The 60,948-nt window shown below is 39.8% G+C and overlaps 1 protein-coding gene across 1 annotated transcript; it reads right to left on the reverse strand.

The window, feature by feature from the left end:
- Nucleotides 1-7,853: 7,853 nt before the first annotated feature.
- LOC128484175 (UPF0462 protein C4orf33 homolog) lies at nucleotides 7,854-60,496 on the reverse strand. Its single transcript, XM_053460529.1, has 6 exons — nucleotides 60,395-60,496; nucleotides 37,434-37,614; nucleotides 33,344-33,404; nucleotides 23,106-23,157; nucleotides 8,710-8,915; nucleotides 7,854-8,198 (listed from the first exon to the last, which is right to left on the reverse strand). The coding sequence occupies exons 1-6, from the start codon at nucleotides 60,494-60,496 to the stop codon at nucleotides 8,102-8,104; spliced, it is 699 nt and encodes a 232-aa protein (XP_053316504.1). The 3' UTR covers nucleotides 7,854-8,101.
- Between the last annotated feature and the right edge of the window lie 452 nt (nucleotides 60,497-60,948).

Below are 60,948 nucleotides of genomic sequence, written 5' to 3' on the forward strand. Positions count from 1 at the left end.
CTTCCAAGCAATACAGTATATATTATTGTATACAACAACATCGTATTCCAAAATGTTATGTGATGCACTTGTTTTGTCCAGTTTCCCCATTGTACAGCTCTGCAGAATATGATGGCACTATATGAATAAATAAATAACATTATCAGGACAGGAAATTCATTGAAATGCTTGTACTGCTACCTTCTGACCCAGAATCTAGCTTCCATAAGATAAAATACCCATTTATGTTTAACCCAAATATCTCTATCACAACTTCCCTGAATGACAAATAGAAACAGAAGCTGTAGGTAGAATTAATCAATGAATTTATTTATGCTAATATCTACGAAGGTGACAGCTCTCTGAATAAACTGAAGTGTAGAAATGCCAAGGCAGCTTTCTAATTAGTATGGAAGAACAGGTTGATAATGCTGATGTAAGGCATTATAGAGCTAGCCCACTGGTGAACAAACAATGCTTTAGACTGCTGTTCACCAATGATGCCTAAACATGTCTAGAAACAGTTTAAACATATTTTTTCCTTTTTTTTAAAAAACATACCGTATTTGCTCGATTATAAGACGACCCTGATTATAAGACGACCCCCCAAAATCTGAATATTAACTTAGGAAAAAAAGAAAAAGCCTGAATATAAGACGACCCCAAAGGAAAAAAGTTTTACCAGTAAATGTTAATTCATGTAAACTCTTTTTTTTAATAAAAGCTATGATTGAGAAAAAGATTTCTTTTGTTTTTATTTCTTGTATTTTCCAAACTGTCCCCCAGTTACGCACATCTGCCCCCAGGCTTGCCACTCCAATATGGCACTGTGGCCCATGATATGCCTCTTAACCCTCTATATGCCACTGTGCCCCATGGTATGCCTTTTGACCCCCTATGTGCCACTCTGCCTCCAGAAATGCCTTATACCCCTATATCCCATTCTGGCATTTAGGGGGTTAAAATGCATATTATGGGGCAGAGTGGCACATAGGGAGGTATAAGGCATTTCAGGAGGCAGAGTGGCATTAAGGGAGTTAAAAGGCATTGTATAGAGCACTCTGCCTCCAGAAATGCCTTATACCCCTATATGCCACTCTGCCATTTAGGGGGTTAAAAGGCATATTATGGGGCAGAGTGGCATATAGGGAGGTATAAGGCATTTCAGGAGGCAGAGTGCTCTATTAAATGCCCCCTTAACGCCACTCTGCCTCCTGAAATGCCTTATACCTCCCTATATGCCACTCTGCCCCATAATATGCCTTTTAACCCCCTAAATGGCAGAGTGGCATATAGGGGTATAAGGCATTTCTGGAGGCAGAGTGCTCTATTAAATGCCCCCTTAACGCCACTCCAGAAATGCCCTATGCCCCCATTTAACACACACACACCCTATAACCCCATTTAACTAACACACTCTCTCTCTCTCTCCTCTCTCTCTCTCTCTCTCTCTCTCTCACCCCCTCTCTCTCTCCCCCCCCCCTCTCTCTCTCACCCCCCTTCCCCCACTCTCCCCCCTCTCTTACCGGTGCTTCCAGCCGGGGCAGCGGGTTGACGTCGCCTTCTGCTGCAGCCGGAAGGAGGTGTGGCTAGCAGCGGGGGTTTGTATGCGTCCGTCGCGTATACTTTCCCCGACTCTGACAGTCGGGGAAGGTCTATGCGACGGACGCAGACAACCCCCGCTGCTAGCCACACCTCCTTCCGGCTGCAGCGGACGTTGTCTACGCGCATCGCGTAGACGTCAACCCGCTGCCCCGGCAACAAAGCAGGAAGCACCGGTAAGTGTGTGTATGGGGGGGGGGTCGGGTGAGACAGGAGGATCCAGGTCCCCTGCAGCGGTGCGGGGGATCTGGATCTTAGTCTCCTAATCAGACCTCTATTTGAGGTCTGATTAGAAGACGACCCCGATTAGAAGACGAGGGGTATTTTTCAGAGCATTTGCTCTGAAAAAAACCTCGTCTTATAATCGAGCAAATACGGTAATATTTCTGTATTTTCCATAACCCACTAGATTATTTTCTTTGCATGTGTTGCTGGTTTTTTTAATGTGCTTCATACGCAATAACACTAATGATGTTTTCAATGCTATTGCATTTTTTTCTAAAGTGCATGTTTAGAAAAAAATAAGAGTTCTTTGTTTTATAACTTTGTGCAGTGCTGAAGCAAACAGAGTTTTAGAAAAAAAATCTTGGGGTTACGCACCCCACCTACCACACAAGTGCCTCATTAATGGTGTCCAGTCTTTAAATTGCATGAGAGTCACAGTGGGTTAAAGGCAGTGCAGGCCCACTAATTCGGCTCCATGGTGGGCAATATAGCCATGTTAGGATTAGATAGAACTCACCTTAATTTGGGTACTTTTACAAAGCCACCGGCTAAGCGTGTAGTGTGATGGAATCCCCAATATTTATGCTTCAGATAGGTAAATAGTAAGTTCAATGGTATTTGCTAGGTGTATGTCGAGTCCTTGCCTTAAGTTCAATCAGAGAAACACTGATTCCTTTTCTGAGAAGTATCGTGGTAGGTGTAGCTGTGTGGTTTATTGCCCTCCAGTGCCTGCCAGTATCTTGACAATGTGGGAAGATACATATGTCCACTCAAAGATGGAACACAGAAGCACGCAGGATGAATCCAAACGGAGCCAATCTGTTTTCCGAGCATCTATCTAAATTACATAAATCAAACAAAACACTTAACTTGCAAAAGCAATCTGTGTGCCAAAATACAGGGGAAGAAAGAAAACAAAAATACAAAATGAATGTTTTAGCTGTGTTTTATGTGTTAATGAATAATTCACTCTCTAATTTTGTATTTTACATGCTAATTTGTTATACTCTTTTAGTTACAAGCTCTAACAAGCCAGGAAAATTCAAATGGATCAAGCGGATGAACTGTGAGCAATTTTAATTTTCTATGAATCTTTTAGGCAGTTCTGTCCTCTTGTATTTCATCCCTGAAATATCTTTCTAAATTGTATAGCTTAGTTCATTTTTCTTTTCACAGTAAATAGATTGGCATGAAAGATAAAAATGACATTGATACTAAGTACTGCATCCTGTGCCCTATATATATTGTGACAAAAAAAACTCTTATCCTGGCAGGTAATATGAATAGTTGATGAATTAAATTAAGAATCATTTTTTATCCTTATAGAAAGATGCCCTTCTAAATACCTGATTATTTTGAAACTCAATTTTTATCCGTATGAAAAAATGCCATGAAATAAATCTGTGAATTTATGACATATTTTTAAAGGTAAATGTTAAAAGACCCTTTCTGAAATTTGAAATCAAGGATAGTCAAGACCAGTTACTAATAAATGTTCAAGGGTAATATGTTTTGTTGGAGGGAGGGGAGGGTTTTTAAAGTGGTGGTGGAGAGGAAATTATGTTCTTTGGAGTATGTAATTACATGGTAAAAATGATTCATTGGAAAGCTTTCACAGCTGTGATAAATCCATCTCCTGATCACCAAATATTCCCAGTGAGTTTTATTCTGCTGTATAGAAGGGGGGATTATCCCTGAAGTGTCATTATACATGCTAAAGAGACAGCCTCGTCTGTAGTTTTTAATATTGCTGCTTGCACTTGTTGGTTGGATGGGCCTCTTTGGCGTAACAATGACACCCAACACTTTTTGATTTCACGTTGGCTTTTGATTGGATTTATGGCTGGACACGTCAACCTCATATCTGTGAAATTGTTGGTATGGTAGGAAAATCACCAGCAAGTCAATCTGGAAAACACCAGCATCATGGACATTTAATGGGAATTAAATTCTTTGGGGTTTCAAGTATGCAAAATATGAATCTTTACATTCTTATTCAATTGTACAACTACATCTTTTGGAAAACAATCCAGTTTAAGCAGCCATGAATGTACCTGTCATATAGGTTCTGCTCTTCCCAGACTCCCTGTATTCCTCAGGTGTTATTCTTTATGATTACAGTCTTGATAATAATGCACAGAATATTTGACCTTAACTCTTTAAATATCGTGAATCTCAGTCTTACTTTAGATGCCCCACATGTAAAGTGTTTATGGCATGGCTGAAAATAAGGTTGCATTTTGCAGCTATTTCAGCAATAAATGCTTCTGCATGAGATGTTGGACACCATTTGCAGCATCTATAGATCCATGATCGCGTGGCATGCTACATTGCATGAGATGCAACTGAAGAGTTCCAATCTCCAAGAGGTTTCCAGGTCACAAGGACAAGGTTGGAGATTGTCAGAGGATCATGCGTAGGTGAGTACCCACATGAAACATTAAGGTAAGTAAAAGGTGCAGTGATTGGGATGACCAGTTATAGCGACTCACATAACCTATTATATTTGCATGGGTGATGTCATGAAGTAGGAGGAGTTTAGGTTAGTTGGTGATACATATGTTGAGGTGCCCCCCTTGACCTGTTGCCCTAGGCCTTAACCTAGTCGGCCTAGGCTAAGATACCTAATGGGGTGTGACCAAATACTTTATTATTGCTTATTACTTTATTATTTTTTGGCACCCATTTTAAATGGATTCTGGCTCGTATTTTGTTGAATATAAAATAATACTAAACTAAACTCTTTCATGTGTATAGAGCAAATGTTTTACTTGCTAAGGAAGTGAATGAGACAAATGTTTTAATTACAATGTTGTCATCCGAAACATACTGTAATGTTTAGAAAAAGAATACTATATGTTAGGCCTCAGTGTTCTGTAGGATCAGCAAGGGTTAATCATGTGCACATTTTATAACGGGTACTCTGGAAACATCATTGTGCAAGTTAATGTAAGTAATGAACCTTTCATGTGAAATGATGTAGTGTCACAACTCATTTGCATTCCACTTAAAGTGTAATTAAGATTCTCTGACAGTGCTGCTCATCGCTGAAAGAACAAGGATGGCTTCTAAATGAGACCAGAATCCTTTTAGTTAACAGGGTGTTAGGGAATCTTGGCAATTTTCACTTGCTAAAATCCCCTCTCGAGTGACAGTTAATCAATTTTTTTGTGTTAAATCTCGATATGTAATTGTAGCTTTGTTATGTGTTAAGCTCTGCGTGTGGTAAAATATTATATTTCAAAGCTTTCGAGGCAGCAGAAGAAAAACATGACTCACTGGAAGGCGGTATAAGACACTAGAACATTTTGTTCGTTAGCCACCTAATGTAAAACTCCCCACGACTTTTTTTTATTGTGTTGGTTCCCAAAGAACTATTCAATTAAAACCATTCAAATAAGTTCTTGCGAGAAACTGTTTACCAAACCTATGTATAATATGCACAGTATATATATATAGATATAGATATAGATATATATATATATATATATCTATATCTATATCTATATATATATATCTATATATATATTATATATTATGGTAAGTAACTAAATGAATTATATATGTTTTGGACGATGTTTTATAAAGGGTTTTCGAGGAAATGCTAGTTTTGGAATTAAATTCTCCTTGTGCCCAATACCATGTATAACAACACAATTAGGAAATAGAACGAATAAAGAACAATAAGATACCCTGGAGAATAACCAATTATGTTCTGGGATGACGTCACAGGATCCCCGGTGCAGTAAACAGATAATGTATTGTACCTTAGGCAAAATGGATTTCGAGTTTGGCTTTTGTGAAACAGCTAATTTTCTTCCTACAGACCTCTCTGTCCTTTATCATGGTTCTTATTAGATTATATATAGAAAACTTAATTCAAACAAGAATTCATGGCATTTACATCCCTCACCTCTAAAACATGCATGCAGTGAACTGGAAATGTATATTTTTAAATTGAATGAGAGGAAAAGAGATTCATTCATCTCAACGTTGACAGCATCAGTGCCTCCTGTTTCTTAATAGTCCAGACTCCACACACTCCACTGATAATAAAAGCAGTTATTATATACTGATGTACTAATATCAGGGTAACATATACAAAGGATTAGCGGTAACCAAGAGTTGTCAAATATAATATAATAACAGATTGCAAGAATTTGTATGTAAAATATATTAGCACTTCAGAGATACTGTTGCAGTAAGATGATGAGGGAGGATGCAGAACCTGAGATTCTTCCCTTAACAAAAATTGCATTACTCACTTTTTCTGCTTTGTCCCCCCCCCTCCCAACCCTTCACAAGAGCCTTAGGAGCACCGGAGGGCGACCGGTAATAAAACACCAAGGAAGTCTCAAGCTACTTGAATGCTCCGGTTGACGCGCTTCCCAGCGGTAATGCGGCCTTCCCTCCTCCGGTTGTGATTCGGACCAGCGCCGGGCACTGACCTTGTGGTCGGGCCTGGCAATGGCCCATGGCTGGGTTGCAGGCATGCCCCTCCGCTGACGGTTTCGATCAATGACAAGCACTGATTTTGTGGTCAGCCTGTCAATGGCAAGCACTGACTTTGTGGTCAGGCTTGTCTCTCAGGGCCAAACGGGGCTTTTGTCAGAGGCACGCCAGTGGGCTGATGGGGAGGGCCATTCTGACAATGCCCCGTGGATCCTCCGCGATAGCGGCCGGGTGGGGTGGCCCCGCTAGCTATCTGTTTTCGGGGAGGGGTGTACGGCAAGTGGAGCTCCTAGCTTGCCCCTCGGACCCACTTGTCACGTCAGATGCGGGTTGATCTGGAAGTTGACTGTAGGCTGAGTGCAGGGTGACTCAGCAGCTGGCTTTGGGGGAGAGGGAATGCCGCATTATACGGAGACTCCTTGTTTTATGTGTGTAACAAATAGAGACTTCATTCGCCAAGACTCTCATTGTCTCATTGTCTCTACTATTGAGAAGCATGCAGGGGTACATGGTGGGGCATATGCACCTTATAGTTTCCCTCCTTCATGTGGGTCTTCCTCGTTAATTAGCCATAGATTAACAAATTCAACATTTACACCTTTGCCCAATTATTAAGATTAAATCAAGTATATATTAGTATATTCTCCATTTAAATTTGAGGTAAGCCATCGTACCGACTACAACACTGCGAAATGTCCCTGGCAGCTGAGCTCAGAAGTTAATGTGAGTTCTTACAGGTTTTGTTCTAGAATGAATTTGGTAGTACAATTGTAATAGTTGTACTAGATATTTATGTTATTTTTTGTTGTAATGTAACTTCAACTTGCAAAGGCTGGTTTGAACTTTGCAGTGGTTCTGTGTTGTATATTTTTTTAGGAATGCACTAGGTACATTTTAGGTAACTTTTAGCAGAATACATAACGTTATTTTTATTCACTGAATTGTTCTCTGCTTTTTTGTTATCTCTACTCTTCCCTCTCTGAAAGTAAAATTCCTACAATTCCCATGAACACAAAACCCTTGCTCAAATAAATTCCTCTAGAACTATGCCCTGTCTAATCGGCATTAAAATCCATTATACATTTGGAATAAATTCATGCATTTGTTACCATTGGAAGCAGTTCTATACAGTGTGTTTAATTATCAATTGTTACATACGCAGGATTATTAAATAAAACCATATTAAATTAACAGGCTTTCAGTTCGTTAGGTACTAAACGTTAAACTTGGAGAAAAGCAGGTGCCCTTGACTAAAAAACTTGGGTCTGGGCACATGGCACGTGGCATGTGGCACAATCACTGCACACTGAGAAACTCAGCTAAGATTTCACCAAGTGAAACCTAGGGATTTATTAATACACTGTGCATTGGACTAGTGTGCCCTTGTGTGATTAACTTCAAAATCGATAATTTTGGTATAAAGAATTTACCTGTATTCTATAAAATGAAAAAGTGTTTCCTGTTATATAGTTTTCACTAAGCAGCATGTACCACAAATGAATAGCGGCCCTCTGTGGTAATAAACATTTTTAACATTGGGTAGCTATCCCAGTCTGTTCTATGCTGGAAGGACAGTTATCTCCACAGAATCCACATAACACTTTTATAACTAATCTATGCAAAAAAGACAAGCAAAACAATCAGTATACGAAACAATTACATTAACTGAAGGCTGAAAATAGATGTCTCAAACTGAGCCAGGCCAGAAAGCTCATTTTATTAATTTGCATAATCATATACATTTCAGTCATGAGGAAGAATAAGACATGTCAAGGACTGAATGCTAATAAGGATAGACTTTTTAAAATACAGAGAATCTGGACAAAAAAATAAATGGAATCTTTTAAGGAGCTAATTCCCAGAGGCTGGATGGTGGTTGTTCCCATTCTTCACCCATAATCCATTTCAGGTTGAAGTCTTTAAAATATTCCAGACGATGACTATAAATGAATATAAACATGTTTTAACTGAGGTTTCATTTCAAACAAATAGGTCCCCACAATCAGGTACGTATGCTAAACAAAAGAAAGTGTGAATAATTCACACAATTCTGCAACTTGTAGGAAAGAAAAACATGCTTTTATTTCAATCGCCAAGGTTTGAGGTAGTGAGGAGCCTAAAGATATCCAAGATGGCCCTTCAGATCTATTAGAGAATACCTAAGGGAGATAATCTTGTTTATTGTTTAAGGTCTTATACACCAGCAGGTTCTGCAAAGCCATCACAGTAGGGGAAAATGGGAATTAACAATAAAACATTAACTTTGAGGTGTACTGAAAGAGAAGCAAACCCCTGCTTTTGCAAGCTTATAGCCTATTAAGAGGTTGAAGGGGACTGAGACAAAAAGGTAACCCCAGACCTCATGAAGACCTATCAGGAAGAAAGGTAGGGATGCGGTAACGTACAGCTTCCTTATAAGTAATCATACACAAGTAACAAAATCTCACTCACAAGTTAGGGCCTTGACCTTCACTTATGTCCTCTGGTGGTATTGGGTATAGGGCCTCATACACTCTTCCAATGCCAGAACCATGAATAGCATAAGAATTCATCATATCTACGTCAGGTGGGAAATAGCTCCAAGGAATAAGGGCTGTGCCATGCCATTTCCCCCAGTTTGATGTAATATCACTTCCAAACTTCAGTGGTAGCTCTTTCTATGAAATAAACAAGCATGATTGATTATTGCCATGATGACCATTCATTTGCAAAGCCCTACATTATATATTGTATTTTTCGAGATAATAATCTGTTTTATGTACTATTTTTTTTTTATATTTGATATCTGATTATACATATTGTTTTAAGAGAAACTATTCGATTACCAATTCAAATTTCTGCACCTATATACATCATGGCTCACATCAAAGGCAGTCATGTGGGATTTTTGGGAGTCAAGAGCCACATAAACATTGAGGTCACCAGTGAGAGAGATCACATACAATTACATCACAGATACACAGATAGTATTTCGGCACATTGTACCCTAGGTTGATAGATGTTTTCAGCATCAGGTTTTATCCCATATATGACAGTTCCTCTAACAAAATAAGGATTATTTTCTAGCGTTTTATAACAGTAGCTTAAACGTAAGATGTCCAACCATAGTCACATCATTTTAATCTTTTTTCACAGGCAATTGAAAACTTAAGCTATATAAATCAAAAAGAGTGTTGCAATAAATATTGGACTGAATTTACCATGTCAATCTTATTTTGGGGATATTTGAGCATATACATTCCCGATAAGTAAATTATAGTTACAGATGCTTCAAGGGAAGCATATGCAATTTACATTTTGTACTTGTCTTGCTCCAGTTCAATTTTACTAAACTGGTTGTATGCTTTAAATTAGAGTCATAAATGTAATTGTAGGGGAGATTTTGAATGCAGGGCAGCTGGGAACATAAAAAAAAAGATACAGCAGTTGGACATTGTGTTTCAAATGCAGATCGCTCAATAAATGATCTCAGAAATCATAACCTCAAAGGAATGTTCAAATCTGCTCAAGAACAAAATACAATAAAGCATTTTGGCAACAGATGATAGGGACTTAAGAAAGTGATTGGATTTTTTTGTGAAATTGAGGAAGAAAGCTCTGCTCTCGAAACCTTATATTTAAATTATATTCTATTAGACTGAGAAAAAGTTATATCGCCAACTATTGGAATTTTGCCCTTATTCACTTATACAATTGCTGTTGGACTAAAATGACTACAAGCACCTATTTTATGATACTTTTTCAAAATGTCAAACTTTGCAGTTTTATCGTCGTGTTCTTGTGTAGTTACAACTTTTCTGTGTATATTTTCTGTTTTATTCCCTTTTTGTATATTGGCTTATTACAAGAAAGCGTTTTATTCCATATGGGCTGGGAAGATTTTAAGGCTAATGCAGATTTTGCAAATAAAAACAAAACTTTTTGGTAGGTGTTTGTGTGCTTTTTAAAAGTATTAGTTTTCTTAACAAATGTATCTTTGTTGAGCTCAACGGTTTATTTGTTATTGAACTGCAACTCCCACAATTATCCTCTGCCCAACAGTTTTGCTGGCCATCATACAAGTTGTAGGTAACAGAGAGTTCTGACCTTTTGGTTAATTTTCATCTGGTTCATAGCGGCTCTGGCCTTGTCTTCAGGGCTTCGTACAACTTTTTATGTTTTTAAACATTGTTTACTTTTATTTCTTTTTTCTCCCTATGAGAGGGTAGTACACAATTAATAGAGATCTGCTATAACCCAAGGCTCTGATTGTTGTGTGCAGTGCCATCACGTTAAGTCTGACAACTCGAGGCCACAGTTGTCAGAGAGGAGACCAGACTGTAATTTGAGAGCCTCATCTCCTGTTCACCAGTTGGGGATTTAGCCCTGCTGGTACAAAAAGTTCATGACGTAAGGTTTTTGTGAAGTGTCCCCTACAACTTTGGTCGCAAAAGTAAAAAATTATGAATAGTGAAGCCGAAAACAATTCCTACCTCACTGAAATACAGACATGCATGTTTTTGAGGCAAATTTGGGGCGGGGATTATTGAATTAAGAAAATTCCATAAAATATTCCTACAAAATAAAAATGTCATCCAAAAAAAATAAAGAGCAAATATGTAAGGATTTTTTTTTATTTATACATTTTAATTTCAAGTGGCACTAATATAAATATCCCTTGTTACATCTTCAGATGGATTTGGGGAGCAAACATTCAAGAAACAATTTGGGTTGCAATAATCCTGCAGTGGAGATAGAATAGCTGGTGAGCTTGTTGAGAAATTAATCTGTCAATCACTGTTCTGATTTATGAACTCATGCTGTATAATGAAACCTGTCTTCAAGTATCAGACAGCTGACTGACAGATCAGATGTCCAAAAGATTCTAAAACATGTGCCATCTTTTAACTCTACCATTCGCTTCCAGCCATGCAATAGACTGAACGTTTTGTTGATATCTGTTGAGAATATATTGCTCCTATCATAAAGCTGTCAGCTACCCTATCAGATATATTCTGTGCTTTCCCTTTATATGTCTTTTTTTACATGAATTAAATGTGTTGCTTTTCTAATAACGTATAAGTTTGTCTGAGTAAGTGTATTAAAGATAACTAAAAGACTTTCACTACACTGGCAGAAGGGTCTTAATTCCACATGTCTCCGCATTTTAAGTTCCACAAGTTAAAGGATATATTAGGTTGGGTGCTGCCCTAAGCCTGACCCAGAGCAGCACCCCCAGTGGTGGGATATGGTGTCATATGCCGGCGTTGTGCTCAAAAGTTATCACAGTGCCGTATACAGAATGCTACGGAGGTTATGCCAACTAGACACCGGAATGTGTCCACCCGAATGTAAATGGATCATTTGAGGAGATCAAAAATGCCCATTGTAACCAGTCCATTGAGCTGAAGTGCACCAGGGAGCCTGATCTTTCAATAAGTCCCCACCACCACCTGCCACCCTAGGGTTAGGTGACCCAGGCCAGAATATGCAAGTAATAGTGAGCTAAGCAGGCCTACAGCCTAAGCAAAAACATAATTGTTCTGTTAGCTGATCCACAATACAAAATATTAATAAAAAGAATGTTTTAACCCCCTGATCCCACAGAGCTCAAGTCCGTTTCATTTTGGTTAGCCTAATGATTTAAAATAGGAAACTCACTTGCAAAAACTCACATAAATAGAACTGACATTGATTACTTCAGAATGGGTAGTCTGTTTACTTTCCTGAAGCCATAATATCAAAGAGACACTTGGGATGAGTTTGGTGCCTCTGATAGGGAAATCTAATTCCCCTGATCTAATCCTTTAACACTGCAATCAATCCTGGAGCATGGTGGCCCTTGTGTTTTGAAGGATGAAGACAGCTTTAAATGAAAGTTTATTCATATTTTAATATCAAAGAAGACTCCTGTGATGGCAGCAATATGTCACGAAACTTTCAATATAAACCTCATCATCACATAAAATCTTTGACATAAAAAATCGATGTTAAGAAGACTTGCTGCCAGTGAATGGAAATGTGTGAGAATGAATGGCTGTGCATTTCGTAATTCACTTTGCTCTTTTCAGGGCAACAATATACTAATTCATGCATACATTTGCAAATAAAAAACATGTGGGTGAAAAGGCTTATTGCAGTTTGCTGTTTATGTCTAGTGAAACAGAATGCAAAATTGCAAGCTTTAGAATTATGACTGGTTTAAAAAAAAGCCAATTCATACACACTAGATTTTCTTTCATTGCAATACCTTACTTGATTTATGTATGTGCAATGTAATGGATGACCTAGAAATATCCTTGTTTCTAAAAATTGAACTGGTTATCTAATCTATAAACTAATTCTGGTGAGAGAAGCATATGAGAAAGTAGAAGCCGAAAATTAGTAGAGGCAACATGGAAGTGTCTACAACATTATTTCAAGTCCATGTGAGTTACCATTAATACATACGTACAAGCATTTTTTGGGATATTTCACTGAATGCCCAATAAACACCATTGACATGCATATATTCACCCAAACACCCAATACCCACACCGGACATTACCCCTTACTTAAGCTCCTGCTTAAGGTATGTTACATTATATGAGACATTTTAAAATTGTTTAGAAGAGGTTTGGCTAGTAGATACCAAAATCCTGAGAGCTATAATTTAGTCCATCGCTGCTAATATGATGGAAGCTAGTGGTGGCAAAAAGCCACAAAGTACATATGCAAGTTGAAGTAGACAAGTACACAGCAGACAGTTGATTTATATTTATAAAACAGAACTGGGCATTATATTTAACCTTTAAAGGAATATCCAACATATATTATGCAAAATGTTTTCTATGATTTAAGGCTGAATTCAAACCAAGCAGCCGGAAAACTGGGCCTGAATCCACTTTTTAATCCCAAATACCCTGAGGCTATTTCCTATCTTAGGTTTTATTTTAAATAATTTGACAGGCAATATAAAAAATAAGAAAAATGCATATTTTTCCAGTTAGATCTGTCTTTTAAGAAATGGAGCAGCCCACTATGCAGACATAAATTCAACTTTTGATTTATAGAAATAGAATTCTAGCTAACTGCTGCATTTCTGCTTTAAAATAATATGTACATAGATTCAGCACCATGGAGAGTTCAGCGGTTGACAAAGCAGGAAGGGTTCTGTCGCTTGTCCCATACCTACTGTTTTACAGTTTTATACATTAAATAAACTCATGTATTTGTAATGGCATTTAGTAGTTGTTGATAATTGGTCAAGGCAGTTTTTGTAAAAGCACGTTAGGTCAGGGAATTGATCAGATAATGCTAGACCTCCCCTTGCAATAGATGCCAACTTCTATGAACACAATTTATAGACAAATATTTTTTCAAAAGTAAGTAAAAGGTTTGATAAATGAATTTGGCGATGCTAATAGCTGTACTCTTTTAAATGAACATCAAAACAAGTGAATCATAAAAAGTTTTTTTTACGGATCACTGAAGCAAACTCTTGTATTCATGTACTCTCAATGGTTCAGAATTGTACCCAGCCCAACCGATCTAAGCTATTGGCATGGAAGCCCCTTAGACACCCTCTATCGTTGTATGCATTCTACATGGCACAGGGATGCCAGAACAGTTTAATTTAATCAGTTTAACCCCTTGGGTTAAACAATGCATTTTGAGCCCGTACACGTACGGCCTTTGTCATTAAGGGGTTAAGAACTATCATGTCAAAATGATCTTTGGCATAACTGTTCTTTTAAGAAGCTTTTTGAGCTTATCTTTTGAGCTTTATCTGCTATTCTTTTTTGTAAAGAAGTATGTGTTTAGGAATGACATGGTGCACCTGCCGGGTGCCCAAATGGTGAATTATCCATGCTTTTAGAAAGGTGCACACAGAGGTACTTTTTAATTCTCTATTCCAAATCATATTTCAGATTCTCCGAACAAATGCTGCCAATATAAAATGTTTCTGGATGAGATTTGTGTTTTTTTTTTCCCCATTGCAAACAGATGCCGGCCCATTTTGTGACTGTGATTGCTTGACTGCGTACAACTTGCTGAATTCTTCTTACTGGCAGCACTAAACAATCACAGCTAAACTAATGCTTAGCGTTGGATGTTTGTCAGCTTCTGCAATGCATATTGATCAGATATTTGCCCTAAACGTTCAGTCTAATCAAAAAATGAAGTATTAATATTCTTCTGGGCAAAAGGAAACATAATTGCCATATATTAAAGGAATACTTTAGTTTGAGACAAGCTCCATTAGATATACTATAATATCTTATGCAGAATAAATGACTTCATTATTCAAAGGATGTTGTGGCCTGGGGGGAGGGGAAGTTCAGATGCTCAAAACAGGTCTTTGGCGCTATGTTAGAAAATCTATATGACGTGCCTCGATTCTGTATTCAGGTGGCTTTTTGATTAATTTGATTGCAGAAAATCTGTGAAACCAATTTACAAGGGATTTGAAGATTTTCTGGCATTATTCTAACAAATGGTTTACTATTAACAAGATATATGTTGCCAGCTCTAGCATAAATGATCAAAGAAATTTACCATCTTCAATTATAGAAAGAAAAAATGAAAAACACTGATTTGCAATAAGCCAACTGCAAGTCGAGCAACAACAACGGAATGTGATAATGAAAATCACTCTGAATAATGTTATCAAAGCAATTAAAATTGTGACCTTGAAACATTACCTAACATATCAATGATATCACCTTTTTATTTGTTTTCTTTTTAAATTTACATCATTATATGGTAGAAAGTCCTTGCACCCTTTCAGATCCAATATCTATTTTACATATTGGATATAGTCTGTTTGTGTGTGTAATATATATATATATATATATATATATATATATATATATATATATATATACTGTATGTTATTATTTAACAAAATGCTAAATAAGTGAAAAGAAGAAAAAATGAAATCAAATCAATATTTGGTGTGACCACCCTTTGCCTTCAAGACATCATCTATTCTTCTAGGTACACTTACACAAGGTCAGGTATTTTGTAGGTATATAGTTAGATGTATGATTAAACCATCATACCAAACAGGTGCTAAACATCACCAATTTAATATGCAGATTAAAACAACCAATCACAGAAACAGCTGTAGGAATACTGGGTGAGGACAGGCCAAACCACAAGGTAAGGCTGCTAAAGATCGGATCGCAATCAGGAGATGGCCAGCAGTGCCATCAGCTCAGCATTGGCTTGTTTGTAGTTGTGAGGCATTCATGGACAATTAAATCGATGTAAGAAAACTTTACATGGTTTCCCTACTAAAAAAAATACTAGATAGGATGAGAACTCCACAGTTTTGGAAAGTTTCCATTGTGGAGGTAGATTTCTAAATTCTAAACGCAAAAAAAAACAGTACCAACACATAACCCATAAGTGCACAAACGCAAACAAGTTTAATGTGAATATTTGAAATATTTACTCACTGTGAACAATCTAATTGTGCAATAAAGAGAATGGAGCAAAAGGAAGCAAAAATAGCCTTTGCTGAAGACGCTTTAGTAAGTGCCCTGTGGCTAAAAACATAAGATACATTGCAAAAGACATAGTTACTAATATCACTGTGGCCCATGAAATCATTTGCAATGACCAACTGAGAGAGCACCGGTATAGTTCGTATGCTAAAAAATATTACTACATAAGTATAAAAATTAAGTTTTCAAATCCATTTCAATAAATGACTGAAAACAAAGTTATTTAAAACAGAGAAATTACTTTCACAGTAGATAATAAACATTGCAAATTGTAGCTCTCAAAAATAGCAGTATAGGAGGCTCATCAAAAGTGGTCAATTTTGATGAGCCTCCTATACTGCTAGTTTTGTGAGTGCATTTCACACCATCACATACTAAGAGTGTATTTTTCTACTACACTATTATTGTTGTTTTTTATTTTTTTCCACATGTCCTTGCGCCCAGGGCCGGCCCTATAATGGGGCAGACTGGGGCAATTGCCCCAGGCGGCACTTTAGAAGGGGCGGCACTTTGCCGCCCCAAGCGCTTTTTTTTGTTTTTTTTTTTGAAGCGGAGGAGAGAGAGAGGGGCACCGAGTGGTTTTCGCTTACCCGCTCGGCGCCCCTCTCTCTCTCCTCTGCGGCGAGTCTCCCTGTTCGGTCCCGGTGCCGGCTTGTAATGCAGAGCGCCGGAAGTGACGTCGATTTCCGGCGCTCAGCATTACAAGCCGGCACCGTGGCAGAGCAGAGAGACTCGCCGCAGGACTGTTTAAAGGTAAGTACGGGGGGGGGGAATCGTAGATTATGGCGTTGGCGTTTTAAACTTCGCCCCAGGCGGCGTTAAGTCTTCGGCCGGCCCTGCTTGCGCCCCATTTTTTAAGTATATTCAGTATAGCAGGACCACATAGTGATTGGGAGCTGCAGTTCCGGCAGTAGCGTACCTAGCGGGGGGCGGGGGGGGCGGTCCGCACCGGGTGCCGCTCATCAGGGGGGTGCCAACTTGCCGGCACCCGGCACCCCTCCAGAGACGGACAGTAATGTCCGCCGCTGGAGGAGCAGGCTCGCAAGAGAGCGGTATCGGAGGTCTTTAACAGACCTCCGGCTCCCTTGAGTGATTTTAAGCCGGTTCCCTTGAACCGGCTTAAAATCACTCAAGGGAGCCGGAGGTCTGTTAAAGACCTCCGATTCCGCTCCCTTGCGATCCGCGCGGCAACTGCTGCTGTGCAGAAGGCACTGTGGGCGCGGCTTCAGTGCCGCCGGGATCTGACAACAAACCCCGGCGGCACTGAAGCCGCGCCCACAGTGCCCTCTGACCCGGAAGAAGACAGAAGAAGAGGAGCGAAGAGGAAGACTGCTGTAAAAAGAAAAGACTGCTGTAAGAAGAAAAGAAGTAGAAAAGAAGGTAGGAAATCATTCATTAAGACTGAGTGACAGTGAGAGTGGATTGGTATATGTGTGGAATGTGTGGATTGGTATATGTGTGGAATGTGTGGATTGGTATATGTGTGGAATGTGTGGATTGGTATATGTGTGGAATGTGTGGATTGGTATGTGTGGAATCTGTGGATTGGTATGTGTGGAATCTGTGGATTGGTATGTGTGGATTGGTATGTGTGGATTGGTATGTGTGTAATCTGTGGATTGGTATGTGTGGTATGTGTGTAATCTGTGGATTGGTATGTGTGGTATGTGTGGAATCTGTGGATTGGTATGTGTGGAATCTGTGGATTGGTATGTGTGGAATCTGTGGATTGGTATGTGTGGATTGGTATGTGTGGATTGGTATGTGTGTAATCTGTGGATTGGTATGTGTGGTATGTGTGTAATCTGTGGATTGGTATGTGTGGTATGTGTGTAATCTGTGGATTGGTATGTGTGTAATCTGTGGATTGGTATGTGTGTAATCTGTGGATTGGTATGTGGGTAATCTGTGGATTGGTATGTGTGGATTGGTATGTGTGGATTGGTATGTGTGGATTGGTATGTGTGGAATCTGTGGATTGGTATGTGTGGTATGTGTGGAATCTGTGGATTGGTATGTGTGGAATCTGTGGATTGGTAAGTGTTGATTGGTAAATGTGTGAGAGTGATGGGTGTTATGCTGTACCATTTCCAATGTCTTTTTCATTATAATTATGCTCTAAAGTACATCATAACTCCCATCACTCTATACTGTTCCGTACAGTGGCAGAGCTGGGAGACAGAGGCCTTGCACCCCCACCGCAGGGTGCTGGTCAGGTTCTATGTGGGCAATGTGGACGCTGGCTTTGCGGTGTGCAATCTGTTTCTATGCCTGTAATTTAGGGTGTTTTATCTATAACTTTAATGCTGAGTTTTTATGTGAATTCCAATTGATCAATACCTGAAAAGCTGGGTTTGTGTGTTAATGTGTTGGTCTATATCTGCTATGCTATGTTTCTATACATTATTTATGTTTACCAGCAAATACAGGATTTGTATGTCTTATTCAGTTGATCAATACCTGGGGTGCTGTTTCCATGTGTTGTTTATTTGATCTATACCTTCAGTGCTGAGTGATTTCCAGTTGATCTATACCTGCAATGCTGGGTTTGTGTGTTCTGTTGATTTATACCTGCAATGCTATGTTTCCATACATTATTTATGTATACCTGTAAATACAGGATATTTATGTCTTATTCAGTTGCACGTGCTGTTTCCATGTGTTGTTTATTTGATCTATACCTGAACTACAGGGAGTAATTAAAAGAGAGTTGTGGTTTAGTGACGTAGGGGACAAATGGACTTTGGGGATGATTACGGGGAGAGGACCTCCCAATGTCACGGTGCAGTCAGAAGAAGGGAAGGCTGTACTGACTCTCACAGTCTTCCCCTGATCTGCAGTTGAGGGCAGTACAACATAATCCCTATCACTATACATCGATCTAGACATTTACAATAATGCAGCATAACCCCTACCACTATATACTAAGCCAGACACTGAAGTGGTAGGCCTACACCACATCAATGGCTTTGTACATAGTGATATGGGTTATGCTGCATTATTGTAAATGTCAGGCTCAATGTATAGTGATATGGATTACGCTGCCCCACCGTCAATGTGTGCTCAGTATAAAGTGATAGGTGTTATCCTGTATCACCGGCAATGTGGGCCTCAGTATATATTAACAGTTATGTTATACCACCGTCAGCGCGTGCCTCAGTATATAATGGAAACAGTTATGTTGTACTACTGTCAGCGCGTGTCTCAGTATATAATGATAGCAGTTGTGCTGCACAACTGTCAATGTCTGCCTCAGTGTATAATGATAGTTATGTTGTACTACTATAAGTGTCTAGCTCAGTATATAAAGATAGCGGTTATGCTGTACCACCATCAATATCTGGCTCAGTTATAGTGATAGGTGTTATGCTGTTCCACTGTAGTATCTGGCTCAGTGTATAGTGATAGGAGTTATGCTGTTTCACTGTAATGTTTGCCTCAATATATAATGAAATTACTTAGTATAGAGTGATAGGCATTATGCTGTACCACCGTCACTGCCTGGCTCAGTATAGAGTGATAGGTGTCATGCTATACCACAGTCAGTGTCTGGTTCATATGGTATATATAATCATGAGTCGACATGGCAACACCACTATATATGCAAATGCTTAAATAAAAAGAGAACAATGTTATGGTGACTCCTGATTATAATATCAGAATTTTTTTTAGTTTATAGTGTCTTTAGCTGCTTAGCCAGTACTTAATTTGTAATGTTTGTCACTCATTTGTTAGGTCTTCTTAGAAACTTGTTGTGTTTGTTGTTTTTTTGGGGGGGTTATTAAAGAAAGCACTATTATATGTTCAGTAAATGTTATTTAAACATATTTATTTTACTTATAAGTTATTAATGTATTTTTTCAGATTTCTTGTTGTTTACAGTTGACACATTGGTGCAATAAATATTCTTGCCAACATAATTTTGTAGATGTCTTTACATTTGGGGGGGGTGCCACTTACAGGATCCGCCCCGGGTGCCAAATACTCTAGGTACGCCCCTGAGTTCCGGACTGAACTCAAGCAGCATGTATGCCTCACCTCCTTGCGCACGTTACGGACGCACCTCCTGCATTCCTTAGCTCCCAGGACCGCACAGCCTGATGTGATCGGTAAGTACATGCCGCTTGGAACCCTTGAGTTGGCTGGCAGCAGCCTGCCAGCTAGCAATGGGTCCTGGCCACATGACACTCGCCCAAACATCATCATATCCTCAACATATTCAGTCCAATACCAACCACAATCATTAATGCCCAAATACCATGTTCATACCCTCCTCAACATATTCCTCCCCGCCATCATGTCCATCCCCTACTATTATCACCCCATATAGCACTACAATAATTCTCCTCTATCTTTATGCTCCCTAACATAATTTCTCATCCCTTATTTCCCCACCATCTTAATACCCTTCCCTTAGCACCCCCCTCTTCATATTCATACAATATTCAACAATCATTTTGATTAATTCATACAATTTAACACAGGAGTGTAACTAGAAACTACAGGGCCCTGCGGTGGAAATTGCCCTGGGGGCTCTCGGCTTCACGAGCAACATGCCCCACAGTGCCACCTGTGTCCCCAAACAGTTGTGAATACCACCTTTGCCTCCAAAACAGCTTGTCTGGGATGTGGCTTAACGAGAAATCTTCCATTCGAGCCCTTGGAAGGTTGTAAACGGAAGGTACCATAGGCTATACCCTTTCACCCGTTCCTAATTACCAGTTGCTGAGAGTTTAACAGGCCTCAGAGCTAAAGGGCAGTATGGAGTTTGAACTGCTGAGAGAAGGAGTGTGTAGCAGGTTGGGTAAAACTATCCCAACTTCATGTTTAGTCAGTGCTCACAGCTAGGAGCTTTTCAGTGATGACTTGACCATTTGGAAAATGCCTGTTTATAATATTGCTGGATTGTCCAGAACTGTGGATTACCAAGTATTAACTTTCACTATTCTTTAGACCGATAGACAGTTAGTGTATAATTACCTAGACAACCATGCTTTCTCCCCATCCAGGGGTATCATGCTACTGGAGCATTTTCACACTGCTCAGACCCACGCTCATGAGCGCAATACATGGTTTGGCTTGTTTTTTTCTGAAACGAACTGTGCTTAGATAACACAATTTCATGAAGAACCTATGAGCCATATAACCTGCCCCACCCATTAACTGTGTTATTGTGTAAACAAAGCCTGAAAATTGGCATTGATCATGTTAAAGCACCCCAAAAAAGTGTCACCATATGCAGTTGATGGATCTGCCTTTTAGATAATCGGCCCTTTTTACTCCTTTATAGCCATCCTTCATACCACTCTACATTCCTTTTTTCACAGAATCAACGTTTTCGTTATGTCATACACATGCATGTGCATTCCTATTTCCACTTCTCCTTATTTCCTTTTACAAATACAGAACAAAAATTTAAACCACAAAAACAATCAATTACTTTTGAGAACTGTGTGCACGGAGAAATCCTGTAGATTTGTGTGGACTCAAATATCAATTTCGTAAGTACATACTTTACATTGAATAAAGAAGTGCCCCAGCAATTAATTATTCTAGGTTTTATTTAAGTTGTCTGTTGGTCCATAGACATGTCAAACACATTGCTAACCATTATTTGGATTATAATCTAGGTTAAAACACGTTTATGTTTTGTTCAAAATGATGACCTTAAGAAATGTCTGCCCATAACTGTATGCCGTGCCCTAGTATTTGTTTTACCGCTCCACCATTACGAAAAAATTCAGGGTCACATCAATTGTTCTCTGGGTGATCCAATTAATTATGACCTGCCTTTACGCTTGTGAGCCCCTAAGGTTATATTATGTGTTGTTTATCTTACATTATTCTGTTCCAGTTGACTGCAAGAGTTATTGGATGAGTTTAATTTACCCTGCACCTGAATGAGCCCTGTATCAATCATCTGAAGGCAGCCGACCTATTTACCCCAGGTCCAGCAAATTGCGTATTTATTATTATTTTTATTTTTAAAATCCCTTTTTAATCCATCTCCTTTGGTGATTCTCTCCAAGTTCATATAAGAACAGTTGTGGTATCTAAACAGCAACTGTGATTATAAGTAGAAAATATGACACTTTGCTGTCCTGACTAACCAGGTACCCTATTAACAATTCATGTGCAGTGGGATGTTATTATGTTTTCCACCTTCCTCGGGGGTACGGGAAATAATATATCACAAGCTTCCAACTCTCTTAGGGGCTAGTAGCTATAGAATAATCAGCTGAGACTTCTGCTTCAAGGTTCAGTGGCCTTCCTTGGGCTGTGTTGGTGTAAATGACTCGCCATACCAGGAAAATAGTGAATTACCGGTATAGAGAATGAAACGATGCTGAATAGATGGGATTTTTTCTAAACCAAATATATATATTTTTTGTCCCTGGTCTCCCTAGAACATGTTGTGTCCAACCATAGCCCCTTGAGATGTGTTCAAGTATATCATTGCATAACATATGGCTTCCAGGACTGTATGCTGCCCTCCGTGTTAAAAAGTTGGGCAGCACTGGTCTAAAACACAGTATATACAGTTCTGTTGTCCTAGCTCTTTATGTACAAGGAAGAGTACAGCTATGTTGTGTACAGTGACACTAACTGACAGCTTGGCCAGGAAATTGTCAAATTTGATTTTGTACAAAATACGGTTGTGAAGTGATGCATCCCAACATTTAAACCTTTCCATACAGTCTAGAATCGGTGCTACCCATTAGGCATGCAAGTCCTGTGGCTTTAGCGCCATCTTTAATCATTAAAAATAAATACTTCCCCACAGTCTTTTATGTTTTATGTTTATCATGTTCGCTTTGCATTGTTTGAAATTTATATGTATTGCAGAACATCAGTATGGATATTAGACACAAATTGTGAGGGGGTGTTTCTATTTTACAAAGTAAAGTCATATCCGTACTACTGGTAATACTGGAATACTGGAATTAGTGCGATTCACATTTTATAATACTCAAGTACTAAACACTGAGTGCATTACGAACTCCACATGAGTCTTGCAGTGTATAAATATACGTGACCTAAATAGATCTCCTGACTGCTTATTGCCAGTGGGCTGGAGGTGTAAAGCCAGAACGCGGATGATTATTTCTTCACCCCATGAAAAAGCATCATGCATTGCTAATGTCCCATTGAATTACCTCCCTCTAAGCAACGCATATTCAGAGATGGCAGAATCCAGTTACAGGGAACTGGTAATTCATGAGCGATTAAAGTATCAGTCTTTCTCATGACAGTCACAGTGTGATAATGCCAGGCTGAGGTGTCAGTGCCAATGTTCTCTTTTGTTTAGTAAACACTATTTCTTCTGAGGTGTTTTTTTATTATCTGCAAACAGGTTTTTTTTTGTGTAATACTTACTTTAAAGGCATATCCAACTCCAGAAAGTAACAGCACCAGATGCTGTCCATGCCTGCAACGAATGGAAATGCGATAACTGTCATTTGCAAAATAGAACAAGATGTGTTTTTTTTCCCTACATTAAAAATAGAGTCGTAAAAAAAGAATGCTAATATTACATATTCGCGCACAAAAAAACAGGTTTTGGGTATAAGCATTAAAAAAATGCATTTAATTGAGTCATTTTTTATGAGATGAAACTTCTTCATCACTATGCATTATGAGATGATATCCCTGGCAAATTACTTTTGAGATATGGTGCTAACTGGGCTTAGATAATACATAGTTCAAAGATTTAACTATTTCTGTCTACTACTTTTTCATTTAAAATCGGCCTTTTTAAAAAAAAAAATCAATAATGCTCTTCGTGTTTATACTTTATACTATGTGATGAGGTGAATGTAATTGTGCTTTGTGACATTATATTAATTGGTGTTTTGCTCGGTTGTGAAACATTTTAATTGATTTCCTATATATATCTTAATATAATAATATAAGCTAGTAAGAAGCCTTCGGCAATATGCCCAATAATACACAAGACCTCCTGGAGGCCTGTGCATGAAGGGAAACTCGCGCTGATATGGTCCCTGTTTTTATTAGGTTTTATGGATTCGATGTATCCGTATGCAGCTGGCTGTATTCTGTCACTGCCTCTATAATGGCACTGTGCACCACAAGCTAACATTATCTACTGATAATGCAGCCAGATCTAGGATCAAACCAGCATTTAAAGAGGAACTCCCTCCCTTTATTATTAGTATCAGATTAAAAATACCTTTTCAAAAATATTGTGTTATAATAAAAAAAAAACACACAGTTCTAGTTTCTTGCAATATATAATGTTTTCAGGCAGCTGCACATTAGCTATTTGTGTACTAGCGCTGTGAACTTGGCCTAGACCAAGGCATCCGCCCTTTAAGGAAACACTTGCTCACCATCTACAGAATACTTTTTCTCTACAGTGTAATATCTGTGGGTTTACAACCAAAGTGACGTAAGTAGGGTAAATAGACACCTTGTTTAATAAGTAAGGGACCTCATACCAAATACCGGTAAAAACAAAAATGAAAAGAAGGGTGTTATCAACAATAAATCTCTACTCTCTAACAACTGCCAAAGACAATGTCCATGTTCTCCTAAAAGTTCCATATTCAGCATTCCAGCATCTTCTCACTGTGAGAGTAACAAAGCCAGAATATGCCCCAGTATCCTGCAGAAAAATAATGCATACAGCCATGCATCAGTATAGATACCATTTTGGATTCCATTTTGGATTCCAATGAGTAAACAATGTTTTTTTCCCCCATTAGGCACACTGGCCATGCACCAAAATGATCATGTCTTGGGGACTCAATGCTAGCTCGATCCACATCTATCCAATTCTGCTTATTTTGACCAGTCTCCACCTACCTCCTGCCCGTTTTCTGGTAATGTCATGACATTTTTATACATAGCAACTGATATAAATCCATTTTGCGTTATTATTTATTATTATTTATTGTTTAAACATGTTGGGGCTCATGTAGTCTTTGTGCATAGAAGTGTCTGGATTGTAAATCTGGCCCTGGGGAAACTTTATAACTGTATGACAGATAGATTAATACAGAGAATGAGATATACAGTCAGGCGAACAGCAATACAAAGAAAAATTTAATAACTCCTTTTGTACAGTGTTTGCAAAAAAACCTTCACGGAAGTGAACTGGAACCCAATTCCATTGTATTTTCAATTGTATTTTCTTTCAGTACAGGTATAAATCAAACAGATGAATAGACTTATTCACCCCCAGTTCTAGAGAGGGAATACACTAATGAATAAAATGACTGTAAGGATAGGCCTTAAAATCACATTGATTTACGTGCATTTTATTTCCTGTTTTGTGTTGATTAGCCCATTATAAAATGCTGAAATAGGTTTGGCTTATGCTGTAGAGGACTAAATGCATCTTCTGTGCTCTGATTTTTCCATACATATGATCTTTAAGATTCGCCAGGGGCTACTACTAAATAAGTGGACATAAACTATCCTTTTTTTATGTTATTTATTGAGACATATATGCACTAGAAAAGCAATGGAGACATATTAAAGATACTAAACCAGCTACAACACAACAGAATGTTCTGCTCATAACCACTAATAATACCATAATAGAAGTTGCCGTGTTTAGAACCAATCCTTGTTACATTAACAAAGTGTGTTGTGAGTGGTGCATACTTTACATTATTGAACATATTATTAAGACTGAAGGTTTTAATTTTCTAATTGCAAAAAGACTGTCTGATGTATTGATCTCAACACTAAAATACAATAGTTCCAACTAACAAAGTAGTATGTGTAAAAAAAAATATATATATTCCACAGACCAGACAAGTGAAACCCAAATATGCTCAATATACAGAGGCATATTCTGGCCTGGGCCAACAAGGCTTGGGGCAGCAGGTCCAGGGGGCAGAGATCAAGCTTGGATGATTTGGCTCCCTGGGTCTATGTAGAGGTTAAAAGGGCTATGATCAAGTTGAATTTATATATAATAGAAAAACAGAGTCTTAGAGGGGTTATTAGAACATTGTATAAATATAGTATGTGCAGAGCCAATATAAAGAGCCCCCCCCCCGTGACCTGTACATTCTCTTCTTAGACTCAAAGATCGAGGATTTCACAGACAACAAAGGATGGGATTATTTGTAGTAAGGACAATAAAGGTATGGGATTCAGTGCCAAGAGAGGTGGTGCTACCAAATACAATGCATTTTTTAAAATGGGGGTGTTTCCCGCTGCCATCAGCGGGAACGCCCCCAATGTCAACGGGACCGCCCGGGTAGCCAGAGACCAGAAGTTCCCATGTATGTAAATCATGCTTTACTAACTAGGTTTGGTTAAATGTTAGGAGTATGCTATCTACAAGAATGGATTGTGCCTACTGTAAAGTTTGGTGGAGGAGGGCTTATGGTCTGGGGCTCTTTTTCAAGGTTTGGGTTAGGCCCTTTAATTCCAGTGAAGGGTAATGCTAATGGTACAGCATACAAATGCATTTCAGACAATTATATGCTTCCAACTTTGTGGCACCAGTTTGGGGAAGCCCTTTCCTGGTCCAACATGACTGTGCCACTGTGTTACCTCGCCAGCGGATCCGCGGTGTCCTCGTGCGGGGGAGCCGAGACGCAGCTCGCGCAGGCAGCTCCCGGCTCGTCCCGCTCGCGGGAAACGCGGCGAGGTCTGTCCGGCTGCGGGACGCGCGCCCCCGTGTGGATCGAGTGATCCAGACGGGACGCGCGCCGAGACGTCATGAGAGCCGTTCGCGCATGCGCGAACGGTTATCTCATGAATATTCATGAGGGGATTTAAAGGGACCCTTTATCTTTTTTCCTCCTCCCACTTAATTAAGTGGGTAGGAGGATCTAGGGATGGAGGGATATTTAAACCTTCAGTTGAGAGCTATACCTTGCCTGTGATAGAGCCTTTATTGCCTACACTAGCGTTCCTGTATCTATTTGCCTTTTTGTTGCCTGAACTCTGCCTAAACCTGACCACCCGTTGTTTGCCGCCTGCCTCTACCTGAACCCAGTTTGTACCTGACTATCCGTTGATTGCTGCCTGCCCTGACCTCTGCTCGTGACCCCGACTATCCGTGTTTGCTGCCAGTCCTGATCTCTGCTCGTGACCCCGACTATCCGATTGTCTGCTCCTTATACCATCTGTTCCTGCATTGCTCGCCATCACCGCTTGGGGCGCCTTTCCTTGTACTGCAGCGAGGATCCACAGCCTGAACCACCGTGAGTGACAGTATCACAGGCCTTACCATGGATCCCGCAGACTTGGCAAGGATGTCCAACAGACAAGACAGACAGGATCAAGTTCTTGCTGCTCACGATTCCCAACTCCAATCCTTGGAGCGGAAATTGGACGACGTGGCAGACCTGCTAAGATCGATGGCTACGAATCTGTCCCCAACTATGCAGCAAGGGGCATCCTCGGATTCTTCACCTCCTGTGCCGGGGCAAAGCACTCCGGCCAAAGCACCTAAGATGCCACTACCGGACAAGTTTTCTGGTGATCCTCAAGAGTGCCGCGGCTTCCTGAATCAGTGTGCATTACACTTCCGGGCCCATCCTCAAACCTTCTCCTCTCATTGCAACCGAGTGACTTTTATTATAAACTTATTAAAAGGAGAAGCGTTGGCGTGGGCATCACCACTGCTAGAGCAGAACTCGCCTATTTTGGAAGATGCAGACGTCTTTATTACATCGTTTCGTGCTGTCTTTGATGCTCCTGGGAGGCGAGAAGCTGCAGAATCCAATTTGATGGAAGTCCAACAGGGAAGAAGGTCTGTGGCTCAATACGCCGTTGAATTCCGCACATTAGCGTACGAGACAGACTGGAATGTCAGTGCGCTGAAAGCAGCCTTTCGCAGGGGTTTGAATGGACCCATTAAAGATGCTCTCACCTACCGTGACATACCTCATGACCTAGAAAATTTGATCACCCTGTGTTTACGTCTAGAAGCCAGAGGTCAGGAAAGGAAGTTCGAACGCGACCGAGAACGCGATAGAAGGCCTCATCAATTAAGGCCTTGGACACAACATGCCGCTCCTGCACCTGTTGAACCTGCTGCTGCCGTTGCTGAACCTATGGAAATAGGTCCGGTGCTCCATCTATCTGCTGAAGAGAAGCAACGCCGCAGAACTTTGGGACTATGCTTATATTGTGGTCAAAAAGGACACTTGATTTATGCTTGCCCTAGGAAACCGGGAAACGCCAGAACTTAGTGGAGGTTGGAGGTGCTTCACTAAGTACTACTGTCGCTACACCTCCACAGTCGCAGAGACTTTTGGTTCCCATCCAGCTGCAGTGGACAGGCCACCAAGTGGCCACTCAAGCTTTCATTGATTCTGGGGCGGCTGAAAATTTTATTGACAAATCTTGGGCCTTGGAACACAGAATTCCTTTACAACCTAGGACCCAGAAGACCTCAATTGCCGCATTAGATGGTTCGCCTCTGGGAACTGGGATCGTGTCCTTTCAAACTGAGGTTATTGGTGCAGTCATCGGAATACTTCATTCGGAAGAAATACAATTTAATGTACTATCCAGTCCTCATATCCCGGTCATTCTAGGAATGTCATGGCTCCGACAACATAATCCCAGCATAGACTGGAGAGAGGGACAGATTCTGGCTTGGAGTAAAGAATGTTTAAAGAACTGTTGCAGCCCTTCTACCAAGTTGAGTTTAATGCTCGAAGTACCGGCTCAGGATCCTCGTCATCTGGTACCTCCTCAATATTGGGAGTATTTGGAGGTGTTTTCTAAAAGAAAAGCGGAAACCTTACCTCCCCATCGGGCGTACGATTGTACAATAAAATTGTTACCCGGCACCAACCCACCTAAAGGGCACACATATCCATTGTCCCAACCTGAAAATCAAGCCTTGGCCCAGTATATAGAAGAGAGTTTAAAGAAAGGTTTCATCAGACCTTCTGCGTCTCCGGCAGGAGCTGGCTTCTTTTTCATTGCCAAAAAAGACGGTTCTTTGCGTCCATGCATTGATTATAGGGGTCTGAATAAAATAACCATCAAAAACAAATACCCGCTACCCCTCATAACTGAACTTTATGATCAACTGAAAGACGCTACTATCTTTACCAAGCTTGATCTACGGGGGGCCTATAACCTGATTAGAATACAAGAAGGGGATGAATGGAAGACGGCTTTCAACACGAGATATGGACATTATGAGTATCTTGTGATGCCTTTTGGGCTATGTAATGCCCCGGCAGTGTTCCAGAGTTTCGTGAATGATATTTTTCGTGACATGTTGCTATCCCATGTAATGGTCTATCTCGATGACATTCTGATTTACTCAAAAAATTTGAAAGAACATCGGCAACACGTCTGTCAAGTATTACAAATATTCTTTATTTGCTAAAGTTGAGAAATGCGAGTTCCATTGTGACAAGGTGAAGTTTTTAGGATACATTCTATCTGCTGGACAATTAGAGATGGATCCTGACAAACTAACAGCCATCAAAGACTGGGAGGAGCCTTCGGATATCAAGGGTATTCAGCGATTTGTAGGCTTCGCCAATTATTATCGTCGCTTCATTCGGAATTTCTCTCAGATTATCGCTCCAATCATTGCACTGACTAGAAAAGGGGCAAATCCTAAATCTTGGACCCCTGAAGCAAGTAAGGCCTTTGAAAGACTAAAATTGGCCTTTACTACAGCACCTATCTTAAAACGCCCCAATCCTGATTTACCTTTTATCTTGGAAGTGGACGCATCAGAAACTGGGGCTGGAGCTATTTTATCTCAACGAGATCAGATTTCTAATCGCCTTCATCCTTGTTCCTATTTTTCTAAAACTTTTTCGTCGGCCGAACAAAATTACGATATAGGGAACCGAGAATTGCTGGCCATTAAGTTGGCATTGGAAGAATGGCGACATCTGCTTGAAGGGACTGTAACTCCCGTTACCATACTCACCGACCACAAAAACCTAGTGTATATCGAAAATGCCAAACGACTCAATCCTCGACAAGCTCGATGGGCATTATTTTTTACGCGGTTTAATTTTTCTATTTCCTTTCGACCGGGTTCAAAGAATACTAAGGCCGATGCACTGTCTAGACAGCATGAGGCGTCTAATGTTGAAACTTCTGTCGAACCTATTGTTCCACCTACAAAGATAATTGCCACCATACACAGTACCCTCATGTGGCACATTTCTAAATCTCAGACGCCCCGTCCCCGAGGGCAAATTCCACCTCCTGGGAGACTTTATGTGCAACCACGCTTTCGTAAAGCTGTTCTGTCCTGGGGTCATGCTTCTCCAGTAGCTGGTCATCGGGGAACTCGGAACGTAAAATTTCTTCTGCAGAGGAACTTCTGGTGGCCTACTATGAATCGTGACATTTCTGACTTTGTACAAGCGTGTACTGTATGTGGTCATAATAAGATACCACATACTCGACCAGCGGGGTTATTATGCCCGTTACCTGTCCCAGACCGACCATGGCAGCACTTAGCCATGGACTTTGTTACGGACCTACCTCCTTCTCGTGGACATACAACTATTTTAGTAGTGGTAGATTTGTTTAGCAAACAAGCACATTTTATCGCTCTCGCTAAGCTTCCGTCAGCTAGTACACTAGCTGACATCTTCATGAAGGAAATTATAAGACTTCACGGGGTTCCTCAAATAATTATTTCTGACAGAGGTTCACAGTTTATCTCGAAGTTCTGGAGAGCAATGTGTAGACTTATGGGGATTGAGTTACATTTCTCTTCCTCCCACCATCCACAATCCAATGGTCAAGCGGAGAGAACGAATCAAGTTCTTAAACAATATCTGAGAATGTATGTTTCAGAGGACCAGTCTGATTGGTCAACGCTTTTGTATCTCGCCGAATGGTCATACAACAGCTCATTTCACGAGTCACTACAGATGTCTCCGTTTAAAGCGGTTCATGGTTATGAACCGTCATTGTGGCCTCAAGAAACCAGTACCACGGGGGTTCCAGCAGCCGAAGCCCAATTCCAGGTCTTGCGTGATCATTGGGCACTTATTTCTGAACAGTTAAAGCAAACCAAACGGTTGCAAAAGAAAACAGCCGATAAGTATCGTTCAACAGGACCGATGCTCAATCCCGGGGACTATGTGTGGCTTTCCACAAAGTATCTTCATCTCCAACAGCCTGCCAGAACCCTTGGGCCTAAGTATATTGGCCCATATAAGATTAGGACACAGATTAACAGAGTTACCTATTCGCTTGTGCTCCCCAAGACGCTACGCATTCATAACGCATTTCATGTTTCTTTATTAAAACCAGTAGTTAAAAATCAATACTCCTCTACGGTTCGTACTCCCGACCCTGTAATGGTTCAGGGCGAAGAAGAATACGAGGTACAGACAATCCTAGACTCTAGAAAGAAACAAGGGAGACTCCAGTATTTTATTAGATGGAAGGGATACGGTCCTGAGGAGAGTTCTTGGGTTCTTGCCTCGGATGTCCATGCTCCAGCCAAGATTCGTTCTTTTCATAAAAAATTCCCTCTGAAGCCAGCCTCTGATCGCCAGGATGGCTCTTGTAGACAGGGGGGTACTGTTACCTCGCCAGCGGATCCGCGGTGTCCTCGTGCGGGGGAGCCGAGACGCAGCTCGCGCAGGCAGCTCCCGGCTCGTCCCGCTCGCGGGAAACGCATGCGCGAACGGTTATCTCATGAATATTCATGAGGGGATTTAAAGGGACCCTTTATCTTTTTTCCTCCTCCCACTTAATTAAGTGGGTAGGAGGATCTAGGGATGGAGGGATATTTAAACCTTCAGTTGAGAGCTATACCTTGCCTGTGATAGAGCCTTTATTGCCTACACTAGCGTTCCTGTATCTATTTGCCTTTTTGTTGCCTGAACTCTGCCTGAACCTGACCACCCGTTGTTTGCCGCCTGCCTCTACCTGAACCCAGTTTGTACCTGACTATCCGTTGATTGCTGCCTGCCCTGACCTCTGCTCGTGACCCCGACTATCCGTGTTTGCTGCCAGTCCTGATCTCTGCTCGTGACCCCGACTATCCGATTGTCTGCTCCTTATACCATCTGTTCCTGCATTGCTCGCCATCACCGCTTGGGGCGCCTTTCCTTGTACTGCAGCGAGGATCCACAGCCTGAACCACCGTGAGTGACACACTGTGCAAAAAGTAAGGTCCATGAAGACATGGCTTTATAAGTTTGGTGTGAAGAAACTCAAATGGCCTGCACAGAGCCCTGACTTTAACCCTAATGAAAGCCTTTGGGATAAATTGTAACACTGATTGGGAGCAAGGCCACCTCGTCCAACAGCAGTGTCTGACCTCATAAATGCTCTTTTGGCTGAATTGAACAACATCCCACAGAAACTCTCCAAAATCTTATGGAAAGCCTTCCCGAAACAGTGGAGGCTCTTATAGCTGGAAAGGAGGAGTGGGCAGCTCCACATTACATTACATTTATTTATATCCCGCCAGCAGATTCCACAGTGTTTTACAATCAGAGTTGGCAGGATACATTTAAAATCACAAGCAATAACAAACAAACAAAAGAGCCTTTAATTGAAATTGAAGGCTTCAGCTTCTCTGGGTCTTTATGTAATAACCAGTAGCTGAATGGAAAAAATCAAAAAAGAAAGAAATAATATTTAAATAATTTGTATTGTTCTACAGCCCTCAAGGTATACAGATTTTCAGGATGCTGATTTTGGTAGAAGTGGACCTTAAGGGCATTGAATCCTAGATGGGAGCTTCCTGGTTTGTGTGAACCCAGGATGTACGGCATCCAGCAAGGAGAAAGTACAGGACAGCAGCCATGCCTCCTAAATCCATAAGTAGGCCATAACATGGTGGTACAGGAGATCCAAATGTAGATGCACCCATGGCTGGTTATGAAGTGGGACCAAATGCTACAAGAAAGGTCAGGTAGGCACACAGAACTAGAGATACACACACAGTATTGATGACAAGAACTATTATAGCTGGGAAGGAGTGAGGGTTTAGTTACAACTGATGCTGAACATGTCCGTGAATACATTTCAAAGAAACTGGGTATGGTCGGCTGAATATAGGAGGGGCACAGACACAGTGGAAGAACATAGAATACCATACGTACACAACAAAGAAAACAAAAACAGAAAACTGGATGCAAACCACTTAGTAGGGAAAGCTGCTACAATAGACTCAAATGTGAATGGAAGATAATCTAAGAGAGGTAGAAAGCTACTTAAAGTGTGAATCATACACTTGGGGTGTATGTCTTACTCGTAACCACTATCTTGTTCCCTAAAACATTAACATTTTCAACAGTTGGCTGGCAGAGACTTTGCGGTGCTCGGATAAAGTGTGTATATGTCATTCAGAGCCTCTCAGTAGCACGATTTAAAGACTTCACGCTCGCTTGTACATCAGCCAACTAAAACATGTCTTAATCCAAACTGCTTCCCTCTTGGCTGGGTTTCACTGACAGCGTAAAATAGAGCCATTTTTTCTGACTTACATTGAAAAAGGGTCAGGACTGTCAAACCTTAACAGTTTATAGAAACTGCACATTTACAGTCAATGTTGTACCTGTCCCATTACTAAATGTCTATAGCATTCACAGTTCACTGCTGCTGGGTTTAAATCATTGTTTTCATCACTTTAAAATCATTTGATACAAAGACAGAAATATACTTACGGGCAGAGCTCTATTTCTAGGTACTGAGTGGTCTTGCTGTTCAGAAAAAAGGATTCAACCACTGCAAGTAATACAATAAAACATAGTTATGGCAACAGATTTTTTTCACTTTTTAGGTTTGTTCAAGCTACACAATGCAAGTGCTAATAAACCATTTCAGCAAAAGGTATGAAGTGGTTCAAGAGAGACATTTACAAAGTTTATGACTGTGACAGACTCCTATCAAGTGTTCCTAAATTATATAGTTCTAGTTTATTAAGAAAAACACACCCCCGTCTCTCAGATCCAGACAACAGTGACATCGTAGGTCATGCATATTTTTGATGATCTCATTTGTCCATGTCTGAAGTTTGCATCAATATATACTGTATGTCCCAGTGAGGGTATTAAATCAGTACATACCCAAGGCATATAATAGACATACAATGAAGTGTTTAAATGTAGGCTTGATACAGTACATGGTGTACATTTTTCCACTGTGCGATATTCATATAATCGAGGATACCCGATCAAGGATCGCATTGTGAAACATGACATTAAATTATAAAAGATCTATCTAAAATTATTCCTTTTATACAATATAAAGCTAGGGTTCTGTGCACTGACTACCATAAGATTTACTCAGAAATGAACATAGTATATGCATGCAATAGTGTTTGTTAAAAGAGAAGTAGTCTCATATCACAAGCAATGAGCCATTCACTTGCCTAGCAAACAAAAATGAATTAATCAATGGCAGAGTGATGTTTTGTCAAAATGTGGGGCAAATTGACCAACCACTAAATGTTAGCAAGGTACAATGCTGTGAAAAATGATCTGCCCCTTCTCGATTGTATCCAGTGGCGTCGGCAGGGGGGGGCCATAGGGGGCCATGGCCCCCCCTACATTATGCTGTGCCCCCCAGTGTGCCCCCCAATTGACCCGGCCCACCGCCGGGAAACCGGGACATTTCCCGGCGTGCCGGCACATTCAGTTGAAATTGCAGCCGATGCGGCTGACAGTTTCAAAGCTTTGAAACTGTCAGCCGCTGGCCGCTTAATGGCTTGCCGGCATGCCAATCATTGAGGCTCTTCGTCCCGCCCCTTTGAAGATGCTCAAGGGGGCGGGCACTTACGGAACGGATGCTGTGACAGAGAGCACGCTGTAGAAGAGCAAGAGAGCAGCGCTGTTGAGGGAGAAAAACGAAGACCTTCAAAAAAGTAATTATTTAATTAAAAAAAATAGTTGATAAGCAGAAGGGTCTTCAAATGTAATGTGTTATTAGAAGTAATGCACTAGAGTAAGTACACCAGATCTCACTGGAGGAGGCACATTAACAAGGGGGGGGGCTGCCTTGGGAAAATTAAATACAAAAAGATGGTGGCTGGCAGGCTGGGGACATAATTACACATCGGGGGGGTTAATACACATTTGTATGGGGGCCATTATAATAACCATTACAAGGGGTTGGTGCATCAATACACAAGGGAGGGGGGCAGGCTGGGGGCATCAAATAAATCAATACACAAGGGAGGGGGCTGGCTGGTGGCATCAAATAAATCAATACACAAGGGAGGGGGGCTGGCTGGGGGCATCAAATAAATCAATACACAAGGGAGGGGGGCTGGCTGGGGGCATCAAATAAATCAATACACAAGGGAGGGGGGCTGGCTGGGGGCATCAAATAAATCAATACACAAGGGAGGGGGCTGGCTGGTGGCATCAAATAAATCAATACACAAGGGAGGGGGCTGGCTGGGGGCATCAGATAAATCAATACACAAGGGAGGGGGCTGGCTGGGGGCATCAGATAAATCAATACACAAGGGTGTATAGCAAAAATGCACAAAGGAGGGTGGCTGGGGGGGCACAAATACACAAGGGTCAATACACACAAACAGCAAAGCAATGTGGAAGGCATTTATTATACTATTAGTTATCTCATCCTGATGTGGGGGTCCATGTGGCAGCAGAGCCTCTCCTGGGGTATGTGTTTGGGTGTCAGTGTGGCAGAGCCTGTCCTGATATGTGTTTGGTCATCTGTTTCCTGGCACTTTACTTGCTGTAGAGGGTTAAATAGAACTTTGTAATTTTTATTTATCCAGATTTTGTGGTCACTTCAGAGGACAAAAGTTTCTAGGCCTAGAAATCAGTGAGAGGAAAAGTAAAGGTTTTGTGTTATTTACTCTTATTTCAGTCTGAATATATTATTAAAAGGAAACGTAGATGTTGGTTCAGAGTTTGTGAAACTCAATTCTTGATTTCATTATACAGGACGCTATTCCCCTTTGGGTTCACAGGCCTTCACAGACCAAGTGGTACTCAGCTTAGTTATATGCAGCTGTATGCATTGTGTTATCTGTGATGAGGTGTTCATTTGGTGACGCAGTGCTAAGATGGTTGTGATGCATTAATGACTAAAAGTTTTGTTGAAGTTTCCATTATGTCTAATCTCCTTAATTTATTTGGGCCTTTTAACTTTTTTGATTTTTGGGATTTTAATAATGTGATAAAAAAGAATGATTTATAGTTGTTTGGATGTCAAATAGTGTGTCAAATTCTGTTGATCTGTATCTGCTATGTTTCCATACATTATTTATGTATACCTGCAAATACAGGGTTTTTTTTTATCTCATTCAGTTGCTTGTGCTGTTTCCATGTGTTGTTTATTTGATCTATACCTGAACTACAGGGTGTAAGTAAAAGAGCGGTGTGGTTTAGTGAATGAGGGGACAAAGGGACTCTGGGGATGATTACAGGGGAGAGGATCTCTCAATGTCACGGTGCAGTCAGAAGGAGGGAACACTGCACTGACTCTCACTGTCTTCCCCTGATCTGCAGTCAGTGTGGCAAATATATTGGCAGCAGGGTCTAATATTAATATATATTGGCTGCAGGGGCTAATATTAATATATATCGGAAGCTGGGACTAATATTTATATATATCGGCAGCAGGGGCTAATATTAATATATATTGGCTGCAGGGGCTAATATTAATATATATCGGAAGCTGGGACTAATATTTATATATATCGGCAGCAGGGGCTAATATTAATATATATTGGCTGCAGGGCCTATTATCAATAAATATTGGTTGCAGGGGCTAATATTTATATATATTGGCTGCAGGGACTAATAATATATCGGCAGTATGGGCTAATATTAATATATGTTGGCAGCAGGGTATAATTTCTATGTATATCGGCAGCAGGGTATAATATAAGTATATATCTGCAGCAGGGGCTAATATTAAATATATCGGAAGCAGGGTGTAATATTTCTATATATCGGAAGCAGGGTCTAATATTTATATATATTGTCAGCAGGGGCTAATATTAAAGAATGAAAAATAACTGTCACTTTAGCTGTTATTTTGAAATCATATTTTAATCACAGTCTTTACTTCAAAGAGATAAATACATGTTATGTAGTTAAAAATGCACGTCTAACGTGTGTATGTATATATATATATATATATATATAGTGTATATGTACTGTTTTATAATTGGCCCCCCAACTTTGGTCCCTGGCCCCCCATGTGCCCCCCCTAAATATGAAAGCTGGAGACGCCACTGATTGTATCTATTTGTCACTCTTAAATGTTTCAGACCAATTTCAGACCAATTTTAATTTTAGACAAAGAGTAAACACAAACCCCAAATTTTTAATGATGATTTCACATATAGAAGGAAAAAGCTAACTCTACCTATGAAAAAAATAATTGTGCCCTTAGTTACTAAATCAACCAATTACCCAAATGTAATTCATAATTAGGTTCAATTTCACTAGACACACCCAGGCATGATTACTGCCAGACCTGATGACTCCAAACATCAATTAAATAGAACCTGCAAAATGAAGTAGTCTAAAAGGTCACAAAAAACAGTATGCTGCAATCTAAAGGAATTCAGGAACCGAAGAGAAATAAAGTCATTGACGTCTATCGGTCTGGAAAGGGTTACAAAGCCATTTCTAAGGCTCTGGGACGCCAGCAAACCACAACAAGAGGCTTTATCTACAAATGGAGAATACTTGTAAAGGTTACTACCAGTTTGATTAAACATTTAATAGGTAGAGAACAAAGTTTAAGGTCTTCTTTAAGCTTTCTTACCTTCATAATCCCAGAGACCATTAAATGGTTTCCCTGGCTCACCAGGTGGGGATGGAGGATCATCAAAGAAAGGGGCATTCACTTCCATTATCAGCCCCTCCATGTGTGGTTTAAATGTGATTGTCACTGGATCATGTAACACTTGCTTGCTGTCCCACGTTGTACGTATTCTGTAAATCAGCTGCAGAAAAGCAATAATACATTTGTATTTAAGCATTAATTACTAATTTAGACATTTGTCATTATAGTGTAGTAATTTGTATGCAAACTCATAAAAAAATATGAAAACAATAGTTCATATTTTTTATGCTTTTGCATAAAGTAATATGGTAGGCAAACATTGCAATTTTTACATTACTAATAAAAAATGATGTGGCTCAATGTACAATATTCAGTCCATACATAGGTTGTGTACTAGAGGGGCATATGATGATATTACATTACGGATCAATCATAGAGTAACAATACATAGCAGGTAGTAATTGTCATGATGAGAGCTTGCAAGTTGGCTAAAAATGTGATTTTGCCTGTATAGGTTGGAGAATAGCCCAACTTCAGTCAAGCCAACTTGCATGTGCATTCTCAAAAAATAGAATTTAGTTAAAGAGTGTACGCACTGGCCTGAATACTGGATTCACTATTGTCTACCACCTGCACCTTGGAACTGTTGACTATTGGTGTGCATCTAGCTTTTGGACCATTATTGACCATCAGACCTGCTGAGAAACTTACTTCTACAGCTTCTTCTCAGCCTTCTAAAGTAGAGATGTGGTCTTTATCTTGCTTCCTGAACCTTAGATTCTGTTATCTGACAAGTTCAATGATCATTCTCCCTTCAAAGGCTTTGCCTTTTGCAATTTTCATTAAAAGCAATGAATAAGATTCTCTGAATGTACATAATATGGTCTCTCTACTAAGGAGAAGCCAATGTTCTTGACACACCAGATTCTACAATCCTGTAGACCCCTATTGGATAACCTTTATAGAGGCCATGTCCAAGTTATATGAGGACCCTCTTAAGACTTCCACTAATGAAACTGTGTTATGTGCTCTTCAACAAGGCTGCAGCCCAGTGGAGGATTACACAGCTTAGATCAGATGCAATTGATGGGTTGTGGATACTTTATGGAATGAACCTGCACTGAGCTTACAAATATTATTAAGTCTTACTGAAGCTAGTAAAGAGTAGCTGGGATTTCTAGAGGGACTTCTGCAGCTCTCAGTTCAAATTGGTCGATGTTTTAATAAACTATGTGCAAACATTTGGGTGCCCCAGGATATTTTACAGAGTTTGATTTAGGAGAGCTTGGGTATCAAGCTCGCTCATCCACTGACCCAGAGCCTCCTGAATCTATGCAGACAGGAGCTGGCAGTGGTAGTGTCTGGATTCCATGACCAGACAAGGGCTGCTCCACATCAGCTAGATACGCTAAAGCTCGTTTCCTCAATGGCCAATGCTCAGTTGTACTGGCTCTGTGCTGTCTACCCGAGTCCCTGTTTGACTCCCGCTATTGACCCTCTGCTTCTTATACACTTTGTCTGCTGTCTGCCCTCAATATTTGAACTGTTGACTGCTCTTGTACATCTGGTATCTTATACCGTGTTGGGACTTGCTAACACTATCCTTGGTTATACTCCATATCCTTGGTTCCACCTCCCCTTGTGCTGACACAAATAGACAAATATAAGGCTATGTAGTCGATTGATGGTAAATATTTACATTTATATATACTTTTTCCCAATAAGGTAAATCAATTCAATTTTGAAGGTCTCATATACAATGTGAAAAATAAAAACCAAGCCAATATTTACCTGCTGTTCTGTGTGTCCCTCTACTTCTTTTTCTGGAATGGGTCTAGGTATATGGCCACAAAAAAAAAAAAAAGTTTCATAAGTAGCCAAACCCAACAAAGACGCAGCATAAACCCACTGCTATAAATAATGCATTGTCCATAAATTTTATGCTAGGTTTCATAAAGGTATGGTTCCACCACTATTGCCTATAAGCGCAATATTACCCCGATTAATACAGTGATTATACTGCAGGGCAGGACACTGGGTAAACATTTGCAAATGATCCCGCCGAATGTGTCACATTTAAGCATTATGTCAATGTTAAAGATGAATGTATCCCCAAGAGATTTGTCTGTCACATTACACTGATTCTACAGCAAAGGCTGGATTAAAGAAGCTTAGAACTGGAAAATCAATTTAAAGGATCTCTCAAAGCACTTTAATTGCTCAAAGTGCAAAGTGAGATATTATGCATCTTAAAATGCGTATTTCACAGAGTATTAATAAACTGGCCAGTGCCCATTATGAATATTAATGACTGACCTATGCAGATTTTGAGAAAGGATTTTTAAACATATTCCCACAAATGGCCTCGCTTAGTTTTCTCTGAAATGGATCAGGTTGGTAAATGTGAGGAAAAGTGGTTTCTTGTAATATATATAAATAAAAATATCCAAGCTGCTTTATTAAAAAAAAAAGCCAATAGCCTGGTTGACTTGACAGTTCGGTGACATATACAAGTGATTTCTGTATTACTTCAGAAATTGCATTAATATGCAGCTGTTATAGGAAATATTTAAAAAATAAAAAAAAGATAAAAAGACAAAATTGTATTTTGTTGATCTGCTTCTCCCATCTAGTGGCAAAAGGTAGTATAAAGCAGTATCTGGAAATATATTGATAAGTTATACAAGAAATCCTGTTTTAGCATCCCAGAATAAAATATGGTAATAACTAAAGGAGAAACAATTTACATCGAGGACCACATGCAAAGTTAAAGGGGCAACTAAGTTATCATATGCATTAAAGTGCATACAATAGCCAGAGTGTCCATTGAAGGTCATTATTTCCTTTTGTATTGTTGTATTAGTATACAGTTGTGTTATCCTATTTAAATGTAAATGTATAATTAACACGGAATTATCAAAAAGGGAAAGGGATATTTTGGGGGAAAGTAGTACACAAATGAATAAAAAAGTATCATACTGTTTGCACTGATCCAGAAACACCCTGGTATATGTATTTCGAAGTGTTATGCAGATGATGCAGATTTATCGCAGTGTGCCAATGGTAAGTAACGTGTTATGGGTATAGGACAAGTATCAAGATGAAGGCCAATAGCTCTATTTGTTCTGCACATCAACATGCTTCATCATATTTAGGTTTTGCATCTTTGCACATAAATAGCAAACGTCTTTTAACCCCTTAAGGACAATGGGCGGTCCCTAAATCCATTGAAAACAATGCATTTTGAGCCCGTACATGTACGGGCTTTGTCATTAAGGGGTTAATATACATGTGAAGCCATGTAGAGGGATATGATATTCTGTGTTATTGTGACAGGAAGCTAAATAAGTAATATTCCATTTTTAATTTCTGTAGACAGCTTTCCTTTTCTTATATACACGCTTATATATACGCATACGCAGACTGGACTCTGTGCCGAAGAGTCATTAAAGAGACAGTTTAGGATCTAGTTCAGACCCCCAAAAAAGTAATTCATTTTCCATTATTGCTTTCTTTTTTTAGTAGATAACTATTTAACATTTTCTATTTGTGAGCAACCACTAGTAGAGGCGCTGATACACATAGCTAAAACATTAATTGAAGATTGAAGATCCCTAATTTTAATCAAATAAGAACAGCACTGAGAAGTTTAAGAAGGGTTTTCTATGGAAACGACCTATCACTGCCTGCTTTTGAGTTCCCACAAAATTACGAATGAGGCAAAATATTACTTTGGGTGAATATTAATTATATTAATTAGGGTTTGGGCATTTAATGTTTTTATTGATGCAGTTACAAGTGTTACATTGGAACTGGACATTTCATATAGTTTATCTACGTACTGTAATTTTTTCATTGCATAGAAAGGAAAGACTGGCCACCAAATGATCCAGTTCTAAACAAACATTTTTTTTTTATTGTGGACAACCTCCAATAACTGATTTTGTGTGTTTATAGCAGGTGTCCACTCCAGGGATCACTCTACTTCATAAGCACCATCAGAACCAGGCACTCGACACTTAGACAGACAGTCTAATGCCTCAATGGAGCATCGATTGTGCTTTCAGCTTTCCATATACCCAGAGATAGCAGCAAATCCCTGACAGTCATGATCAAACTGGGGATTATCTTGAAAAGTGAACCTGTGTGTTATACTATACTGGAAGCAATAAAGCTGACACAACAAAGCGAGACTTCATTTTGACTAACCCTTTTATTTCTTCAAATTACCTAAGTATCTACAAAAGAAACAAACCCAAAATATAACACATTATATATAAATATATATATATATATATATATATATATATATACATATATATATATTTTTTTAAACTTGATAAGGATGTGAATGGTCACTCATGCCCCTTTTTTCTTTAATTTGGGACACATATAGAAAATCAATGTTTCAGGGTTGCATTATAATTTGAAGATTTTGCTAACGCAGTGACGAGGCTGATGTATATTAGCCTGTAGTTGTGGGAGGGGCTATGGTTATTTAACCAACGCCTCTCCCTTCCACAGCTACATTACAGCTCCTAACGTTGCCCTCCCTTGTCCCCCCTATTAATTTCCTTCCTTTTATTTCCTCTTTTCTCCTCTATCCTTTCTTTCATTTCTATTTACGGGGTGGCCCTCTATAGGCCTACCTGGTACCTCGGTCATGGCACACCTCAGACCGAATGGACCCTCTCTGGGTCTTTGGTTCTCCGTTCCACTAATCCTATTCGTTTGCCCCTCACACAATTTGAAGATTTTGCTAACGCAGTGACGAGTTACTCTGCTTCATGAGCTGATAGACGATTTCACAGTACAGTGACGAGACGGCTCCTTTACCCAACAACAAAAAGTAACAAGAGCAAGTCTTAATTTATTATAAGACAGGAGGCTCATATTATGCAGTACTTTTTTTACTTACTCCCATAGCAGCAAGGAAAAAAATGAATAACAAAGGGTTAAAATCAATATTAAAATCCCCCAATAAGGTTAGGACACAGTCTTTATAACGGCTATCATCCCTTTTCCTTGAAATGCCACCATGTCACCAACTGTCTCAATGACTGAAGGACCAAAATAATGGCAGTGGAAGAAAATCGGAAACTGGTACTTAGATGAAATTCAACTGACTTTCATTAACCTGAGGTAAAATTAACACAACATTGATAGGTTAGTTTAAATTGGGTGGGATAATACTCGCCTCCTGTCTTTAATAAAATCTTGACTTTACTCCATTAGCAAAATCTTCTTATTTTATTAAAAGACAGGGGGCTCATATTATGCACATTTAAAGCAAATCATGAGAAAACAACAGCATCGCAAATAGAATAGTAGTTTCATTAGACCAATCTGCAGCTGTTTGTCCTCATGCCTTGCTCCTGACAGCAAAGCTTTGGAAGACATAAAACCACAGATATAATGGGCATTAATGCAGTTGATATTAATGCCTGATAGCTGTGTAATCCAGCAAACCCATCTAGCTAGATGAAGAAACCAAAGGGAACGGTTTACAATAAGAAATCAATAGTCGATGACAAGAGGGGCTAGAGGGACATGAGTCCTCTGAATATAACTGTGCAAACAATTCACAACGCATTACTGGGGTTAAGAGAAAATCTAGGATAGAACGCAGTTTTAGGGCTTCAAGAAACAAAAAAACGTGCATTTACAAAATACGTAACATAACAGAGTGGCATGTTTAGCAAAAAAGTTGTTTTAAAGACAGCAAATCATTAGTAGCACATTGTTAAATGGAACATAGAATTTTACAAACATAACACTCGTACAAATTAAGGGATCATTTCTCACTGGCCGATAATCCACAAAAAGATGGAAAGCCAATATAGAAGAATAATACACATTGATAGTTCTGTAAACTTTACCGCTTGCTCAAAAGAACGAGTGAGGATATTTACAATATTATTTACATGTGCGTGAGTGGGATCCAGATCCCATTTCACACACCAGCTAGGCCATAGTTTCCAGGCTTAATGGGATTTAACATCTCCTTTCAGTTGCCAAAGCTGCATTACCATTTTCTTAAAGGCATATCTCCCTTTGAATCCATCCTCTAAGGGTATGTGCATCAACAATAGTATTATTTGCTTTAGTATCTTCTGCCAAATCAATTGTTTTGCCAATAATAATTAGCAGTTTGTCCTGGCAACTATGGAGGGAACAGTCAATTCCCTTCCTTTGGTTTTTCCCTGTCTCAAAGACATGGGTCTCACATATCTTATTTGGAATGGGAGGTCTGGGGAATTCCACTCTGAGTTTATTTTGGACAGCCTTATCCATTGGCTTCCTGAGCCACATCTTAATATATTTCATACATGTTTGTTCAGAGTCCATGCCGAAGATCGGGGATGCCTAATACCACGAAACATGTTCATCCTTCCCAGATACGTCAGAATTGGGGTCATTTTTGGGAGAAATTCATTTCTCAGAGTCACTGCTACCCGAGGAGCAGAACTAGCCAGGCTTCATTCTTTTTAAGTAGTTTTTGGAAGTTTTTCTTCCACATAATCAGGTCTATTGTGGGATCATGCTACCCACCGTTTAATATTGCCAATAGTTGACAAAGTGTCCATCCTGATCGCAATGATTTTTTTGTGATTAGTAGGCTTTGTTGACCATCTAAATGGCTTAATTTTTCCTAACTTTATCCAATTACTTTACATTATCTCCACAAAATGGGGTCACTAAATATTAGAGTGTTCTTTAATACGAGAAACCAGAAAGAGTCAATGAAATAGACTTTGCAATGATTTGGGATTTATATATTGAATATATGTAGCTTATACCGTATATTCATTTCTCAGCCTAGCTGAGAAAAACAAGTGAAGATGATTGCTGTGGAAAAAACCTGGGAAAAGCTCAAGGCAGACACATAACAGCCAGAGGACTCACTGAAAGGGAACCCGCGGGAAAACGCTGACAGAAAATGTCAGATTTGTTTTCTCAGGTCCACTATTAGCCTAGGAGACAGCAATAAATCAATGCGCATGAGTGAAATGGATACACTGAGCATGAGGGGAAATCCCTGATAGGGAAACGGCAATGGAGCCTAAAAGTCACTCGTGGGGAAAGAAACCTCAGCATAATGGGGGAATGTATGCACTATATATTACTTGTGGTGTTAATTCTGACAATGACTTTATTGTGTTAATAATTGATTGTGTATGTGTCCCATACATATTAAAATCTGTCCATGTGTTTATTTGGGAGTTAAGGTATTAGATATCCGGGGCCCACGAAATTGATAATTCAGTCAAAAATTTTCATTATATCCTTGTTCTTCTCCCTTCCCTTCTTCTCCCTTCCATCTTCTTTCTTCATTCGCATGTCAGCAGGCATTACTAATCGGTGAACTTCTGCAAAAATGGTGGCACTTCCGGTGACATCCTTTTCCCTGATTGGACGACCGGGGGATAGGGTGTACCCAGAGGCAGAGCTTCTGGCGACATCTTCTCCCCCCCATGGAGGATGTCACCAGAAGGAGATCCGGATGAAGAAAGGAGACGGAAGAGAGAAGAAGATGAAGTAGATATAGAGCCATTCAGAGAATGTGACAAAGAGAGTGAACGAGAAAGTGTGAGAGTAAATGTGGGTGTCGGACAATGAATTTCAGAAGTTTCAGAATTTTAAGTACCCTATTTTAGTTCAAAACTAATGTGCAGGAAACAATATGTTTTATGAAAAAATGTATAATATGAGCCTCTTGTCTTATATTAAAATTAGTCTTACTTTTGTTGTTGAGTAAGATAGATGTCTCCTTCTTTACTATTGAGTCATTTCTTAGCCTGTGTAGCAGAGTATTCTAGGAAATATTATTATACATATAAATTATGAATTTATATGCTTTTTAGGGTGTGCTTCCCTTTCTGTATTTTTGTGTATATTTGCAGGTCCCAACCAGATAGGGTTAATCATGCCACCTAACTAGACCACTGAGCCTCCTGGTGGCTAAACTGGTAGATGCATGGTCTGCCATACTCAGGGTCGCTGGCTCAAGTCCTGTGGTTCCTGACATAGGTAGCTATGCTTGTGCTGTGAGTTTAAAAGTTAAAAGTTTAAAAGGCTGATTAATCATTAGGAAACCTTTTTGCAGATGCTTGATCATGGAAACTAATTTCATGAAGATCCCGCCATACAGTGCTGATGTTGCTTATAGAGGCAGTTTGAAAAACTGTTGTGAGTGTTGCTAGGGAGAACAGGGAATTTTTATGTGCTACGTGCATCAGCACTTGACAACCTTATTCTATGTGTGTAGGTGGTATACACAGCTTGGTGACTGAGCTGTTACTACTTCTAGACACTTCTACTTAACAGCAGAAGCACTTACAGAGAACAGGAGCCGATGCTAAGGTTTATCTATGGAGATGGCATTGTGCTTGATTTTATCCACATACTTTATATATATATATATATATATATATATATATATATATATATATATAAAGGGCCAAATTGAGATGACAAAGACAGGGTCAACAGCCATGCAGAACAATTTGATGCAGTGTGCGGCATATGGTCTGAGCATATGGGCTGACCCCCCACCCCTTCAATGTCTGCAGCAATGCTGGCAGCAGTCATACATCTACTTCCCAAAGACAACCTCTGGATATGACGCTGAGCACGTGCACTCAACTTCTTTGGTCGACCATGGCGAGGCCTGTTCTGAGTGGAATCTGTCCTGTGAAACCACTGTATGGTCTTGCCCACCGTGCTGGACATTTCCACTGTAATCACTTTTGTTGCCAAGATTTGGACATGACTGAGGTAGTGTCAATGCGTCGCCCTCTTTTTCCCCAAAATGAATACACAAACACCAAGTAAATAATATAATGCTTTATTATAAGTCAACTATGGAAAATTTTGGCCACGGTGCAGTCCGCTTTATGCCTTCCACACTGTGACACAGGTATAAATAACTTTATTTGTAGTAAAATGAACATTATTTGAAAACACAATATAAACATAATATATAATATGGCGATGCACGTGCCGCACCACCTGACCCACTTGTGACACGTGCAGGCCTTAAATATAACTAACAAGTGTTAGCAAAATCTAAAGGATACAAATTGTAACCCTAAATTGTAAACAACGACTTACATAACCGTAAACTACCGACCCGGCTGGCACAGGCGTAAAACCGTAAAAACCGTAGAGACCACCGGCGTCCCCTGCACGGCAGCCATTGTTACGGCTGGATTCACCAAGGCACAAGCCCAAGGAGTGTCCTGCACTTAGGCCGAGGGCCTGTGCACCACGGGTCAAACCACACCTAAAGGTGGTTAACCCTTGCTCTATGCCAGCTTGATAACCAACCGCAAAGAAACAAAAAGAGGGGTGGGAGGGAGAGAAAGCTTTCCAGGTCAATTGAAGAAGTGACCTAAACGGGGTGGGTTCACATATATATAATGACCCCCACCCCTAAGCATACTAGGATGACACACTCCTATCATTGCTAGCTCAGGGCCGTCAATCAAACATTGACTGACAGCCCCCAAGACATGACTCAGCAGATTTTTCTGCAAAACAGGAAAAAGGGAGGGGGAGAGGGCTGCCTGACAGTGGCGGAACTACCGGGGTCGCAGGGGTCGCGACTGCGACCGGGCCCCGGTGGCAGGGGGGCCCAAGCCAAGGGGCCGCCCGAAATCGGGCCCCGGCGGCAAGGGGCCCCAAGGTCTATGAGTTATAGACGGCCGTAGAGGCCGCATAGGCCCAGTCAGGACCGGACTGACTGGGCCTATGCGGCCTCTACGGCCGTCTATAACTCAGGGCAAAAGGGGCACTTGCCCCTTAACCCTGCAGCAGCTGCTACCGGGCCCGCCACTCTAGGGGGCCCGGGCAACCCCCACGATTAATTCCGCGGGGGGCCGCTACTTACTGGCAGACGAGGATGCCGGGGGACGCAGGAATCCAACAGTCACGTGACGTACGTGACGTACGTCACATGACCCTGCTGCGCATCTGCTTCCCCCTATGCACTGAACAAGTTGGTCTGCGAGCGCCGAGCGGCACATACTTTTTACATCTTCGGTTGTTCAGGTAAGGGGAGGCTGCATGAAGGAGTATTTGAGATTGAGTGAGAGAATTAATGAATATCTGTGAAGGAGTGAGTGAATGAATGTTTGTGAATGAGTATATGTAAATGAGTATCTGAATGAGGGAATTAATGAGTATCAATGTATGAATATCTGAATGATTGAATGGATTATCTGTGAATTAGTGAGTAAATATTTGTGAATTAATATATATGTGTGTGTGTGTGTGTGTGTGTGTGTGAGAGATAGCATGGATGTGTAAGGGGGGGGCAAAGATACCACAGTCAGGCTGTTTTGGTGGAAAGATGCCACAGGAGGGCTGTTTTGGGGCCAAAGATGCCACAGGCGGGCTGTTATGGGGCCAAAGATGCCACAGGCGGGCTGTTTTGGTGGCAAAGATGCCACAGGCGGGCTGTTTTGGTGGCAAAGATGCCACAGGCGGGCTGTTTTGGGGCCAAAGATGCCACAGGAGTGCTGTTTTGGGGCCAAAGATGCCACAGGAGGGCTGTTTTGGGGCCAAAGATGCCACAGGAGGGCTGTTATGGTGGCAAAGATGCCACAAGCGGGCTGTTATGGGGCCAAAGATGCCACAGGCGGGCTGTTATGGGGCCAAAGATGCCACAGGCGGGCTGTTATGGTGGCAAAGATGCCACAGGAGGGCTGTTATGGTGGCAAAGATGCCACAGGAGGGCTGTTATGGTGGCAAAGATGCCACAGGCGGGCTGTTATGGGGCCAAAGATGCCACAGGCGGGCTGTTATGGGGCCAAAGATGCCACAGGAGGGCTGTTATGGTGGCAAAGATGCCACAGGAGGGCTGTTATGGGGCCAAAGATGCCACAGGCGGGCTGTTATGGGGCCAAAGATGCCACAGGCGGGGTGTTTTGGTGGCAAAGATGCCACAGGCGGGCTGTTTTGGTGGCAAAAATGCCACAGTCAGGCTGTTTTGGTGGAAAGATTATTTATGTATTCAAAGAAAAAGGGGCGCATGTACAAAAAGGGCCCTATGTACATGCGCCCCTTTTTCTTTGATTATGCCCTTTGAACATGCGCCCCTTTTTCTTTGATTTTTTTACAGAAATGATTCAATATGTAAATTGAATTTGTTGAAAAAAAATTGTTGGGTAAAAATCATGTTTTTTTGGGGGGGTGGGGGGCCCTTAACAGATTCTCGCACCCGGGCCCTGAGGGGTCTAGTTACGCCCCTGCTGCCTGACGTCCCCTCAGTCATGCGCCCCTCTTGCGCCCCTCTTGCTCTCGCCTGGGGCTTTTTTTAATGTCTGTGTGTTGAGTTATTTTGAGGGGACAGCAAATTTACACTGTTATACAGGCTGTACACTCACTACTCTACATTGTAGCATTGTAGTCATTTCTTCAGTTTTGTCACATGGAAAGATATAATAAAATATTTACAAAAATGTGAGGGGTGTACTCGCTTTTGTGAGATACTGTGTATATATATATATATATATATATATATATATATATATATATACATACAGTATATACACAGATACACACACACACACACTAGTCATTAAATCTGATTTGATCTGATCTTTGAGTCACAATAGACTAACACAGTCTGCCTCAACTAACACACACAAATATGCATTTTCATTTCTTTATTGAACACACAGTTTAAACATACACAGTGCTTTGTGGAAAAAGTAGGTGAGCCTTTGGATCTAATAACTGCTTGACCTTCTTTTGGCCGCAATAACCTCAATCAAATGTTTCCACTAGATGTGGATGAGATCTGCACAATGATCAGGAGGAATTTTGGACCATTCCTATTTACGAAACTATTTCAGTTCAGAAATATTGTTTGGATAGCTGGTGTGAATCATTCTCTTGAGGTCATGCCGCAGCATCTGGATTGTGTTGAGGTCAGAACTTTCACTAGGCAACTCTAAATAGCTTCATTTGGCAGACAGGTAGCCTTACATTTGTTTATAAAAATGTCTTAATGATAGCAAATGTGTCCAGGCGCTGAGGCAGCAAAGCAGCCCCAAACCATGATACCCACTTCACCATACACAGCTGGCATGAGGTTTTTATGTGACTGTTCTGTTCCTTTTTCTCTCCACATCCAGGGTTGTGTGTTCATTCTAAACATCTCAACACTTGGATGTTCCACATCACTACTGGCATAATATTTTGTGGACTATTGAACCAGATGTGCAGCAGTTGTTGGACAGCAGTGGCTTCTTCCGTGGTGTCCTCCCATGAACTCCATTTTTGTTGGCTGACACTAAGGATTCTCATTAACCTCAATGGGTATTCTGCACTGTGCTTACACAGTCAACTTTTGCGGATTCCCACTCCTAGGTAGAGTAGCAACATTGCTTAGCTGTCTCCATTTTTAGACTGATAAACACTAACACTTTTAAGGAAATTTTGGAACCCTTTTCACCCTTATGCAATTCAGCAAATCTAAAATCTTAGGTCTTCAGAGATCTCTTTTGTTTGCGGGATGGTTCACGTCACGCAATACTCGTGTGTGTTTATTATTGTTACTTATTTGAAGATCAGATCAACTTTAATGACCATTATGTGTAGAAATCCAGGTAATTACAAAAGGTTCACATATTTGCAAGTGGGCACACATCTGTAAATATATACAGTGGATGTAGGAAAGGTTATAATACATATTTTACATATTTCAATACTGGTGTGTGCCTTAAGCTCTATTATGCTACCTATGTCAGCAGTATTAAGAAGAATATATTTTATGTCTAGTAGTTAATTTCTGAACAAATTTTCTGCAGTTTATGTAGTCATCACTGTGACTTCTAGGGAGTTAGAACACTGTGATACACTCATACCCATCAAACATTCTAAATTCCTAGAAATGAGAGACGCCCAGGAGAAAAGGGGGACCGATGGACTTGTGTCCCAAAGAGAGTCTGGGCAATCTAAAGAAGGGCAGTTGGAAGATGTGTATCCACCCAGATTTTTTTTCTTTTTTGGAAGCCCGAGGTGTCGTGCTTCTGGTTGGGTGAGCTCCGTGAATCCTGTGAGAGATCGCAGCGAAGCTCAGGTCTGTTGATAAACTGTTTGCTCGGCAACCCCCCATGGGATATGCCAGAGCCTTTCCTCCCCACCCAAGCCAGAAGGCCTACAGGAGGGTCGGATCTTCACGGTTCCCTCCGAAGAGGAGAACCACTGTAGGGGAAAAAGGTGGGCAGCCACAAGACTTCCCCTACTTCTCCCAACAAACGACTGGAAACCAGTCCTCACTGTGGTGCAGTGCTCCAAAACGTCAAACTAAAAGCGCGTCGAAAAGAAAAAAGTGTTCAGGCCGTGATCAAAAATCCATGATCCATTCTAATTGATAGGCACAAGTGCACCAACGGAAAGTGCAATTCATGAAAAGAAATAGGTGTACTGTTTTTTATGACCATGCACCACCTCTTTCAGATAACCTGTGCCCATTTCTGAGCACACTCCATCATGTCCTGGCTTCAACACATTTCTTGGTGGGGAGGCATTTGGAATATTAATCTAGCCTTGCCTACGCAAAAAAAAAAAAAAAGAGAGATCAGCAAGTGTTCATAGGAAAAAAGAAAAGGTAAATTGCACTCACCCTTAGTGTAATAATTTGAAACACCATATTCTCAGCTGAATTATGCACACATTTGCATGTAAATTTGTGGAATCAAAATCCTGTACCTTATAAGAGCAAGGAAGCTGTAGCTGTAGTTTCAATTTAAAATCAACAAGCTAATAATAGGTTTCATTTGAACTGGCATACAAATGAATATAGTTAATGGCAAAGTTTAGCTCTGGAGCTATTAAACTGTCAGGACTGGCTTTGCAATATTTCAGATGAACCAGTAGCCATGTATATTAATGTAAATTGTGATTACTCTTGGATCTGTTATCAATAGGAGAGACAAGGTAGAAAAATTATACCACCCCGTTTGTGCAGCTACAGCACATTAATCAGCTCCACAACGGGGAAACAATATACACGACAATATTCAGTGCGTTAACACAAAGTGTTGCCCCCTCCCACAAGCTGTGTGGAAAGACCCTTTTTCCATGTATATATCCTTTTATCTCATTGTGCTTGTGTGCAAACTCAGACTCTGCACTGTTTAATTTACCTTTCTTTATTTGAAGACCAGATCCTGAGGGCACTAAAGTGTATATGATTTTACATATTTTGTCCAATACAAAGTGTGCAACCAAACACCCTATGTTGTGTGTAAATTGGCCCTTGCATGTGTAATGGAGCGGATAAACACAATGTGCAAATTTTGCACAAAAAATGAAACAGTGGTATGATGGTAAATACTCGACCCATCTGGTAATAAATAATGATGCTAGCCAGCTTCAAAGTTCCCCATACTACAGTGATACTCCAAAATCACAATTTCGTTTTTCTTTTTTTTTTTATTAAGATTGTAATACTCTTACATGTCAAAATTGGTACAGTGTACATTTTACCATTTGTTTATTACAAGAATAAAGTATTTTACATATTTACAAAGGGTTTTATATGTTATACATAATAGTAGAGTAAAAAAACTAAAAGAACTTACTACACATACACAGTACATTCACTCAGGACTTCATTAATGGGTTGCGGAGATCAGGATTGTCTGATAATTCCATAGGAGGTAAATAAATTAGTATGGATCTCGGCATCGGCTGAACCAAGGCACCCAGATCTTTTAGTAAGATTCTAAACGATCATTCTGGGCAAAAAGCCCAGTTCCATATTACATTGGTAATCGATCTGGGCTAAAACCTCTGACCAAGCAATAAGAATATGAAAAATAAGTATTCTCTGATCTAGGTTACAATTAAGGAGATCCAAATGAAATAGGAACATTTGTGGAGAAATACCCTGAAAGCAGCCACAGTCCCACCAGATGTAAAATATGTCACTATTGACAGATGGGTATCGCTAGCACTGGTTAGATAAAGTTTCGGAAATCTTGTTTAACCTTGTAGGGTATCATGTACCATTGGTAAATCACTTTATAGTATAATTTGATCAATGAAATACAATGTAAATTCTTCCCAATCCTCCCATGAAAACGATCTGTCAACGATGGATTCCCACCTCAGGATCAAGGATGGCTTATCTGCTCCAACTAGATCATTTAGTGTTTTAAGAATCCTGGTAGGCTGTTTTTTTTCTGGAGCCCATAAAACAGAGATTCTACCGTATGATTGAGTAATGCCTCTTTTAAAGCAATATAACTGACTTCACTATTATTCTGAAGGGCAAAGCCCAACAAGTTCCTCCGACGAGAATTGCTTGGCGGTCAACACAATATGCATGGCTAATTAATTGAGATTTCTTTCTCCAGAGTCTGATTAAGTGGAACTCAACTGTTGGGTCGTTGTACCACAGAGTTGGTGAGTTGAAATATTTATCTCACCTGCAACTTCCTAACTTAGTGAATATGTACAGGGAAGGGCTAGTCCCATTCAGTCTTGATGGCCAACTCAGCCAGGGACCCAACAATAAACTGGGGAATATTTGACAGGTAACATGCATTCTCCAAAAGGGATTGTATAGATTAGCAATAAAATGAGCACAAGAAAGGTTCCAGTCATGGTGCTCATGCCTATGGTTTTAATTACTATATGTTGTACTCTAAGGTAACGCACACAAAAGACTTCTGATAGTGGCCTAAATTTTCAAATCAGTGCAGTTTGCTATTGTCCGCTTTGGCAGTAGTATGACAGAATCAGCCATTTTCTTCTTCTAGGACACATATACATTTCATGTGTTTAAAGCCATAGAATGGAATCAGTTATTCAGCTATACATACAGCAGGGCAAATATTTGGGTGTCCTGAAAAACATGCCTGATGAGGTACTTTACTAGCCAGCCCTTTCCTGAATATTTGAGTTAAAACTTTTCAGCTATGTTTTCATACAGAGATAAATTCCGATCTTCTTTTGTTGCTAAAAATTACGTATAGTTTAATTTTATGGAAAACATGTAGTTTCTTAGCTCATTCACAAGTTTGTTTGCTGTTTGTTACCGCTTGCCTCCGTTAGGCTGGTTAAAATGCTAACCACGCTTGGCTGAAGAGATCGTGTTTAATTAAGAACCATCTGTGACTGCTCCCAACCCAGCATTTTCAATTTGATTGCATGATAAATGGCTGGACTTCACTGTGAGTGGACCTGTCACTTCTTCCAAATCCAAGTACTGCAGGGTCAGCGTACATTGTAAAAACCCGTGAAATAGTGTTTTCAAATGAAATCAGTCCATCTACGCATAATGCTAGCCATCAAATCACTATTCCACCCTGTAAGTGCACGTCTTTACTGAGGTGGGTAGTAGATAAGTGGAACAGCCTCCTAGTGAAGTGGGGGAATTTAAAGGTGCATAGTATAGGCATAAACATATCCTAAATTTATGATGAGACCAAAGACTGATTAAGGTTTGGGTCTCTACATCAGAAAACAAGCAGGCTAGGTTAACCAAATTGTTCTTATTTGCTATAAAATTCTGTTTCTATGCTCTTTAGTGAAAGATCAAAAAACTTGTACAAAGGTGACGTAAATGCATTGTGGGTATATGCAAATACAGGATGGAAAGCAAGTACCAAGTATATCTGTACGTATACCTTTGTTACCCATGGTGCATTGTATCTATAGAAGGTTATACTTTATCGGAAACATAGTTGTCAAAAAAGTTAATAAACATGAATGTGGGCCTTCTTGGTACAATTTAATGCTAAACCAATATCATGCCCCCCAACCGTCCCAATTTAGGTGGGACGGACCCGATTTTGAGTCTCTGTCCTGTCGTCCCACCTATCCCTTCCTCTGTTCCGCTTTGCAGAAGCAGAAGAAGTGTGAGGTCAGGGCCGGACTGGTCCACCAGGATACCTGGAAATTTCCAGAGTGGCATATAGGGGTATAAGGCATTTCTGGAGGCAGAGTGGCATATAGGGGGTATAAGGCATTTCTGGAGGCAGAGTGGCATATAGGGGGTTAAAAGGCATATCATGGGGCAGAGTGGCATATAGGAGAGTATTAGGCATTTCTGGGGGCAGATGTGCAGGTTGGCAAATAAAAGGAAATAAAAACAAAAAACAAAAATTTCTCAATCATAGCTTTTATTAAATATGAAAAATAGTTTACATGAATTAATAAAGAAATTTTCTTACAAGAATATCATGAAGAATAATGTTTTGTTCCACTGAATAAAATTGAACTTTTTAATCTAAAAATTTTTGCAGTAACAAACGTTTTGATTCCAAAATCAAAGGGCAGTGTACATGTATATGTGAGTGTGTGTGTAAGGGCAGTGCATATGAGTGTGTGTAAGGGCAGTGTACAAGTATATGTGTGTGTGTGTGTGTGAGTAAGGGCAGTGTAAGTGTATATGTGTGTGTGTAAGGGCAGTGTACGTGTATATGTGTGTGTTTGTAAGGGCAGTGTACGTGTATATGTGTGCGTGTAAGGGCAGTGTACGTGTATATGTGTGCGTGTAAGGGCAGTGTACATGGATATGTGTGTTTATGAGCAGGTGTGTGTAAAGGTAGTGTGTAAGGGTCTCTGCTGCTGTGGACTACTCTTCCAATGATGCTCAGCCAGCATTATGGTGGACACCTGGCTGGCTGAGAATCATGGGAATTTTAGTTCACAGCTAGCATCTGCAGCTTTACTGTTGCTGCACTTCCCATGACGTTCAGCCAGCATCATGGAAGTAGTATGTCTGGCTGAGCCTCATGGGAATTCATGGGAATTCATGGGAATGGCGATGCGAGCGCGACATTGTAAAGTGCAATTGCTTGTATTGGTATTGTAAAGGGTCCCTCTTTCACATTTTGAAATGTTGGGAGGTATGCAATATTGTGTTGGGTTTCACACACACCAGAGTATTTACAGCTTCCATTCAAAGGGACCCGAAATGATTTTGTTTCAGGAGACAATAAGAAAAATGAATATAGTCGCACTGGACCAAGAGAACATGGAGTCTTTAGTCAAAGGTGACTAAACGTTTTATAATTACAATTACTGTTCTCGCTCTAATGAACGTGGCCTGAGTGCTGGAGCAGACATGCCCTATTCTTCATTACTTAATGAAGCCTAATGTATGTACTAGTTCTACTAAGTTCTACTAAGTTAGGGAAAAAAGAAGTCATAAAATACCTTTCTGTAAATCTACCACATTGACTTATTCTAACACCCAAAAACATGTTTTAAGGCACTGACATGCTCTGTGAATCACAGAAATTAAGAAGCAACATGTAATAAGTAGCAAAAGTCACATTCTGAAATATTAAATCTATCCCCCTGAGAAAAAAGCACCATGACACCCACCTCAGCAAGGTGAGATTTCCAACAGTCCTCTTGCAGGGAGATGTAAATTTGGAAGTTGATAATTGATTTAAACACCAAGTTATTTGTGATTTCATTGTGTAAAAATGACAAAAAGCTGATAATGTGACAGCTGCATCATTCCAGTTCTAGATTCCACACCCAAAAGAAATATACCTAGGAAGACTCGGAATTTGATTCTGAATCTCAGGGTTATCAACGCAGTCTAAGGGTAAATGAGCTATTTCTCAGGAGATAACGCCTTCATATTCTGCTCTGATTTAATGAAGTCTGGGAAATTAATTCAGAATATATTTACTTCCTGACAGGTAATGATTTCCATAGGTAACCATTGGGTTACCACCATTAGTATACCTAGGAACTCCCTGAGTTTCACTTGGAGCCTCAGGGTGAAGCACTGCTTCCCTGGGTCTCCAGGTCATTCTGCTCTTTCTCCAAGGTAGGGGAGCAGCATTTAGCCGTGACCCCTCCCCACCCGATTCCTCTCCCACTTTCAAACAATTCAATGCTATCTGGGGATAGCCACGCCTCTGCACATCTAGCCACTCCCACAGTAGAGGGAGCGCTCCAGGTAGCCGGCCCTTGGAAGTTCCTGGGTATGACCATTAGCAAGGCACTTGAGAGAATCTTTCTGATTGACTATAATGGTTAATATTTCTGGATATGGATATCTGTCACCCCACCACTATGTTAAAACTATATTTTAATTTGATTTTCGAAGAATTTTAGTTATTTATATTGAAGTTAAATTGGGACTTATTGTGCTGTGGTTTTTAGTTAATGCGTATCTAATTTAACATATTTTTTTCAATTAAAGTATTAGCTGAATTTAAGTTTCTAAGAAATGTCATCACAATTTACCCTCTTCTGCTGATGCCAATATTTGCCCTTAGGCTTGGCAATATCATGCTATGTTAGTTATTTTTTTATTGTTATTTTATTTTTTTCCTCATTTGTTTAATTCATGCCCTAAAATACACCCAGTAAGATTGCACTGATTTAAATAAATAAGCAAAAAGGACCACAGAGGACAACATAAGTACCATGTGAGTGTTATTAGTTTAGCAAAGAGTTCCAAATTATTAGGATATTTGTAAATGGCAAATAACACGTGAATAAACACTTTGTGCGCTCCACAAAAACCTGACAGCGACGCCGAGAATTCTTGGTGCCACGGTTTCCGTTGTCACCTCAATTTTTCACTGCCTAAAAAAATTAATCTGTTTGTACTTGAGTCTATTCCTTGGTATAACAATGATGAATTAGCCAACGAGTCCAGATGACTTTCAAAATGCTATTTATCTTGACAAAATAACAATAAATTCAATTAGATGCAGGTAGCGATACAGAATTCAACTAATTGCCTGGCAACTGATTAAAGATGCCACTGGCGCTTTTGACAATTCTAATGAAGAAATTTATAGCAACTGATTAATACCATTCTAAGAAGATGTTCAGGAACAATTTGGAGTTAGATCCTTTTGATTTAGGATGTGCACCATTGACAGAGGGTCTTCCAGAGTAGTCCTTTTTAATTACAATAAATCTGATACATTTAAGCTAATGGTTAATATTTAATCTAGTTCTTTCTAAAAGAAAATTACATTTGCTGGGAAACGTACTTTGGGATAAAACGCTTGTTTTATCAAAACAAGTGTTTGGATAATGGCCAGAATATTCAAGGGACCTTTTGACCAAATAAGTACTTTTTTCTATTTTTGTTAATGTATAATTGTATACGAATATATATACAATGTATACATATAATGCATATTATATAAATATATATATGTACCCGAGCAACTAGAGGGAATATTGTGCAGGTAGCATTCAAGGGATGGTAAGTGGGCAGAAACTAGGTAATGGTGGGCTTAACCTGGGTGGGTTGTAGGTATAACCAAATGCCACTCCACAGCCTTGAAGAAGCAATGCATCATATAGAAACGTACTGTGTATTGTAGGTCCTTGGAGTAAAGTACATAAAAGAGCAGGACAACCCCAATTCCCACTACCATCTTGGAGATAAACTGCAGAATCCATTCCAGATTTTCTCAAGGACTGGCTCACAATTTGACTGTGATTAACTGGGCTGTTTATAGCCAGTTAATAGGCTACATAATGCAAAATAAGGGTAGATATTGGCTATAAATCTGGGGGAAGACGCTACTAGAAAAATAGTCAGTGATGCAGTCAAACCAATGAGGAACGGAAATATTCAAAATAAAAGGATGATGTTTATTGTTCCGACACTAAAGTTCCTAGGGTATCATACAGTATATGCTTCAACAGTTGCTAATGCTCACTATATTATCATCTAGGAACATTGGGAACAGACTATGAACATCATAGTTTTTTATATATATTTATATATTGTTTACCTTTAAGGGGTTAAAAATTAAACAGCCCTAGACTCTTCTAACTGGAAAAATATAACGCAGTCTTCCCTAACATTACATAGAAGAACGAGATGTTGCAGTAAGATCCAGTGCAAAACAAAAGTTGGATTTCCAGTATTATTACAGCTATTTATCATTTATTTCTATAGAGGCAATAATTTATGCAGCACTTTGCATACCACCAGGAGTAATAAGTTGCATAATCATTAAAACTATTACCATTAGAATCCTTTTATAAGTTTAAAAGGGAATGACAAGCCTGAATGTGCAGGTGCAAGCGTAATATTTAAATATTCAACATTATAAATAATGTGCTTGCTTTAACATCCATTTGTCATTTTGAGTCTCTGGATAGCATTATGCATTGATCTCATTACAGATTCAGGTCTGCTCCATCAGGTGTATGGAACGTGTTAACTAAGGCGCTCGACACCAACTTATTAACGAGTAAGTTTCTCTTTGTGTCAAGTATGACCTGTATGTACATGATTTTAAGGGTTAATCATTAATGCTATATAGTTTTTTATTTTTTTAAGTCAGCCTTTAAGCCTGTCTTTAGTTTTACCCATTTTTATGTTCGATGGATTCTGCCTTTGGCTCCATACACTTCTAAATAAGTGCTCAGTATCTAAAAATGATCACTCAGTTATTCTGTACTTTCACGAGGGCAGTCTCGGTTAGCCTCAATTGATTGCTGATTAAAGGTTAAGCTCAGATAGTGAAGCAGGGAGAGTATGTTTTGGGACAATACCAATAGGTACATTTTAAATTTAACTGAATGCTGGTCCCATTTGGCTTTATGATATCGTTGATGATGTTAGAAGAAGATCGCAGTTACTCACAGATGTTTGTTACTCTGACATCTTAGGTCCCCTCAAACAATAATCACATGGAAGTCTTGATTTTTGGAGAAACTATGTTCCTACTTAGTCAATGCTGCATTTAAAAAGACATAGAAAACACAAGAAAGATGAAACAACTTGGATTCCTTCATATTGCCACATACCTGAAAGGCGAATGATGAACCTGAATACCCAGGCACTCCACAAGAAAACCAACCAACAGCAAAGTCTTCATATTAAAATTAAATATTGGTCTCGAAAGTCATGGAGCATATGCCATGTATTTATACATATGCCATGTATTTATACCCTAAATAACGTATTGAAGTCCAAGTAACTGTTCAAATATTTAGTGGTTTGCGGCAGAAGGATTGATTTATTACACTCATATCCTTGAATCTTTTCCAAATTGATAGCCTTTGAAAGTGTGAGTGGTTGGGCGTACAATCATAAAATACTAATTCCATTTGCAAAGTTAGAAAACTAATTCAATTAGCCCAGAGCGAAGACAGAGATAGAACAACTTCTGGCATATTTCAAAATACAGGCTGAAAATCATGGGAGGTATAGTCCACGGCACTTCCTCTGCAAAATATTGAAGTAAAGAATGGCTTTCTATAAGATACTTAAGAACTCCATATATGTGCTTGTATTTGCATGATTAGGGTACAAATACTATGGGACACACTTGGGGGTAGAAAATGGCATTTCAGATCAGATGTATAGCTACATTTACACACACAAAGACAAATAACACGCCATTAAAACAGCTATGAGTCTCATTAAACGTCTTTTCCATGATATGTCTACTACATGATCTTCTACAAAAATGCTCCAAGGATGGTTGGATAGATTTACGATCTAGACTTTAGTGAATACCTTAAATTTGTTAGGAATGAACACTAAATCCCTGTTAAAAATAAATAAATCATAATATGATGTCTGCAGACTCCACAGGACTCCATAGCTCATTTGTTTTGTTAAAGAGAAAAGTAATTCTGTATCGCAACAAAAGTTAGACTTTACTTTCTGGGTCACACTTCTCAAGGACTAATAGAGTATTTTGCTCAGTGGTGAACCTGGTTTGAATCCTAATAATGGCTCTCAGGGGAAAAATCAGTGCAGTTCCTTGTAACTCAGGTACAAACATGTTATTTTGAAAGACTCGCTGTGCCTGCTAAATGTATCACTGCCCATGTCCTTTATCGAGAAGTAACGGATGTATTGAAGTCTTATATAAATATTCGTATAAATATTCCCATACATTGGTACTGAATTTCATTCTGTACACCACATAATAAGTAACTTGCCTCAACTCCATCCAACTGACCCAACCCGTAACCTTTTTCTTAAGATATTGTGGCAATGACAATACAACTTTGCAGGTATCCCCAATGACTTCTTCCAACTGTTGCTGAACTGCGACACCCATGATTTTCAGTGATTTTTTATACATATACATATATATATATATATATATATATATATATATATATATATATTTCTATATATATATATATATATATATATATATTTATATACACATACATATGTTGATTATATATATATATATATATATATATATATTTATATACCGTATATATTATACTAGCAAAATAAAACAACTATTTATTTAAGCTGCAACGATGGAGTAATAAAGGGAACCAACATAGCCTCCTTTAATAAAAGCAATGGAATGTTCTGTAACTCCCAGGAATTGTCTACATTGAATATGAAAACAATGAAAAAGGAATCATGCTTTTATGATCTCATTCATCGCAGAGCTGTATCAGTGCAAATTCAAAAGAGACAACTGGAATAATGCATGCGACAATGGTATCCCAAGGCAATTATGTACTTCTTTGGTAAGTGTAGAGTGATGAC

This window comes from Spea bombifrons, chromosome 1 (genome assembly GCF_027358695.1).
Source record: "Spea bombifrons isolate aSpeBom1 chromosome 1, aSpeBom1.2.pri, whole genome shotgun sequence".
Taxonomy (NCBI): domain Eukaryota; kingdom Metazoa; phylum Chordata; class Amphibia; order Anura; family Pelobatidae; genus Spea; species Spea bombifrons.

Excerpts from the sequence above, each read along its gene's own strand:
- LOC128484175 (XM_053460529.1), bottom strand. The coding sequence starts at position 60,496 with ATGGGTGTCGCAGTTCAGCAACAGTTGGAAGAAGTCATTGGGGATACC. Across the intron at positions 33,405-37,433 it reads TGGTCTCTGGGATTATGAAG|TGGTTGAATCCTTTTTTCTG; the intron begins GTAAGAAAGCTT and ends TATTACTTGCAG. Across the intron at positions 8,199-8,709 it reads GAAGGTCAAGGCCCTAACTT|TCATCGTCTGGAATATTTTA; the intron begins GTGAGTGAGATT and ends ATTCATTTATAG.